This window comes from Cetorhinus maximus, chromosome 1, assembly GCF_964194155.1.
Source record: "Cetorhinus maximus chromosome 1, sCetMax3.hap1.1, whole genome shotgun sequence".
In the NCBI taxonomy this organism is placed as follows: Eukaryota; Metazoa; Chordata; class Chondrichthyes; order Lamniformes; family Cetorhinidae; genus Cetorhinus; species Cetorhinus maximus.
In genome coordinates, this window is record NC_135879.1 from 24,164,614 (window position 1) to 24,236,702 (window position 72,089).

Below are 72,089 nucleotides of genomic sequence, written 5' to 3' on the forward strand. Positions count from 1 at the left end.
GGTAACGAGATAACCCATGTCAACATTTCAACGTTATTTTTCCATTGCCGATATGGCTCCATCTCTAAAAAAGCTGGTCCAATCACCAGAGCTTAATGTTCATCCTCTGCTGCCATGTTAATTCCAATAATCGTACATTGAGGAAAGAATGAGTCTGAAGCCAGCCTGTACCTTAAGACAGATTTATTTCCAAGCCTGCAAAGTGAAGACACAGACTCTTCCAATTCCTCCCAACACCCAGAGTGAATACCTTGTTATACTCTTGTAATGAAGCCCTAATATTTCCCCAACTGGGGACAACTGCGCTTTATTACCAAATTAAAGCATGTACTCTACTGCAGCACAATTCCAACCTTATCACCCCTCCCCAGCTCTCTATTCCACTTCCCATCTACCACATCCCTTCTACTCACTCTCATCCTTCCCTCACTCCTTACCAATCTCCCAACCCAGGGCCTACCTGAGGACCACTGCCAGGGAGGCAGCCTGCCAAGCTTTGCCTTCGTGGAACCAGTAAGTCTCCTTTGTATGCCCAATTGCACCCGCTGCTCAATGATTATGACGATAACACTAGAAGCCAAATTTCAGCCTTGGGCCTCAGGCTTCTGGCGCCACAAAACAGGTCAATATAAATTTCCACCCCACCACTCCATCTACTGCCTTCTACTTTGCTTACATCTAAGGCTACATTTTACAAATTTGCATCCCCACCTTGGAGCTTTGCATTTTATAAATATCAAGAATTTGTTCAAAAATCAAAATTCCTCTGCAGGCTGCTGTACAGAAATTTGGGTATGCATGCAAATTTCCATGCCGGGGCTGTCCATTAACGAATTTACCTCCTGGAGATCAGTAATCCTTCACTTTACCTGGATATCTAAAGCAATAGAGTAGGACCATTAAATTATTCTTTGTGCTGCCAATACTAAATGTTAATTTTGGAAGGTACAAAGATTGTAAAATCAATGCAGCAAATTTGCAGCTCACCACACTTTGTGGTGAAGAAATTTTCATCTTAAGGGGAGGTCGCTCAGCTCTGCTTCATTTAAGCTTTGAGTCTTGTGAAAATGGACGTCATGCCAGATTTTACAGAATAGAAATTGGTTCGCACCAGAACAGGTAGCCACTGCTCTGATTAACTGTGACCCAACTTGAATGTGCTCAGCGAGTTGTGGGTGTGAGCTGTGAGGCCCTAAGACAGCTCAGTGGCCAAGTTGAAATGAATGTCAGGATAATGCAATGCTGTCAGTGACCCTCACGTATGTTCTGGGACAGGAGAAGATGATCAGGAGGGCTGCCCCATCATTGGTATTTAGATGGGAAGAGCACTCTTGTGCCCCTGTCTCTACATTAAAGCAAAAAAAAATTACCTGGCCCTTGGGAAAACCTAGTTGGAGTTTGTACAGGGCAATCTCCACCGAGTTTTTGACCAATTCTGGAAAGGGATTCCAAAACTAGAATATTCAAGTAGTCCAACTTCTGTTTGAGGCTGATGCCAGGGACATATCTAAGGCATGCAAATAAACGTGGGTGTTGGACATATTTCTGACACTGGGTAGAATCTCCCAGGCCTGCCTGGAGCAGGAAGTGAGGCAGGAGGGGCAATTTATTTACGCAGGAGCCAAAATTCAGATTCCTGATGGTGGGTTAAACTGATGGATTGGTCGGGAAGCCCTTTTCCATTCATTAGCATGTCAAGCATATTCATTAAAACCCCAGCCCGTCGGTATTATATTCACAGTCGCAATCTTGTTTGTAATGAATGAGATAAACATGCCTTCAGAAACCCGACTGTATATAAGATATGTTCACTGGGCCAGGTAGGCTTCCTCCTGGGTCCTCCATTGAGTATACACTGCTTCACGCTTCTTACACAGACTTCTTTGTTGCCAGGCCATGATTCAGAATGCCAAGCTGTTGCTGCACGGAATAGGTCGATGCCCAAGAAGGTAGCCTGTCTGGGGCAAGGAGCCTGCCCAAGGGAGGCAGGAAGACCGACTCATGGCAGGAATGCTGTCCGGGGCAGGCAGGCAGGATGCAATGTGAACTTCAATATTGCAGTTGAACGTTGGATGGATAGGGGTGTCGGATAGGGATGGGCCGGCAGGAGGCTCCCAAGGACTGACGCAGCCAACTAGGAAGTGAGGAGACAATTACAGTGACGGTGGAGGGGAGGAAGGATGGGAGCTGCATGTTAATATGAGGGAAATGAATGGTCTCATGAGCAGGTGAAATGGAGAAGGGGCGGAAGTGAGGATCAGATTGGGCATGGGGAAGTCAACAGGTGTGGGCTCAGGTGGAAGAACAAGAAGATCTAGAGTAAGAGTGAAGGGTCCAGGTTGACTGGGGGAGGGTGAAAGTCGACAGAGGGGAGGGTAAAAGAAAATATTTTAAGACGCTCTGTGGTGATGGGGGGAAGTTGGTATGTCGCAGGGGGAGGATTGAGGGTGAAGGAATCAAAAAAGAAAGTAAGACACACCATTGTAACTCATGCAGGCTCACTATGCAGTCCCTCACTGATACTGCGCAGTAGAAATGGGAGGGTCCTCAGGCCTGGTTCCATGAGTTCCTGTGGTCTGCTCACATTCTCAAATTAATGCGAAGCTAAACAGAAACCAATAAAAGGCAGTGCACTTGCACTCAGTTGGATAAGGAACTCTGCAATGATGTACTCGGGACATCACAAAGGCTCCCATGCTCTTGCCTCTCACAACACCGAGATCCCAGGGCGATGCAGTGAAGCTTACCCTTCACTCCAATCTGCACATGGCTTCTGGCAACTCTGCTGGGTGTTCCCCTGCCTGTCTCTGCATCTCCATCATGTCATTAATGGCCAATTCCAGAGGCTCATCATCTACATGGGGCTCAGTGGGGTCCTGATCTCCAGCAGTTCTCTGAATACCGGAGACCTCGGCCCTTATTTACTCCACAAGCTGCAGGCCTGTGTCAGGGATATGATCACCAGGTTGTGACCCCAAACCTACTCTATTGCTCACCGAGGTGAATGTCTTTATGCTGGTGGAGGGCACAGAGGAATGGCTTGATGGTGCATCCTCCGAGGGTCACGACACTTCCCTCAGAAGCGGAGCTGGAGCTGAAGGTGAGAGTGGGGGACAGTGGTCTTCTCTTCTTATGCCTAGAGTGTAAGTGGGGTCCAGAGGCCACATTAAAGAAAATGAAGAATTATTAGTGTTGCAAGCCATGATCCTTACACAAGATATGTATAAGGTATTGCTGCTTCATGCCCAGCTAGGAGGAGCAGACTGGAGGCATTCTCACTAGATGGTTGGACAAGTTCAATCTCCCCCTTGGCACAGGCCCGGTCACCTTCTTCTCCTGCCAGCTCCATGGCCTCTTCCTCGAACAGGGTTAGAATCCTGATGACAGGCATTCCCCCCCTGTCTGTGCACGTTCGTGCTTAATGTGCACCTTCTTCTCCTACAGACAGTGGGGGGTGGGGGGGGAGGGGGTGGCATAGAGAGACATGGGCACAGGTACAGGAGCAGTTTCACAGCATTCATGGCTACATAGTCTCCTGCTGCCCCCACAGTCGCCAATTTCTGTGCCTGCCTTACTGGTGAGAAAAATCTGCTCTGGGTCATTTGAACAGTTAGAGTTGATGAATACATGCTATTCTTGTATTGTAAAGAGTTAAATCACTTGAAAAAATGACAAGCTTTATATCACCTATGTAATTGAGATGCCTCTGTCCTGTTCAAAAGTTAGCCACCTTTTTAGCTTCTGTGCTCTTCCCACGCACCCTTTCCTCAAAACCTATTACTTCTCTAACCTTTCCTAGTTCTGATGAAAGATCATTGATCTGTTAACTCTGTTTCTCTTCACAGATCGTGCCTAACCTGCTGAGTTTTTTCCAGCATTTTTTGTTTTAATTTAAAACCTGGCACAGGTATGAGACCCACTGACATTGCCGCGCAAGATTTGGAGAATTAATTAACTCACACACATTCATCTCACACGATGCATCTGATGGAGGTGCTTGCCACCCAACCTCCTGTGTGACAGCCTCTGGAGTTGTAAACTTACAATGCTTCATGCCTCTATGCGTGTGACTTTGCATTGAGTAGACAGTGACACTTGGTGGCATGCAGCAGATCAGTCATCCCCTTACGGCACTGGAGCCAGGTTCTCCTGTGGGACCCACAGCCATTGACCTGCGATGCTACCTCTGTCCAGACCACCTTGGTCTGGCGGGAATACCCTCCGCTACCATCCCTGGAGAAGAGGATGTCTCTCCTTTCCCAGATGGCCTGAAGGAGAAGCTGCAGCAAGGCGTCACTAAAATGTGGGGCCAAAACTGATCTGGTGTCAATATTTTGTCCATGGGGGTAGTCAACCTCCAAAGGTGGTGCTCAGCAATGAAGAGAGCTGATCTTGGGTTGCAGACAATGAATAGCTTTCTCAGTGCCTTTTAAAAATAGCACCCAGACCTTACAACCCATGGGCAGTGGGGGTGGCATTGACTTCCTGCCCACCCTGCATCATGATTTGCCATGTTGCACGCACACGAATCAGTAATGAGCTGAGAGGTGCGTAATGGCAGAAGTTTATCCCACCTGTCGAGGAAAGGGTTGAATGCTGACTTCTGGTCCTGTCTCCACACTTAGAGTGAAGAATGGAAGAATCTGTCCACTGTTCCAGTACAGAATGTTGGTCTCCTAAATTAAATCACAGTGTCCTCATTTTCACCCTGAAAAGCAAGCACAGAAGAACAATTTTACGTGTTTTAAGGTTGCTCCTCTTCCATTGCCCTGATTGCCAAAATGTTATGTGTAGGAGGAAAATGGGCTTCCGGCCTGTGAGAGTTAGACTCTCAGCGGGTTGTTTCCTGCTGCATTGAAAGTATTCATTTTCCTTTTCTTAATCCTTTAATTGTGTTTTGATTCTTTAACGGTTCAAGAAGGCAGCTCACCACCACCTTCTCAGGGGCAACTAGGGATAGCCAATAAATGCTGGCCCAGCCAGCGAAGGCCACATCCTTTGAATGAATAAAAAAAACTGCATCTTACTGTTACATAACCTGGGTTGTTTGTCTTGCAATATACTCTTCTTCACTCTCTTCCCCACAACATTCTTGATGACAGCTGCAATTTTGCAGCGAGCAGATTGTTGACGAAGGGACTTCCTTGGGGATTCCACTGATACTCCCAGAATTGGAGAACTAAAGGAATGATTGAAGGGGGCAAGTTACAGCTGGAAAGATGAATACATCAGCCACTGACTGACAATGCATTTATCTAAATTGCTGACCTGGACCCTCGCATAAGTAATCTTGTCCAATGTAGGCACAATAAACTGGTCCAATATAGCCTCCATTATCTTCTATCCAACCATTCCACAAAGCCATCACCAAATTTGCTGATAGTCTAATATGTGCTTTCTGAAATGAACTCTCTTAGGTATACTGAGATACAATCCAACCCTTTCTTCCCACTTCTGTTGAATCAGGACTATGGCATTAATTTTTTTTTAATGCACTGGTGCTTCCATTTGATGACAATGTATGGTATGTGACTTCCAGAAAATAATCTGCTGCTCATTCTATATGCTACCCCAGTGAGAGGAATACGTACATGATCTGGACCACTTTGGTTTGTGCACACAGTGCATCAATGGGGACCCATGGATTTTCAGCAGCATGCATCCTTTAAATGAGCTCCAATTCACATTTAAAAATAAGCAGTCAGAACCAGGGACAGGTATTGCTTCTCCCTTATAACATACAAATTTATTCCAATTACTTGACAGTCTTTTGAAGGTAGCATTGAATAAGAATTAGTTTTCATGGAGGCTGGTAGTGGGGATAGAACAAAGATTGTCAGTCTAAAGTAAAAAACTTCAAACTAAGTCTACGGGCAACTGGTGAAGTGCTGCTGTCCTGGCTCCCTACTGGATAACTGCAAAATTGGAGTCACCACAGTATTAGGGGCGGGTGGTCGTCATGTTTGACATTTCCACACAAATCAATTAGCTTGATGAAAGTTGAAAAGCAGCTGACAGGGCAGGGAGGGAAAGCAGTGGCAAACAGAAAGGTGTGCAATGCAACAGTTAAGGGATAAATAACTGAAGCAAACATTGTACAGCTCAAAATCAAGATCAAGGGGTTGAATAAGGGCAAAGTATTTTCAAACATCGGTAAGGAGTTCAATGCACTTTTAAAACATCAAACCTCCAAAGCCAGGCCATTAACTTCTATTTGTACCCATTTTAATGACTGAACAGTGCTAATAGAGTCAATCCCTCCTAAGCTCCCGCCTATTCCTGACCTTCTATCTTGCTCCACCTGCTCCACCCCCTCTTAAACAGTATAAAATCCATTTCATTTCTAAATTTAGCTCTGAAGAAGTCACACAGACTCAAAACATTAATTCTGTTTCTCTCTCCACAGGTGCTGCCAGACCTGCTGAGTTTTTCCAGCATTTTTTGTTTTCATTTTTAGTACTAATCGAGTATTCACCCGTGAAAACCTGTAGGCTCAACTTGGGACCAATTTGAACAAATTATGATCAACTTGGAAGATATGAGATACTTGCCCATTTACAAGGAGACCACAATGGACTTATAAAATTTGTGGATTGTGGAATTAATTGACTTATGGTTAACAAGAGCCCATTTGTTCAACCAAGTTAGTGAGATGTTCTCCCAGAATTCTCAGTTCATTGTCATTAAATCGACTTCAAGAGGATAGCGCGCGCTCCCAGCATGAGTTTGATTGCACCGTGAGGGCAGATCAAGAATTCTGGCAGGGGTTTTCCACCACTCACCCACACTCCCACAACCCTGCCCCACTTTTCCTGTCGTGTCAATTACAGGACTGAGAAAAGTAAAATGAATACTTTCAATGTAGCAGGATGCAAACATCTAAGGGCCTCGCTCTCACAGGCTGGAACATCACCTCCTGTACTCATTTCATATTGGCAAGCAGTAGAAATATATTTGACCTTTAACTAGCCTCTTGATTTTATTTCCCTGGTACTTTCTCTGGCTGGGAGGCAAAAGCATGAGAAGTTAAACAATCTTCTCTTTAACGTTCACCTACCATGTTCCAGCAAAGCCCAACACAAACTGGAAGAACTGCACCTCACCTTCCGATTAGGCACTTTACAGCCTTCTGGACATAACATTGAGTTCAGCAACTTCAGATTATGAACTCTGTCCTCAATTTTAATATTTTTAATTCATTTTTCCAACCCCCCTCCCCCCATAAGGGCCAGCCAGTAACTTGTTCTCATGTTTTGGCTTCACAGAGTGCTGACCCTTGTTCTGCTTTTAACACGTTCTGCTGACTGACTTTTATGCCAGTATTAACATCTGCCTTAGGCTTTGACGCTATTATTGCCATTCTTTTTGGCTGGAATTTTCAGGCCCCATTGGGTCAGGTGACATGTTGGGCAGTGGAGTACAATATGGCGAGAAGGCCAAAAAATCATTTATCACGTCGGTGTGAAATAACAGCGGGATCATCCGATGGTGGGTGCCATGGCGGAGCGCCAATCCCACTGGAGGCCAGCGCGAATCCGCTTTGCATCCCGGTAATGGGAAGCACAGTAAGGCCCAACAGGAATCGTCCCCCCCGTGCCTGATTTACCGGCACACCAGCAGGAAAACACGTCGGCCCAGAATATGTCCAGGCAAGTCTGCCATGTAGAAGTTGGAACTTACTATTAGGGCCTTCCTCAGATCGCTAATATCTCAGGAGCAGGAGGAGATAGAGGCCTACAGCCGCTGGACCCTGGAGGAACACATGCTGGGTGGATTCTCATGGACATGGCTCCACTGCAAAGCAGTTCACGGAAGGTGGGAGGTCTCCATTGATGTCTTGGGTCTGCTTCAGAACATCCTGGTCTTGGCCATGGGGTTCTATGGATGATTGGTGAGAAGGTGGGTCGGGGGTCAGTGGGGGGGTTGGTGCGGGGGCAGGAGAGGGAGCTCCAGTTGTGAGTGGGAGAGGAAGGTGTACCGCGACGGTGGGGGTGGAATGGCAGGGGTGAGGGGCGGTGGTGGGAGAGGCAGGTCTAGGTTTGACGGGAGAGGAGGTATTGGGGGTGGGGATGAGGTTGTGGGGGGAGGGAATGAAGGTGTCGAGGGGTAAGGTTGGGGAGGGGGACAAAGGTGTCGGGGATGAGTTTGGGAAGGACAAGGAGGGAGTAGAGGGGGAGGAGGGGGTAACAGGGGAGAATGCGGCAAGTAGGGAGGTGGGTGTAAGGGGGGAGGAAGATGTAAGAAAAGGAGTTTGGAGCAGGGAAGGAGTTTGGAGTGGGGAAGGAATCCAGGGAGAGAAAGGTGTCCAGTGGAGGAAGGAGTTCGGAGGGGGGAAGGAATTCGGAGCAGGGAAGCAGTCCAGGGGGAGAAAGGTATCCAGAGAAAGGTGGGCGTAAGGGTGGAGGAGTGTGTAAGGTGGGGTGGATGTGCAGGTGAACATGCAAGGGAGGGGTCTCTGGAGTCAATGACTGCCTCCTGTGGAAGGAACTAAGAGTGGGCGTGGTAGGAGAGAATGGTGAGTATGAGAGGGAGCATTGAGAGCTGGAAGGGTGGGAGGGTGAGGGTGCATCTGTAGTGGTAGAAGGGACGGCGAGGGTGGTTGGTGGGGACTTGGAGGCAGACATGGACCCGAGGGAAGGGAAAGGGGAGGTTGGGGAGGTCAATCTGGATGAGGGTGGCATTCTCAGGAATGTAGGGAACATGCACGTTTACCTGGGCATCCTGTAAAGAAAAGGGTTCAGGTTGGTAGCCAATGGTGGAGAGGTGGAAGGTGATGCCAGGGTCAACAGTGATTGGGAAAAGTCAGGTGACTCGGGGTGGGTGGTGGGGAGGACTTCCATGGCTGTCAAAATCAAAAGTGAGCAGAGCCTCATGTTGGACGGGCACAGGTTCTGCATGAGAGCACAGTCAGTGGGTGGGCGATGGTGCAAGTCAACTCAGATGGACAACTGAAAGATAACCCCAGCAGGCAGCATTGAAAATGCTCAGGACAGTGAGATGAGTGTGATGGGTGAAGGCTCCGTGTGCGTGGGAGAGTGTTTGCACAAGGTTACGTAAGGCCCTGCCACACACACACACTTCTTCCTCCAGAATCACTCGTGATCTGGCTGCATGCAGCTGCACTGCTAGTCGGGGAGTGATGCAGTAGGAGCACTTGTGAAGCCTGTAAACAAAGCTGAAAGACAATATTACACATTCTTCAGTGAAAGTGAATATATTTTCAGACGACCAAGTGACAAAATGTGTTCAACTGTGGAACAACTTGTGATCAGAATTTAACTTTTCTAGGCCTAGCACTTCTTCTAGGTGCTGCCCTGACATCTGCAGCAGGGATGGAGACAGCCTGTGCAACGGTTGGCCCTGTTGCCTCTGATGACTTTGGCATGCATCCTCTGGAGAGCCAAGGCCTTGAGGGCCCCAGCTTGTTTTGGTGGAAGGTAATGTCAGGGCGGGGGGGTCAACAGTGATGGGGGAAAGGGCATGGGTGACTAGTGGAGGGCAAAGGGAGCTGATCAGAAACCTCCACATTCTGCTGGACCAGGGTCTCCATGGCTTGTGTCATCCTTCTCAAAGACACCTCCACGCGCAAATACATTGGCACCACTACATCAGAGGGCAGGCGGACGCACTCCTCTGACTCACATGCCACTCTGTTGAGGGCTTCCAGCAGCTCTGCATGATGCTCCCCCACGTTCTGCTAACTCTCCATGATGAGTTAGAAGGCCGAATCCAAAGTCTTGTCATCTGACTTGGACATCACAGATGCTTCTTCCCAACATTCCTCCGTGTGACTTCTCCTGATGTGGACACATGTCCGTGTGGTGACCACCAGATTGTGAACTCGAGCCTGCCTGGATTTCGGTCCCACTGAGGTGTGTGTCTCTGCGCTAATGGAGGATGTGAGTAAGTGCTGTGACGGGTCTCCAGGCTGCTTATTTCCAGCTCTTCAATGGAGGAGATGTCCTCTTGGCTGGAGGTGAGGACTTGGATGGAGCTAAGGGACAGGCTGGCTGTAGGAACTGGTCACTTGGCAGGGCTCCCTGTGAACCAAAGTAGATATTTAGTACATGGCAGCAGAGCCAAAAGCAGGACAGAAAGAACTCAGCTGCATTGAGAGGGGGAATGATATGGTCTAGGACTCTCAAGTGGGTGTTCACAAACCAACTTCACTGTCATCGCAGGCACGGTCCACATCCTCACCAGTCAGCATGATAGCAAGCTCCTTAAAGTGAGTGAGGGGCTTAATGTAGCCCTCCACCCCAGGTCTGGGACCTCCCCCTACTGTTGTGAGCCAGCTTCTCCTGTATGAAAACAGGTGGAGAGGGTGTGAGCAGGACGTATGTCACTGTGTGGAATGTTTGTGTGGTGAGCGGAGTCATGGACGGGGTGAGGATGCGAGTTCCAGAGGATATGAGCCTGATGGAGATGTGAGGGTGTGTGTGAGAGTTAGTGCTGTTGTCCCTTGAGATGTGAGATCTGTGTGGATATGTGATGGGTTTGTGAGTATGTGAGTTGAGAGTAATGATATGGCCGAATTACCTGGTGGAATGGATGAGAGCATTCATCCTCTTCCTGCACTGAATGGCTGACCTGCTCTGTGCTCCAGTGGCACTGACCACCACTGCCATCACCTCGCAGGCCAGATCGGTGACTCTGATGGACCTCCTGCGGCCAGAGCAGGGTAGAGAACATTACAGCGGCCTTCCAGCACTTGCAGCGGAGAGACGTCACTAAATTCGGGGGCTGCTGTCTTCTTTGCTTTCGGAGCCATCTGTCACCTGGAGCAGTCCTGGTCTGAAGACATAGGCATGTGCTCTGGTGCTCTTTAAATATGTTATTTATTATTATTATTTATTATATAAATAGAGTGGGAAGAGATCCAGAATGGATCAAATTAGAAGAAGTTATGAGGAGCAACTGTGCTTTTTTTTTAGTTTAGATAGTAGTATAGTATAGGTTTAGCATAAATCTCATTCTGATAGACATTGTGGATGAGGAAATAGAGGAAGAGCAGAAGACAACTGGGGAGGTCCAAGGCAATAGGCGAAAGATTAGGCGTGAGGAAGCGCTAAGGTCATGGTGGGGCGAGCAAATCTAGGCATGTCCACCGGCAATCCAGCGTGTTTCTCGTGAATGCAATATTAATGAGGGAGGACGCTCCAGGAATGTAACGATATGACGCGAGAACCCTCCATTCCAGTTGGTGGGTAAAATGTCCTTTCTCCTGCCTGCTGCCGCACTTTGTACAAATCTGAGAAGATTCTGCTTCTTGTCTTGTGTCCATGACATCTTTGTTAAATCTCTCCTGAGCTCCTACTTATCCCTGACCTATTTTGATCCACCTGCTCCACCCCCTGTCTTCAACAGTGAAAAAAACCATCACATTTCTACCTCTCTTCAGCTCTGAAGAGTCATACAGACCCAAAAATGTTAACTCTGTTTCTCTCTCCACAGATGCTGCCAGATCTGCTGAGTTTTTCCAACACTTTCTGTTCTTATTTCAGATTTCCAGCATCTGCAGCATTTTGCTTTTATTAGCTTTCACCTACAATACAGTTAACGTTGGCTTTTATCACAACAAAACTATATAAGCAACACTATTGTTGAGATGCCCACATCAAATGACAATTAAGGATAAACATCAAAAGAATGTTCTTGAATTCCTTTTGAATATTCTCCTTCACTCTTGGCTACTTTGTTTTGGCCAGGTGGTTTTCATGCGACAAATGCGTCTAGCTTCTTATTCACTAGGTATCTGGGTAATAAATATACCGGTGGAAAGAAAACTGAAGGGTTGCACAGCTGTGGAGGAATGCACCACATCCAAAAAGACTCTGAATACCAAGCCCAAATGATTCCCTTGCACAGGAATTACTGGGAATAGTTTATAGTTATCTAACCTACTCTCAGCTCTCAACCATGTTGGAACAATACTATTGCGACATACAGTACTCTTTTAAAAAGGTTGCTAATATCCAGATATCTATTAGAAAAATGCAAACATAGTTGGATCTGATATCTGAGTAGACTTTACTTAGAAACAAAACTCATTCAAGGGCAGTCATGTAGCTAGTACTTTCCCAAGTAGGGGAATGAAATTTCTCTATACCCATTGCTAACGATGTACTAATTTATAGCAATTTGGTGTGCTAGCTTTAATGGAGCCGTGGTGTAATTTTCTGCCCATGAACCGAGAATCCCTCAGTTAGCACATATTGCGTTACTTTTTAAATTGCTAACAGACAGCTAAGCACCAATTATAGGTTAAAGTGAAATGTGCTCATGCTTATATTCCAGTCTGCACTGACTTAATGCCACCTGCTCTAAAGATAGTGTTAAAATAAAGTGGGAAGAGATCCAGAATGGATCAAATTAGAAGATGTGAGGAGCAAGTGTGCTTATTTTTAGTTTACATAGTAGTACAGTATAGGTTCAGTCTCATTCTGACGGATATCATGGACAAGGAAATAAAGGAAGAACAGAAGACAACTGGGGAGGTCCAAGGCAATAGGCGAAAGATGATTAGACCTGAATATTACACAAAGCAGCCAATTTAACAGAGATAGCAGAACTACTTCAATTTTGCGAAAGAGCATCTCACTGAAGTGTTTAATTATGTCCATCTTCTGTAATCAAACCTGTTAGCATGAAGCAAAAATACCCACCTTGCTGACAATGCAGCAAAAATAATGGTGCCAGTTTTTTTCTTCTTTGCCACAAGCACTTTCTAGGCGATGGAATTTGCTTTACACTAATCCAAAACGAGGGTCACAGGCACCCGGATTTGATGTGTTATATGAAACTCAGCACGAGGAAGAAACAGGCATAAAAATAGCTGATAGTGTTTTTTGAAAGACATTCAGGTAAATATTTGTCACCGCTGTATGGGCAGTAAAAGAGCAGGGTGGATTGCCTGACCATTATAAAACCAGTTTGATTTACATTCCATTGAAATTTGGTTGAGGAGTGTAATGATTCAAGTGGTCCAGTCTGCCAGATTACTGACCACGCGGTGAAGACAAAAAATTACCCTTGGGTATTTAAATTGCCCAGAAAGCCATCGACTGCAGTTGTGTGCTCATTCAAGCACGTGAAATACCCGTTGAGTTTGACAGAAGATAGGGATCGTTGATGAGCAACTGGCCTTGGATTGGCACCAAGGAATCCTACTTAACCAGTCGCTGTTTACAATTAATATCCACGTTGCCCTATCTTGAGGAAATAATGGATTTCTCAGTTACTCTGTGCTGGGAAGAGTTGTATGGTTGGCTCCATGCGGGAAGATATGAGTTCAAGTGCTTGAAGTGCAAACAATTATTCCACTTCAAGCCTCCATACTGCTCAACAAAGAGCCAACAATGAAGATTCCAATATTTCATCTGTGCTGGGAGTGCCTTACACTATGCCGAGAGTGAACTGGCAGAGTACTTATGCTAAACAGTGATGGAAGTGTCAAATGACTGGACTTTTCACTGAAATCATGCCAGCTTCTGGGCACAGGTTCAGCAACGTGTGGCAGGAAATTCTTCAGCAGGCACTTGGTGTGGTTCCCCGGATGCCTGCAACAATTCTCAGATTTTCTATCAGAAATGATGGGAGGGGATGTAGAATATATCTATTCTAATATGGTAGGCCTATTCAAGGTAGGCAGAAACAATGGAAATACTTACAATGTAATTTTTCATGTCATTTGCATCCTAGTGGCATTGGCTGTTGGGAATGCCTGTGAATTTATTAGGATATTGGTGCTATTGTTCCGAGGAAAAGACCTTTGAAAATTGAAAGGGTGACTTTAACCAATGTGGTCAGTCACATGATAGTCAACTGCATTGACTAAAGCAGTACTTTTGAAAAAAAAATATGTTTAACGTTTGAGGGCTACCTCCGAAAGGCGATGGCCATCCTAAACTATGGTAGATGTATGAGGCTTCCTGCAACCATTTTCCCAGCAGCCAAGAAAGGCTTTCAGCTGGAAATGGGGGCATGTAGAAATTCTTTAAATTACCCAGAGACAGGAGTAAGTCACCAGGGCAAGTGAATCTCCCGCCCTCCCGAAGTTGCAGTGGAATTCCTCCAAAACATATTGAGATGTTGGCAACATCTTTGGCCACCAGATGCAAAGGGGAATGGGTTGATCAGATGACCTCCTTGTGGGGCTGCTTTTGGGCCTGGCCAAGGTGGCCACTGACAGGCTCAAGCAGTGGGTACCTGAGAGGGTCATTTGGCCTGATTTCCTGCCTCTCTTCCACAGTTACATCCGCCCCAGGGTGTCCCTGGAGAGGGATCATGTGGTGCCTGTCAGCACAGTTCATGTCTTCCCTGACCAATGGGCACCAGGGGAATTGGTGTGCATCATCACCCCTGGGAATGTCACTTTAATTTGATTAGCTAAATTTATTTTGAAGTTTTTGGCGATAAATTAGTAGCGTCCCTTTCAAAATGGGTACTTACTTCCCCTTTACTGGTAACCTTCTGTTTAGATCAAAGGAGGAATATGTCCAAATCAAAGTGAAACTGTGGATCTTGAGTTTGGATATGAAATCTATAAATAAATATTTATAAAGTATGTAAAAAATATTGCTGTGCCATGGCATCAAACGGTATCTGCTGTAGTAAAAATACAATGTGCTAGAAATGCTCAGCAAGTCCGGCAGCATCTGAGGAGAGAGGAATTGAGTTAATGGGTATCTGCTGTTGGTTAGGAATAGGTTTCTTCACTTTTTTTACATGGAAAGTTGTCGAAAGTGCAAGTTGATGACAGTGCAGAAAGGGAAACTGGACATTAGGAACATGCGTGATAAAAGCTAACAACTGTGTATCTCCTTAAAGAATTAGGCTGAAGGATTGTGAGATTAACAGTGCAAGGACTGAGACAAATTGCAAGGTAGACTGGATGAATTCAGTGTCAAATCAGGTACAGAAAGAGAAATAAAAGAAGGGAAAGAAAGATTTGATTAAGAGAGAGGAAAGTGAAAAATAAAAAGAAATTTTTTTCAAAAACATCATGCATTTTTCAAATCTCAATTCAAATCTGAAGGAATAAGACTCCAGACTTGAAAAAGTTAATTTTCAGTGCCATAAAGTTTATCTGAGCATATTTAACACTTACCACATTGTTAAGAGGATATTATAAGGATGGGCTTAAATTTTTATTACAAAGTGGTGGTGGAAATATTTTGAACATGTTACAATTCTCAGAAACATGTTGCTTCCAAAACTATTTTTTCGAAAGAGTTGTTACTGCTGTGTTTCGACAAATGACCTTTGATACAGAAAATGACTCATAACTTGGGGGCAATAGCTCAACTACTCAAGAGACAGTTGAACTTGAAGGAGACAAAAGGCAAGTGCATCAGGCATGCTATGGTTCAACACCTACATGAAAGAGGAATATGTGGAGAAAAATAACTATGCATAATATTTTTGACTAAGTTCAGTTTGATATGGACCAGGTACTGAAGACATACCCCAGAAACCAACCAAGGGGTGCAGAGGATTGACCCAAGGACAGTTGTTGTGCAGCCAAAGTGTAAAAGGAGGCTTAGAAACCCTCATTGGCACAGTGGTGTCGGAGACCATTGAGAAGTCCCGCTGGAAGCAGATCGGTCCTAGTCAGATCAAATCCAATCGACCTGCAGTCAATCTAGACTGACTACCTCGGGGTAACTGTATGCTTTCTAACTTACTTGTATTTGTTTAAGGTTTAAGCATTTTGCTAATAAAAGTGGTTGGATTTACAGTGAAATTGTGTCGGTTGTGATTCTCAATCTCTCAGGCTTAACAGCATTTAGACTCAAGTAGACAAAACTTAACTTTCTGTGATGAATTTAGTTCACATCTGACATACAAATGAAGCAATTTCACACCATTCGTCTTTCAAAGGCAAGGAAGATAGTTAGATGTTGTTTTCATAAAGTTAACAGTGGAGGGGCACAACCCAGACAGTAATTTTTGGACCTTTGCATATAACTTTGCGCCTGCACTGTGCCTGAAATTGTTGTAGCAAATGCAATTAAGTGGTGGGGAATGCATTAGCCTCGCCATTATATTGACAGCAAATGATTTACTATTATTATGGAACAAGAACCAGCAACAAGCCAAGCCGTGTCACTGAAGAAGGAGGATGCCACTGAGTAGTTTTGCTGAGCATTATGCACTGATTCAGCTGGCTGCCTACCTCTATATGTCACAGAAACTAACAGTTCCACATGCATGCCAAAATATTTCATCTACAAGCCCCGCTCATTTTCAGGCCCAGTTTTGTTATTTCTCCAGGGGATTGGCAGCTTCTTGAGAGCCATCTGCCTATTTCTCTACATCTGTCTGCATACCACTGCTGGAAAAAGAAAGCACTTTCATTTATTTGGTGCCTCAACCTAAGGATATCTCAAAGCACTCTACAGCCAATTAAACTCTTTTAAAGTGTAGTTGCAATTGCAATGTTGGATATCACCTCAATGGGTCAGTACTTACCCAAATCAAGATTGTGCTCTGTCAGGCTACAAGCAACTGGCTCACCTGTACATGCTCCTGAAGTATCCTCCATTTTCTAGCTGGTCTCAGGAAGAGTGAATAATTCCAAGCCTTCAATCAACGAAAACCTTCCCTTCTCCATCTCCTCTGCCATTTGCACACCTAAGCTCATCCTGTATTTTGTTCCTGTGAAGGCTTCTCTAATGTACGCCTTCAACTGCTGCCTGCTTCCAATGGTGTGTACACTGTGAATGGTGAGAATCATTCTTGAGAGGACAGACTTGGTGCTCCTTTACTTCTGGCATATCTGTTAGTACAAAATGGCATAGAATACATATACTTTGCCACTTATATGCTACATTTTTTGGTACAGCTCATAATTCCACACAATCTCCCAATGGGTTTCGGGACCTTAGTGCAGCCCTTCTTTGTTGGCCTATGAGGGCATCTCTGCCTCCAATGCTGAGCAACCCGCACTGTCCCTGACCTGCCTCAGCAGGGCCCAACTCTCTTGGTGGGGATGCCAAGACTCCAGAGTTGCCAGCCCTCTGATTGAGTCTGCAGCATTAGGAACCCACCCAGACAGCGAAGGCAGAGGAGGATAATTAGGAGGCAACCTTCCGGAAGATTGGGACACCGGTCTCACTGCCGACAAGAGTTGGCTCGGGACTCCCATTTTGTCCTGATGTTGGGGTCCCAAAGGTGGGAAAATCCAGTCCATATTGCTTAATATCAGCTGACACGCAATATAATTGATAAGGAGTATGATCTAAATCAATCAACTGTATAATTATAAATATAATTTGTCTTTCAGTTTGGATATTACACATGGCATGCACAATCACAGATTGCTGAGATCCTCTGCTCATCTGCTGTTGATTCTTGTTTTATGCTGCTTGTAGAACAGGGAAAATCTGAATTGAATGAGTCTATATTGTGTGCTGCACACTTTAAATAGCAACACAGTTTAATTTGCTGTTTCCTTTATTATTTCACCAAGATTCCAGCTTAGTCAGCCGAGCCCATGCAAAAGATAGGGGAATTTTGAATATATGTGAGTTATGCCCAAAAATACTTACATCTTATTTTATATGGTCTTTTACACTGGTTTAAGATTCAGTTTGTTCATATTAGGCCCCAACTACAAAGTGGCAATGGCCACAGGTCGAGATTGCAAGATTCTGCTGATTGTATTCATTTGGGAAGGTGCCCGCTTTCTTAGACACGTAGCCACGAGTAGACTTGATTCTAAAGTTTTTTTTATATGGAAAAATATTAAGTTAATGAAAAAGTTGTACACCAATGAAGCTATTACATGGTTTAGTGTAGTTTGTTAAATTAATTTTCAGTGATTTTAAATTGGGTTACTCATAGGCCAGAATTTCTAGCTCACACGGCGAGCGTGCCGATGTCAACGTGCACTCTCACGATATTTCGCTAGTTGGGCATGCGATGGAGACTGAGGCGCGCCCGCCATTAATCAACTGGCCAGTAAAGGCCCTTGCGACACCAATTGTTTCGGAGTTTACGTAGCCCGTGCGATTTTTCAGGCCGTGAGCAGTTTATAGTTTAGGATATAACTTACTGCTGGTTGCTTGTGTGAACCTGACATCTTCAGCTCACCTCAGAGCTGCATTGACAGAAATAAGAGGCTTCAGTTCAGGAATCAGTGTTGTTTTCCAGGCCCCTGCAGGATTCATACCACTTGGGGCCTTCCAGGTCTCAGACAGCCTGCCCTTACCATGGTAATGGGAATTTTAGTGTCTCCATTGGAGGCACCTCTTCTGAGGAGGAAGAGAGGGCCAGAAGAGGGAGGAGGTCAGGTGTCCCTATTCAGCCTCCAGGGGAGAGGAGAGGTGCTGGCACAAGGGGCACAGGGCCAACAGGAAGTCCAAGGCGGAAGGGGCCACAGAAGACACCACTATCCTACTGCCAGGGTATACAGGCGGCAATGCAGCTACCTCAATATGTCTTAGGTGCAATGCCGAAGGAGCCTCCGCCTCTCAAGGGAGACTCCGCCTCTCAAGGGAGACTCCGCCTCTCAAGGGAGACAGTGACTTCCATCTGTCAGAGAATCGGCCCTAAGATCAGTTCCGACTGTGTGGATGAACACCCCATGTCAGTGGCGCTGAAGGTCATGGTGGTCCTTAACTTCTATGCCTCCGGCTCTTTCCAGGGCTCAGTGGGGGATCTGTGTGGAGTCTCCCAATCAGCTGTCCACACTTGTGTCAAGCTGGTGACAGACGCTCTGTTCAGGTGTGCTTTGACTTTCATTCACTACTGTACGGACGAGGCCAGCCAGACAGAGTGAACCAGAGGCTTTGCAACGATTGCTGGGTTCCCCCATATCCAGGGTGCAATCGACTGCAGACATGTAGCCATCAAGGCACCAGCAGGTCAGCAAGGTGCATTCGTCAACAGGAAGGGATTCCACTCGATGAACGTGCAGATGGTGTGTGACCACACGATGCAGATTCTGCAAGTCTGTGAAAGGTCCCCAGGCAGCTCCCATGACGCTTACATCCTGAGACATTCCCAGCTGCCGAGGCTCTTCAGTGCTCCAGTCCGGCTGGATGGATGGCTGCTGGGTGACAAGGGATATCCCCTCAGAAGCTGGCTCATGTAGCCTCTCCACCGCCCAAGAACAGAGGCTGAGCAGTGGTACAATAGGCACCATGCCTCCACAAGTGCGGTGGTAGAGAGAACCATAGGTCTTCTCAAGATGTGCTTCCGATGCCTGGACCGTTTAGGGGGTGCACTGCAATACCCCTCAGATGTTGTGTCAGTGATAGTGGTTGCATGCTGCGCTCTCCACAATCTGGCACTGGAAAGGGGGAACGCTGTGGAGGAAGAAAATGTTGATGCAGCTGCTCAGGCAATAGGCAATGAGTCCAGTAGTGAGTCTGAGGATGAGCACAGTCAGTATAACGCTGAGGGCATAGACGCTGACCTGGGCAACCTCCAGGGAGGCAGGGACACCCGGGATGCTTTGATCCAACTATCCTTCAGCTAGCCTACCAAATAAGAACCACCACCACATGCCAGGGCTGCAGGCTCTATAATCGATCCCTGACAGGACCAGTTGGTCAACAACATACACGATGTGCCATTTCAATAAAGCTTAATGAGAAACATGTCCATCATAACATCATGGCTTACCCTGCACCTGCAAAACCAATGAAGCATCCAGAGGCCAGTTGCACAAGAACACATTTAATTAACTGGTGCCTGGAAAACATTCTACAAATTAACATTGACCAGTGTTTTGCATCACACCAATAAACACTGAACAGAAAAATGGGGGAAACAAATATCACCCGTGATCAGGCCATGTTGTGATTAAGGCGCTTTACATTTTCGCTTGCTACATCTAGGAGCTCCCCCCTCACTGGCACCGGCATTGGAGACAGCCTGCTAACTCTGCTGTCCTGTTGGCCTTGTGACTTTGGCGGGCGTCCTCTGGTCCGTAGAGCCTTTGCTGGCTCTGCCTGGGAGGGAGTGTCCAGTGCCATGGCTGGCATCTCCCCAGTTGCCGCAGCCTCATCGGATGCCACGGTCACTGGCAGAGGGGCGGAGCGCCCCTCATCTGGAGCGCCCTTAGAAGAACCTGCAGAGACGCCAGGCGGCTCGTGCACCAACGGGAGATTGCTCTGGACCTCCCTGCTCACCATTGATGGATGGGCACCTAGCTGGGATACTAGGTGCCCAATCCATCTCCCACGCTGATACTGACCACCTGAGGTCTTTGCTGGTGTGAGGGCTTGCAGGTCCGAGCGCATCCCCAGGAGCCCCTGATTCAGCTCCTGGAGGAGCCTCTCCATGAGAGTCGACACTCACTCCATGGAGGAGGCATTGCGCTCGGCCATGAGGGTCAACGCATTGCTCATGCTGCACAATGGCTCCTCCACAACGGAGACGATGACACAAGTTCCCTTATGTATCTCCGCCAGATCCTCCGGCACACCCTGCTTGTATTTCCAGCATTTGCTGCCCCATGGACGACTCCAGAGGCACATCATCAGCCATCGACTGAGCATTGTCCTGCTCGACTGAGCAGCTGCCCTCTGACTGCTGGCACCCTGGGCATTCTCTGCCTCTGCCTGCACTTCAAGCGAGTGTGACGTGCCCTCACCAATGTGTACCGAGATAGTAGCCGGCGATCTAATGCCCACCGAGATGCTGGTATCGGCTCTGGTGCCTACTTGGCAGAGAGGGTGTGACACAGGTGCATTGTGATCGGTGTTGTCCTCAGGGATCAGGGGTGGGCCTTCAGGTGAGCCTAAAAGGAAGAACAAGGACATGTCATTAGTTGAAGTCATCACACTCTTACTGTGCATGCCTGGCAGAGATCAGGGTGCACCAGGGTGCCCTCGTTTGTCCATTATCAATGTGGATTCCAAGTTCGAGTCTCACATCAACATAGAAACTACAGTGGAATGGTTGCAATTTCCTACATTCTCACCTCACTGCACTGCACTCTTGCATCCCTGTGGCACCCCAACCTCTCCGCAGCCACTTGATCTAGGTGCATGGCACCTCTCCAGCTTCAGGGCCTCCTTTTCATAATGAGTGAGGATTAGTAGGTGTGGCGGTCCCCCACCAGTACAGGACCTCTCTGCATTGTTATGGGGTGTTTTCTCCTGAAAGGATAGAGGAGCATTAATTAGTCCACCCTGTACCTGCAGCGCCATTGCAGTCTGACCAACCGCACCAACTCGCAGGGCTCAGCTGATTCTGGAGCTGCAATGCACTCAGTCCAAGCAGCCAGGGATCACCCTCTTGCCCAGATGTTGCCTCATTGACATTTGCCACTCACCCTCTAACACCTCTCAGATCCACGGGGGTTCTCCAAAGTAACCCATGCCAACACGATACTCAACCTTCCCGATCGCAGGAGATTGTTGAAGCGCTTCCGGCACTGCACCCAAGTGCGCCTCACCACATCGTGGCTGCTGACCGTGGATGCCACCTCCTCCCAGACTTTTTTGGTGAGATGGTGGCGAGGGAGGGGGGAGCTCCTCCTCCCGTCCCTGGGACAAGGATTTCTCTCCATGCTGCCACTCCTCCAGGAGGGCGGCGAGGCACTCCTCTGAGAAATGCAGGGCTGACTGCCCCTCCCACCTGCCCTCCCACCTGCCATGTCCACCAGCAACACTGTCCATCATGACTTCCGCGTCCTTTGGTGGCAGCCTCCCAGGGGCTGCTGAGATCGCACTTGAATCGGCCGGCGGGTCGCCATTGGACCCAGCGGACATTGAGCACCCACCCCCCGCCCGCCCCTTCGCGCTCATTCTGCAGCCGTGTCTTACACTGGACAGGCCTTAATTGGCTGGCCCGTGTAAAACCGCAGTGCACTGCCGATGGCGGGCGGCGTTCAGCTTCTTGACCAACCCCGCCTGCCCCCGCCGAGCACCCCTGCAAAGGGCAAAGTTCTGCCCATAAGTAACCTCACTAAAAATGCTTATCTTGCTCATTAACCCATTTTCAACTGTATTAATAAACTGCACCAGGTTACACGCTCAAGGAGTATTTCTTAATGGAATAAAATAAATGAACGATTACATTCTATCACTCTGCCCAATTGTGCTGGTTCATGGAATATTTTACACTTGCGATTATGCAAATGAATTTTCTTAGATTTACATAGTACCTTTCACATCTTCAGGATATCCCAAAGGACTTCACAGCCAATAAATGATTTTTAAAGTTTGCTCACTGTTGTTTTGTAGGTAAATACTGCAGCTAATTGCACACAGCCAAGTTCCACAAACAGTCATGCAGATGATTGGTCAGTTAATCCATTTTTAATGGTGTTTCTTGAAAGATAAATTCTCGCCAGAATGAGAGAATTTCCCTTCTCTAAAAATAGTGTTGCAAGATCTTTTACATCCACTAGCGGCAAGCAAATGTGGCCTCAGGTGAATGTCTCGCCTAAAAGACTAAATTTATGAGGGGGTCGGACACAGACATCAGTGTAAAAACATGGGTGCTGAGCCCGCACTTAACAGCAGTGGGACCTGTTTGGCAATTTTGCCACAGGCAGCCTCCAAATTGGCCACTGTGCACTTGCCTTCCAGGATGGTGGGGCAGACTCCAGGCGCTGCTGGCACAGTCTGAGTGTCAGCAGCTCCGAAGCCTCGGGAACACCACAGAGAGTGGCTGTTGCTGCTGAGGAGTCCAGGGCCTACAGGAGGTTTTTTCTGTTCATTCATGGGATGCGGGTGTTGCTGGCTAGGCCAGAATTTATTGCCCAGAATTAGGGCACTTAAAGAGTCAACAACGTTGCTGTGAGTCTGGAGTCACATGTAGGTCAGAACAGGTAAGGACGGCAGATTTCCTTTCCTAAAGGGCACTAGTGAACCAGATGGGTTTTTACAACAATCGGCAATGGTCACCATCGGACCATTAATTCCAGATTTTTATTGAATCCAAATTTCACCATCCTCCATGGTGGGTTTCAAACCGTGGTCCGCAGAGCATTACCCTGAGTCTAGTCCAGTGACAATACCACTATGCCACTGCCTCCCCAATCAATAAAATATATTTAAAGAGACCATAGAACCCAGTTTCAGAGAGGAAACCCCTCTGGAGAACATATTGGGTCTGAGGGTGCTGCCTTCCCTGCCTATGGCCCCTCTTTGTTCGATAGAACCTTCTCACCCCGGGGCTGTCGCTGGGAGGCCACCTCAAATTAGCTGGCAGCCTCCTCACAAAGTTGGGGGGAGTCACCCTACTGTCGGCAAAATGCTGTCAGCACCGTAAAATGGCTCCTTATTGAACCTTTAATTATGGAAATTAGCTGCCTGTCTCCCTGGAGCAGAGATCCTTGCCACCTCCAGTCCCACAGTCAGTAAATTAGCCTGAAGGCGGGGCCGCATGGTGCAGGGGGAGTTGGAGGAAGGGCGGGGGTGGTTTCAAATCTGACATGACTCCTTACGATTTTACTATTTTACTGGCTCCCCCCTGCCTTTCAGCCTGCCTTGGAGCTAATAAAATCCCAGCCCAAGTGTCAGGTTAGATTATGTGCTCAACTGCAAGATTTAACCTAGAACCCACAGATGCTGACTGAGAAGCAGGAATGTTATCAATGAGCCAAAAATGACACCTTCACTTACCCCTGGAATATTTAGAGCTAAGTACACATGCGGCTAAGAATAGTCAATTTATTTTAAATCTTTCAGCAACATCTTCCTATATTTAATCTTACTCAACTAAATAATTGTCAATGCTGTACTGGCTCTCAACTATCTTTATTGCATGTCTTTGTATTGCAAGTGTAACGGATGACTGCATTAATTTACATAATAACAAAAGGTCTGAAACAACTTCCTTACATTGGCATAAATGACTACTTGTCACATATAGGAGACTCCGTGTATATCAGACAGCGAATTTCAGATTCATCCTCATTTTTTATCTTCGTAACTTTGTTTAAACTGGATATCTTTCGGACTTCTCACATCTTTTCCAGATAAATGATCCTGAGCTCATGGCCAGGTCAATGTTACCATGCCATGACCTTTTGGTTGTATGTGGTTTGCCTTCATGCACCATACAATGTAATCTTCCAGGTTGTTCCCCCATTAACTATGAATAGCAGCTGTTTTTCCAGCAAATTGTGGCTTCCTCTGTCACCTCAGATTCTGCACTACATCGCTGGATTGGACCAGTTCCAATTTAGTAGTTAATAGGCTTTTTACACATTCCTGATTTCTATTTCTGCATCACTGGTGACAGTGCTTTTAGCTTCCTAGTCCCTCAGCTCTGGAATACCCTTCCTAAACCTCTCTACCTCTCTCCTCCAGTTGAATGCTCCTTAAAAGGTGACCAAGCTTCTGGTCACCTGTCCTGCTATTTCTTAATGTGGCTCGGTGTCAAATTTTGTTCAATAGTGCAAAGCACTTTGGAGGCTTTACTATTTTAATGACAATATATAAATGAAATTGGCGTTTTTATGGTTCAGCAGTACTCATGTAGGTGCCTTTGTATTTGTTATTCAGTTATACTTCATTTTCAATACAACCTAAAGCCCCAAGCTTCTAAAAAGTACATTGAGTAAAGATGAACCTTTCTCCCATTACACTGGAAAAAATAGCAAAAACTTTAATTCAGAAGAAATATGGTAGGAATTACTTCCTCCTCCCACACAAAAAAAAATACCTGCGTTCAGGTTCCAGGCTAGACTGTCCCATGTGCAGGGAAAGTTTTGCAAGTTTTGCATAGATTAGGGGAAAAAAAACTGAAAAAAAATATCTTGGGAAATGGACAAGAACAAGCCAGTCCTTTCATGTATTCTCTGACACAATGATTTGCACTAACTGGCTGTCAGCATCTGTGGAGATGTCTTTAGGTAGAAGCATTTGGTCTGTCTGACTGAGTTGGATATAGTGATAGATTGTTTGCCTCATCAGTGTGACAGTAACGAGAGGGCACAAGTATAAGATAATTATAAAGAACTGAAGGAGAGGTTAGGAAAAATGTCTTTTCTGAGTACGTGGTTAGAATGTGGAATTCTCTTCTATTGTTAAACCAGACTCCATACAATCTTTTAAAAGGGGCTTAAACAGCTGTTTGAAATGAATGAATATAAAGGACATAATAGGCACGAGCAAAACAATGCATAATATATATAGTATATAAATGACATGTATATAATATATACAGATTGGGCATATATATGTATATATATTTCTATATATATTATATATAGATATGACATTGCATGCAAACTATACTTCTGTAATATTTTCAGTTGATTATTATTTTGTTTAGTTTATCAATGATAATATCTAGAGTAGCTATTAAAATAAAAGCATGTTTATAACATTTTCAACTCAAGATCTTAATTGAGTTATGTTGCACTCAGATCATTGTCCCAGCAAAATCTGTTTGAGGTTTCCAGCTCAGCTAAATATCTCCTTATAATGACATGGCTACTTTTAATCCTCAGATCGCTTGTTCCAAGATCCACTGAACAAGAAGATATATCTCAGCAAAATTGTAATTCCCTGCAGGTAGATTCACCATACTCTGCGTTAAGGTCATCTGACTGAGATAAATTGATGTAAAGTACTTCCATGATGGATCATTAACTCTTTATTGGTGCAAGAAATGTTAGCATAATTCTAATTCACATTGTACAAGTATCAAGAACATAGCAGAGAGCGACAGGCACTAATGAACTCACCGAGGTTCACAGCAGACATATATCTGGGTGAAGAAAGTTGCAGTATGTGCTATTGGTATAGGGATAGAATAAGAATCCAGTTATGATCTGGTCTTCCTTTTTACATATTATATTCAACAATATGTGACTATAGAATTTTAAAGGATAGATTAAAGCCAGGCGGCCTATTGTGCAGCTGACTTTGTTGGAGCAATTTAAAACTACTTCAGGTGTTCTGCTTTCTCTCTCCTTCAGATACCATGCACTAAGAGGGCATGGGCAGCCATGGACTTGCATTGGATTGTGCTTGGAAAATTACTGCACTGATTTATCACTGTCTTCTGCAATGTGCCTGACCAGGGCCAGGAAACTCTCCTGCTCTTACCACCTACCATATTGGAAGGATTTTTTTTTTTGTCTTAGCTATTCCCAGTAGCAAAGAATTTGATATTTTCACAGCTCACTGTGTAAATGAAACAGAAAGAGATTCACAATCTCCCTACTCACTCAACAATAAGGTATATTGTGGCGCTCTTCCACATCACGGGAGAAATTGTGCTTTAGTTGCAAGTACTCAGCTTTGTTTCTTTACATCTATCTATCAATCTACCTAATAACAACATTCTTGAGGAGTTCTACACCAATGATTAGGCCTGCCTTACTTATCCATTCTTGCTGACCTTGACCTCAAGGCCAATAGGCACCATTGTCCTATACCTCAGCCCTTCGAAATATTAATGTTCCAGTCAAAGTGTTGCCTGGTCTTTGCAAAGAAGCCACTAGATTAATAGATTTTTCTCCCAGGGCACCACAGATAATACAATGGTAACGTTATTTAAATATTCTAATGGCCTAGCCTCATATTGTCATGTGAGGTTACCCTATTTGCTGGCAGGAGCAGGCAGCAACCAAGGGCCAGTGAGCCTGGAGGTGCCGTAACCACTTTCGAGGTCCATGCACTGTCCCAGGTTACTCCTAATCTTTAGAAGCTGATCACAGATTCAGAAATAATTTTAGTTTGGTTTACTATGTGTGCTATTCTTAGAAATCAGGTCCTGCAAATATCAAATAGTCTTTGACTTGCTCACTATGTTATTAATAATAATCAGTGTCTAAAACATAAAAGGAAAACATTGAGTGATATAACATTTTATATTGTATCATTATTTCTGCTGTTTTTGGATTCTGTCTTGCCTTGACTGTGTATGCCTTTATCACTCCTTAAACATGATAATAAAGCTGTTGTTTATCACAGTCTTAACGCAGATGAAGCTATTGCATTATAGAAAAAATAAAATGATGACACAATGTATTGCTAGAAAACAGTTATTGCATCAGTCACTCAACAGGAGAAAGAGAACACACAGTGATATAACCTTACCAACCTGAATGAAAATAAAATGTGCTCAATTAATTTCTTGCTGGGCACATTGATTTGATTTAAACCCCTTCACGGTTAGTGTGGGTATGACAGTTACAATAAGCCCATTAAAATTTACTTTCCTTTTATTTCCCTTTAGTATTTGGTGCTCTAATCAAGCATTGTATTTTATTGCGCAATATACTTGAAAGGCTCATGCATCTAAATGAAATGCATAAATGTAGTTCTTATTACTTACAAAAAATCTGTTGCATCTCTATGAAGGCAAAACCAATTATCAATTAAGCAGATGGACTAAAGCATCCAGGTAGATTTTACTATCGATGCATTTAAGGAGATACATTTTGAAATAAGTGTACCCAGTGCAGGGTTGTACATCAGCTTGGGCGGAAAATTTAAGTCTTGATTCTTTATTATTCATTGAAATTATCCAGCCACTATGACAACAACAAAGCTAGTCACAATAAAAGCAGGAATGGCTGGAAACGCTCAGCGGGTCTGGAGGCATCTTTGGAGAGACAAACAGAGTTAAGGGCCAGGGTTTTCTGGCCCTACCACAGTGGGTTCCCCCATGACGGATGCATCGAGCCATCCCAGTGTCCATTGACTTCGGCATGAACCAGACGATCCCGTCGGTGGGAGGTGTCGGAAAATTCCGTCCAATGTTTCAGGTCGAGGACCTTTCTTCAGAACTGACACGAGGAGCGAAAATGGGAAGCAATGAAGGTGAACAAGGGAAAAGAAACAAACAAAATTCTCGCCGGAAAGAAGAGCAGAACTTCTTCGAGGCAGGCATTCCTGGAAGAGGAGTGGCACTGAATGAAACACTAAAACAAAAACAGTTCTGAAGAAAGATCCTTGACCTGAAACATTAACTCTGTTCCTCTCTCACGGATGCTGCCAGACCTGCTGAGTGATTCCCAGCATTTTCTGTTTTAATTTCAGATTTCCAGCATCTGCAGTATTGTACTTTTGCTTTAAAACTAATCATAAACTAGAAATAAAGGTGGAAAATGCCAGTAAATCTATCAAAATCTGTAAAGGGTAAAGACAAGTTAACAGGGCCCCAAGGCAGGTTTTCAACTAGAAGTACATTTAGTCCTCAGTGGCTGAAAGTAACTGCAATGCTTGTACAAGCTGCAATGGGTGACTTCCTGTTTGAGCACCAAATGGACACAGGATCAGTGGTGTCGAGGAAGTCGGGCTACCTGAACCACTTGTAGGTTTGGGGCTCATTCGCATTTTGTCAGTGAACTGCAGGCACAAAATGCACACTGCATTGCAGCTACTCAGTCTGGTGAGAAGGGAAATCATCTGGCTATAGTAGACAGCAGGCTAGTGGTTGAAACGCCCCTCCTCCCAGCCCCAGCACCAGCACGCGCCCAAGAATGAACCCATGTTGAATGAAGTCGTGCTTTGTCGGATATAAAAAGGAAGAAAGCGTTTGTCACGCAATTTTCTGTGGTCATTTTATTATCAAAATTAGTCACAGCTTCAGTTACAGTTGTGGACATCTGTGGAGATAGATTACCTAATGGTGGAATGAGAAAACTGTGAGGGAGAGTGAATTTTAACAAGATGCGGGCACTGAAAAGGGGACCGTTAGAAAAGGAGCATTTTCTCGCGGCTTCAGAAAGGCACGAAAGCCATTCCATCCCATTGGCACAATTTTCAGGGCTGAAAGGGAAGAGTAGTCAAGATGACAGACAAAATCGATGTGGAAGGAAGCTCAACGTGGAGGGACAACATGAGAGGGAATGGGGGGGTTTGGCGGGAGCGGGCACAGGCGGGCACACAGCAGATCGCCACCCAATTAAGGCCCGCCCAGCGTGACGCGCACACCCAGAAGCGCTGAGCACTCCCTGTGCGGGCAGGGGGAGGAGGCTGAGTCGAGGCCTTTGCTCCTTCGCGCATAGAGCTGCCTCAGGGAGATTAGTTTCATGATCAATAATTTAAATGATAAAGAAAATAAAAATTTTAGGACATGTCCCCTCATGTGACTGTGTCACCTGAGCTGGGACACGTCAATGAACTTTAATAAAAAGTTTGATTCAATGTATAAACACTTTATGAAACCTCATCTCACGCGTGGATGAGGCTTCATGATAAATGTGAAGGCCGCCTGGGCTCTTCACCTGCCCGCCAATCTTACAGTTGGACGGGCAGCTCAGTTAAGTACTTTAATTAGTTTTAAAATGCTTTAATAGGCCTTTGACAGTTTGGCGGGCACACAGCTGACTCCACTGCGTGCCCGCCGAACTGTGGATCTGAATGACGTGCGGTGATGTCGGGACGCACGCCTGACGTCACCGCGCGTCATTTTACACGTCAGCGAGCAGGGCCCACCCCCACTCACCAACCCGAAGATTCCGGCCATGGAGTCAGCAGGCGATAAAAAGCAGGCTGAGACCCAACCATATATCTGATGGTCGCTGATGTGGAAATGGTGCTGCATGAGGTAGTTGCAAGGAAGAGAACTCTTTGCTATTTCAGGACACCACCTATAGGTCAACATTACCTAAAAAGATGCAGTGGCAGATTTGAGGCCAGAATGATCTATTACTTAGACTGTCTCTATAAGTCCATGCTACAGGTAGTCTTGTATCAAGGACACACTTGCCAGCTGAGCTGCCGGCTGCAAAGACAATATCCTACAGATCTTTCTAGTTCTGTATGCCAGGGCCTGCTGATATGTTTGGTGTACCTTGCTTGACTCAGTTGGTAGCACTCTGAGTTCAAATGCCACACCAGGATTTGAGCACGTAATCTAGGCTGATATTTCAATGCATTACTGAGGAGGTGCTGCCCTGGCAGAAGTGGGTAAAGATCATTGCCAGTGTAGCCTGACCTGATCCTCCCATTCTTCCCCCCAAAAAGGAAACAAATAGGGGAATTCCCATTGGGAAACCCATTCCAACACTAATGGAATTTGTAAAAAAATGTTCATTGCAAAGCAACTGCTGCAAGGGCTCCTGGAAAATTGCATGGCAGTAAAAGTGACACTGTAAATGATGCAGAAATAGCCTGAAACCTGTTAAATGAATATTCTTAAAAGCACCTTTAAACTTTCACATACAGTTGATCCCTAGAAACCCTGGATGTCCATTATATATAGGCATGATCATCACACAGCAGGCTACACACTTGACACCAGGCAACAGTGAGCAAGATGAACTGAGGCCATCACCCTGTAACTTGAATACTACAGCAAAGCTTCTGATTCTTTCAGGAAGGAGCCTCCCAACCCCATCCCTAAACTCACATGGAAGTACATCCAGAGTAAAGAATATCCATCCAATTTTCTGCCTGGTTCAGGTGAACCTGAACAGAAAAATAAAACAATTATTTGAGTGTGACTGGGATCAGTTGAGGGCAGAAGTGAAAGGTTTGAGTGGTGATGGTGCATGGAATTAAACTGCTTAGGTATGAATAGATTTGAAGATGTGAGGATATATAGAGGATAGAGTCTTGCTTGATTATTTTGAAATGTTTCACAGATCTATAGTGCCATTTACCTTATCAAAGTACACACTTGAAATGTTCTTTATTAAATCAATATCAAGCACAAACTTTATTCCTCAGTATATTCTTGTCGTGTTGAATAAAGTTGTGCTTCATCAGCTATAAAAATGAAGAAAGTGTTTGTCAAAAATTATATTAAGAAGGAACTACAATTCCGTAAGATTTATTAATGCGCCTGTCTTCATATCAATTGCACTTAGATTTACTGACAGTTATACATAACTTGACTAAATTTTCAAACATTCATCATAGGTATGTTATTACCTAATTTATTTAGTTGTTTCAATACTGAAAGGTCAAGTTATTGGCCCAGATCTTCCTGTTTCCGAATAGTCAGAAACCAGACGCGCCCACAAGATGTGCTACGGGACCCCTTGGAAATCCCAGTGCAGTGACTCAGTGGGAATTGCCCAAGAAGTTTGAACGTCGGATGGGCAATTCCCCTGCTCTCCGGGACCCTCTGAAAAAGTCTCCAACTGACTCCAACTCTGAGTTAAAGTCGGAAACTTTGGATGGCTCCGATTTGCTTACCTGGATAGTTACCCAAAAGATGTTAGACATATTGAAACCTAGTCTGACATTTGGGTAACTATAGAACTGACCCCTCAATCGCTCAGCCTGACAGCCCCCTGGACTACCCCTCAACCTCCCTGACCCCCATCTCCCCTCCCAACCCCTGACTTAACTCCAACAGGACCTGACTAGGCCCCACCACCCGACTTCTCACAACCTTCCGACTCACCCCTGAACCCCCAACATAACCTCACCTTCCCCGTGAAATGACCTAACTACCCCCCACCACCCGACTACCCCCCGACACTCCGACTCCCCCGCCTTCCTGATCCCCAGACTCCCCTGACCTAACCTGACCAGCCCGCACCACCCAAATCCTCTGACTCTCTCTCCCGGTCCCCAGAATCCCCCTAACCCTCCGGCTCCCACCTCGACTCCCTGATTTGACATCACCCAACAACTCCCACTGAACCAGCATGACTACCCCCTCCACCCAACTTGCCCCAAACCCTCTGACTCCTCTTTCGAAACCCCAGACTCCCCTCAACCTGACTTGACTAACCTCCAACACGCAACTCCCCTCGACACTCTGCCTCCCTCCCCCAATGCCCTGACTTTCCGGCCCAGACCATCCAACTGCCCCCCTGACCCTCCAACCTTATCACTCTACCCACTTACCCACCCTAGCCCCTCACCCAACCTAACCCTAACCCAACCTAACCCCTTAATAGACTTAATTTCTCTCTTTAGTTTTTCAAAGATGTTTTGGGGGCATTTAAACTCTGCTTACCAGAATACGGCAACCAGTGCCATAAAAAGGGTGCGTGGCTTCTGTGTGGATTCTCTCCACTGCTGCCTTCAAGGTTTCCTGCACCGACTGAGCTCTGCAGAATCCTCCATCAGAAGATTGTCCTGAAAAATCAGAGGAAGGTAAGTGGGTATTTTTTTTTGTACAGGGCCAGAAATAGGGGTTCTGAACCTGAACAGAAGATTTAGGCCATTGAGATAAATGATGTAAGAGCAGGTGAACATAAGAAGAAGCATAAAAAATATTAGAAACGTGAAAGGAACATAATGTTCAAACAAGCCTTCTCATAGGTTAGCCCCATCTCCCTGCCTTTTTTGCTGTTTCCTACAACTTCTGTCTGGAGAGGTTGCTAATTTGTGTAGGTGTCACGGGCAGAATGTATGTGCTGTCTTAATGCCCGTAATCGGTATGCTTCGTATGGAAAGAAGTGCGTCTTTTCTTACTCTTGGGCTGTGCATTCCAATTAAATAATGGGGCAGCAAGCCTTTGAGAGTTTAAAATGAAGAATGTTATTTATTTTCACACACTTGCCCTGGATTAGTGCAAAACCACACATTCAGTCTCATGCATGCATGCACCCACATGCACAAAGACTGAATACAGATAAAGGTGCTGCACTTTTACAAATTGCAATTAATTCAGTCACTGATTTATAGGCCAGTATCTTCAGGTCAGCGTGCAGGGGTGGGTCTCGCTCGCCAATGTGTAAAATGACGTGTGGTGACGCGGGCGTGCGTCCTGACGTCACCGCACGTCATTCAGTTCGGCAGGTGCACTAGAGCCATCTGCACACCCACCAAACTGTCAAAGGCCTATTAAGGCTATTTAAATATCTATTAAAATAGTTAACAGAGCTGCCTGTCCAACCTTAAGGTTGGCGGGCAGGTGAAGAGCCCAGGTGGCCTTCGCATTTATCATGAAACTTCATCCACGGGCGGGATGAGTTTTCAAGAAGTGTTTATACATTGAATCAAGCTTTTCATTAAGGTTCATTGACATGTCCCAGCTCATGTGACACTGTCACATGAGGGGACATGTCTTAATTTTTATTTTCTGCATTAAAATTTTTGATGATCAGACTGATCATCCTGAGGCAGCTCTGTGTCTCAGGGAGACTCTTTCGCGTGCATGCAAAAGAGCGCAGGCCCCGACTCAGGAAACCACCACCCCCCCACCACTCTGCCCCCACAGAGAGCGCTCAGCACTTCCGGGTGCGCGTCACGCTGGGCGGGCCAATTAAGGCCCGCCCATGTAAAATGGCGGCGCGCAGCCGATCACGGGCGGCAATTGGCTGCGCGCCCGCCTGCTCCCACCCAGCATCCCCGAGGGGGAGAAAATTCTCCCCATAATTTCTGATCCCCCATGTGTTAGCCTGCCGTTTCTTGAATGGATTCATTGATTTAAAGTTGAAGTGAGGGTCTTGTAAAACGAAGGGATATCAGCAAGTTGTGAGGTTTCTTGTAGTCGAATATCTAGGATGTTAGTTCTCAGGTGAATTTTGAAAGTGGAACGGGTTAAGAACTTTGGTTGCTTGATGACTTGCAGCTACTTTCAGGGTTTGGTTCTCTAATGATTGATGGTTCTGACAGATCTGCTGGATTCTTGGGTAATAAGTGTGCAACCCCTGAAACCAGCTTTGATCACATGACTGCTGGGTTAACACCTCTGAGGCCCATGCAGTAGTTTGGATGGGAGTGGTCACCATGATACGATGTAACATTGAGAATGCCCCTTGAGTTTCGATCTTCCCCTTTGTCCAACATGAAACATGGAGACATTTGGCTTAAATTTTACTGAGTCCAGAAGGCTCAGGGATCTTTTAAAAATGATGGGCAAGTTCTGATTCCACGATTCCTGATCTCATTCCTGGGTTGTCTGATTCTTGGGAGTGTATTGAAAGAGTGTGGTATGGTTTCTATCAAAAGCCTGCACCTGGCGCTCCCAAGGCTTGGCTGAGAGTCCAGACATCCATTACTCTTGTTGAAACAGCTGTGTCCCAGGGAAAAACATTGCTTGATTGACAGCTCAGGCTCTCTGATCTCTAAGGTCAATTTCACAATGTTTATTTACAGAAGCTTGAGCGCTTTCAAGGGCTTGTGCTTTCTGTTATTAATACTTTAAAGGGTCTGGATGATTGACACTTTTATTGCCTTGAAGTGAAATGACTAATGAATGAATTATTTTTTATTAAAGCTTTTTTATACATCCTAACGTAACTATAGGGTTAATTGGTTCTATACAGTAAAATGTAGGTCAATGGCCATGGAAGTGGCATAGCTGAGTCTGAGTCAGATGATGAGCCTTGGATTTGGTCATACCTCAGTTGCTGAAGCTGCAAAGGCAAGCTTAGGAACATCAGGAAGGGATGGCCGCTGCACTCCTCAGCTTACAAGGCACGATGGAGAAGTTCATCCGCCTTCAGACCGAGGTGATAGCACCAGCATGCCAATGCACTGAGGTCAACACTGGCAGGATGGCGGCTGCCACGGAGACCTTGGTCCAGGACTTCGGTCCTGCACTGCTGCATGGGCTGAACTCCATCGCTGACACCATAGTTAGCCTCCAACACTATCAAGGTGAGAGAGGTGAGAGACAGCTCGATTTCACTCCAGCTTCCCCTTCTCCTCAAGGAGTTAGCCAGAGGCATTCGTACATCCATAGGAAAGAGGATCAGCAGGTGCACACCTCAGGGCCATCCACCCAAATGACTCCGGGCATCTGCGGCCCATCCGGCCCTTTTTCTATGACACCAGCAGCTTCAGCTCCACAAGCTGAGGAGGGTGTCACTGCCATATAGCAGGACACCCAAAGCAGGCCAAGGTCCTTCAGGTCTCAGCCCTCTAGACAACGCCCGTCAAGGTAATCATAGACAGGGCACAGCAGCCAGCAGCTTGACCCCACCTCCACTGTGGATGTTGGGGGAGAAGCAAGAGGTAGGGACAGGATTAGGAAAGTTAAGAAGATGAAACTCTTTCGAGTTATCAACAGTCACAGATTGCAACTCTTTCGAGTACAATCACAGTTCTTGGTTTCCGGGAGTGGGACATGAACCCACAATCCTCTGATTCAAAGGCGAGGGTGCTATGAACTGAGCCACAGCTGACACCTCACGTTAAGAAGATGAAGTTGCACAGCCTGGACATGGGTGTTAATCGCATGTGCATAATGTAGATAAAATCCCAAGAATGTCTCTTTGCCTATTGTTCCCTGTTATGATGAGCAATGTTCATGTCACTCAGATGTGAAATCTTGGTTCCTGCACAAGGTAAAGGCAGGTATCTCAGTCCAAGGCCTGTTCCCTGTGCAGTGTGTAACCCTCAGACCAAAGTAATGGTCTGGCTTCATACTCACTGGACACAGTTGTGATGCCTGCACCTTGACAGTCCTTGTCATTGCTGCCAGAATGTTATGAGCAGGTGTCACAGAGTTCCGTCATTCTCTCTGTGTGCTCTCAATACCTATGAGGTGGGGCTCGCCCCTACCCACCCCCGACACTTCCAGTCACAGAAACATCCCTCTACCATCACCCCCCGTTTCCTACCGCTCAGCGAATTTTGGATCCAATGTGCCACTTTGCCTTGGGCCCCATGGGCTTTTACTTTCTTGACCAGTCTGCCATGAGGGACCTTATCAAAAGCCTTGCTAAAGTCCATGTAGACCACATCAAATGCATTACCCTCATCAACACTCCTGGTTACCTCCTCAAAAAATTCGATCAAATTTGTCAAACACGACCTTCCCGTAACAAATCCATGCTGACTATCCCTGATTAATCTGTGCCTCTCCAAGTGCAGATATATTCTGTTCCTCAGAATTCTTTCTAGTAACTTTCCAACCACCGAGGTTAGACTGACTGGCCTGTAATTTCCTGATCTATCCTTCTTCTCTTTTTTAATAATGGGACAATGTTAACAGTCCTTCAGTCCTCTGGCATCTCACCTGTGGCCAGAGAGGATTTGAAAATTATTACCAGGGCCCCTAATATATCTTCCCTTCCTCCCTCAACAGCCTGAGATACATTTCATCCAGGCCTGTGGAATTATCCACTTTTAACGGTGCTAAACCCGTTAGTACCTCCTCTCTCTATCTTAATTTCCTCTAATATTTCACAGTCCTCCATCCTGATATCTATACTTCTTCCATTGTGAAGACTGACGCAAAGTATTCATTGAGGACTGCACCCACGTCTTCTGGGTCCACAGGCAGATTACCTCCATGGTTCCTAATTGGCCCTACCCTTTCCCTAGTTAGTCTCGTGCTCTTTATATATATTTAAAAACCCTTTAGGTTTTCCTTTATTCTACCCACCAATGCTTTCTCATGCACTTTCTTAGCTTTCCTAATTTCCTTTTTAAGTTACCCCCTGCATCTTTCATACTCCTCCAGGGACGCTGCTGTATTGAGCCACCAGGTGGGTATCTGCCATAATCTTCTCTTTTTTCTTAATCCTAACCTTTATGTCCCTTGACATCCAGGATTCTCCAGGCTTGGTTCTCCCCCCAACCCCTTTGTCTTTAAGGGAACATATTTACACTGTATTCTCGCTAGCTCCTCCTTGAATGCCTCCCACTGCTCTGTCACAGTTTTATCTGCAAGTAGCTGCTCCCAGTCCACTTGGGCCAAATTGCATCTCATCTTAGTAAAATTCACCTTTCCCCAGTTTAGAAATTTTATTCCTTATCCTTTTCCATAACTATCCTAAATCTAACTGAGTTATGATCACTATCTCCAAAATGCTCCCCTATTGATACACCTTCCACCCGCCCAGGCTCATTTCCGAATATTAGGTCCAGAACTGCCACCTCCCTTGTTGGGCTTTCTACGTACTGGCTAAAAAAGTTCTCCTGGATGCAATTTAAGAATTTTGCTCCCTTTCTACCTTGCACACTAAAACTGGCCCAGTTAATATTTGGGTAGTTAAAATTCCCTATTATTACTACCTTATTATTCCTTGAATACATATCTGATCCTTTGTCACTCCCTGACTGTTTGGGGGCCTATAGTACATACCCACTGTGTGTTTGCCCCTTTTATGTTTTTTACTTCTACCCATATGGCTTCATTTGATGATCCTTCCAGGATATCATCCCTCCTCACTGCTATAATTGATTCCTTGATCAATATTGTGACACCCCCTCCTCTTCTATCCCCCTCTCTGTCTCGTCTGAATACCCTATAATCAGGAAGTTGAGCTGCCAATCCTGCCCTTCTTTTAGCCAAGTCTTGGTCATAGCAATGATATCATACTCTCATGTGACTACCTGTGCCCTCAGCTCATCTGTCTTATTCCTCAAACTCCTTGAATTAAAATATATTCCATTTAGCTAAACTCTCTTCTTTCTTATCTAGCCTATGTTTCTTCTGCCTTCCAGACTCACTTAATAGTGTTTTAACTTCTAATTCCATCTCAGCTTCTCTCCCCGCTGAACTACTTTTCAGGATCTCATCCCCTGCCAATTTAGTTAATTCCACCCTAACAGCATTAGCAAACCTCCCTGTGAGGATGTTGGTTTTGTCCCTGTTCAGATGTAACCTGTCCAACTTGTACAGGTCCCACCTCCCCCAGAAACGGTCCCAATGCCCCAGGAATCTAAAGTCCTCCCTCCTTCACCATCTCTCCAGCCACGCATTCATCTGCTTTATCCTTCTCTTCCTATACTCACTACTGCCTGGCACATTACTACCTTTGAAGTCCTGCTTATCAATTTCCCATCTAACTCCCTAAAGTCTGCTTGCAGGACCTCGTTTCTTTTTCTTCCCATGTCATTGGTCCCAACATGGACCATGACCTCTGGCTCTTCACCCTTCCCCTTCAGAATGTCCTGCAACCGTTCCATGACACCCTTGACCGTGGCATCCGGGAGGCAATATACCACCCTGGAGTCATGTCTACAGCTGCAGAAGCGCCTGTCTACTCCCCTCACTAATGAATCCCCTACCACTATTATCCTTTCACACTTCTTCCTCTCCCCCTGAGCAGCTGGACCCCCCACAGTGCCATGGCCTTGGTGCTGGTTGGCCTCCACAGAGGAACCGTCGCTCTCACCGCTTTCCAAGGCCAAGAAACGGTTTGTGAGTGAGGTGCACTCGGGAGATTCCCTCACTACCTGCCTGGTCCCCTTCTTCTGTCAGACAGTCACCCATTCCCTCTCTGCTTGCACTTCCTTAAGCTGCGAGGTGACCACATCCTGAAACGTGCTATCCACGTGAATGTACTGTGGTGCCCCAGCTGCTGCTCAAGCTCCAAAACCCAAGCTCGAGTTGCTCCAGTCGGAGCCACCTCCTGCACACATGGTCACCCAGACCGCCAGGAGCATCTAGGATTTCCCACATAGCGCAGGATGTGCAAATCACGGATCTATGAGTTTATGAGCCTGGCCAGTGCAATGGCCTCATCGCCGGCATCCACACCTTCGAGGACCTCCTCACCCTCATCCCCATTGACATCTTCCTCATCAGAGGAGATGTGCAGCTACTCCATCCCCTCCTCAGCCAGCTCTTCTCCTCACTGCCGTGCCAGACTTGTGATATCCCACAGAGGTAACCTGTGGAGCCCTGAAAGGAGGCACTGGCTTATTGAGCTCCACGGTCAGTTTCGTGTCCATGTGCAGTGAATGTCCTCCAGGTCCCCGTGGCACCAAATCCTGCAGTAGCTGGCAGATGTGACCAGCCAGTTCCCGAAACATGCGCAGTCTTCAGCGACACTAGTTCTCGGTCATCTGCAGGAATGAAAGGTGGCTTCTATAGACCCTGGGTCTAGCTAGGCACTGGCCAGCGATTGCTCGCTGTGGCTCTTCAGCGGCATGTGCAGGAGCCCCAACCATAACTTCTTCCTGAGGGTGCAGCTCCTCCCTCTGCCCAGCCAGGCACCTCCATCGCTCTCTTCTCCTTCACCTCCACTTTCTGTACGCCATGAGACTTACAGCTAGATCACCAGGCTCCATGCTCCTGATGTACTCCTCTTGCAAGATGAAATAGAGTGGCACATGGGTTAGCTTGAATGTTCTAAGAACCTCGCTTGATTAACTCTGAAGGCCCTTAACACATCACAAAGAATGCTGGCAACTATTTGAATGGCCAGAGTTTAGTGCACTGCACGGCTACCAGAAACCCCACCAACGTCCACCCCACTCCACCTGACCGATTGGGCTGCATGCTGTGCTCTTAGCTCAGGCACAGGCATTTTCCTTACCAGCTCTGCAAGGCTGTGCTGTTAGCTTGAACCATGGGGGAGACTGGTCCAAACCTGAATGATGACATTGCAAGGGGCTGTGAGCACCACCACCAGTGACTGCTCCATGACCAGCTTTAGCAAGGAGATTGTACAACGTGCCCAGTCGTCCAATTGTTCTGCAGTTCACTAAAACGCTCATTAGTTTGCAGTCAATGCCCGAGCGGTGAAAAGCTCCAGAGCACTTGGTGGCACTTTCAGGCCTCTGCGTTGCTTGAGTGGGCAGGTAAACTAGAGGCCCAACTCCAGGTATGTCAATGTGGCTGTGCCTGAACTGTCTCAGCTGCGGTCATTTTATACAAGTTCTCCCTAATGCGTGGCCGCTTCCCTCACCCTCCTGCCACCCCAGTGTGTGGGCACTACCATCAACCACAGTGCAGAACCTTGCCCGCACCTCCCCCCCTCCGCCCTCCCCTCAACTCACCTCAGCCGAAGGGCAGACCTTTCCCTTCCCCTTCAACTCACCAAAACTGCAGGGCAGCTCTTGCCCCCATCCCCTCAACCCACCTCAACTGCAGTGTCAGCCAGCCAGGAAACAGCGACACGCTTGTGCTCACGCTTCAGGGAGATAAACATTTTTCAAAATAAAATATAAAGCTTTCTAAAATGTTGTGAAACGTGTCCCCTCATGTGACTCTGTCACATGAGCAGGGACATGTTATTAATTACATTTTAAAATTTTTATTTTATTTTTATTTGCTGTTGGAAACCTCATCCCACCCGTGGATGAGGTTTCCTAAAAAATGCAAAGGCTGCTTGGCCTTTTTGCCTGCCCGTCAACCATAAGGGTGAAAATTTTCTTTTAATTCCCTTTTTAATGGCCTTAATAGGCCTTTTAATTGTCGGTGGGCATGTTGCCAACTCTGGCACATGCCCCATCAACCAAAATATTGCATGAGTGCGTGGTGACATCGGGACTGTCGCCCGACATCATCACGCATTATTTTAGGCTCGGCTGGGCCGGGCGCGCACCCACCCAATGAGCTAAAAATTATCCCTATGCAGATGTATTACAATGTAGTTCCCAACGTCCAGCGGAAATGTAGTCTGCCATTGACGGGTGAAGCGAACAGTTGCAAATGTGTTTCACAATGGGGCAAAACCAATTTTTGGCCTTCCCACCATATTGTCCGCTCACACCCGCCTGATGCCCGTGGGCACAGAAAATCCTGCCCACACTACGAGTGATTAGTTTTAGCATGTGCATTTAACACAGTCATTGACATCCTAATTTGCCTGGGCCCATTTTCAGTGTTCAGCCCTAATTGAAAAATATGAGGCCAGCTCAAAATTGAGCCTCAGGCCTCATTAACATTTTATATGTTGGCTACCAGCACCTATCTTATTGACATGGGCACCTAATGCAGTAGGCTGATGCTTGCATAGCCACCAGCAGCCAAAACATAAATTGTGGTTTGGGGTGGGAGGGGGGAGTTGGAGCAGGCAATGGAAGCATCGGCACTGCGATGACTGTGGAGTTAGGGGCACATTCCTACACTGCCTGGCCCTGTAAGAAGATTTCTTAATTTAACAATCCTCAAATCCTTGACTTGAGCTGACAGCCATTGCTTTAATTTGCAGTAGCCACTTAAGAATCATGACTGGAACATGCCATGGCTCTTTGCCACTGAATTTCTGAAAGATGATCTAAAACGGATGTTTAGCTCCTCATTTGCATCTTTGAGAGACCACTAGAGGTCCCAAATTTCAGGTGGATTTGGTTCAGTTGAGAGGTTGAGTGTTAAAAATCTAAATTACTACCCGAGCCCTTCTACAACCCATCCACTTCTGGTTTAAACCGGAGAGAGGTGGTGGGGCCAGGGAGTGCATAACCAAGCCAGGAGGTGGGTTGGCACTTTCAATATTATAATCAAGCTATGAGCCACATTTTAATGCATCATTTTGAATTTAATTCCAAACAGCTGGGTCCCTGAGTTTTGGGAAACATGGCAGCTAAACCCAGTTTAGGACTGTCGGATCCAAGAGGATCAAGAGTTCCTGCCTGGGCAACTTCCTATGATTGCACACCCACCCCTAACCCTTCTAATGCTCCCTCGACCCTCCCCATGAGGCCATCAACCTCCTCAAAGCTGCAGATACTTCCCCACCCAGACAGCTGAACGGTCCCCCCCTGCTGTTCTCTAGTCCCTCTCCTCCCAGATTTCCTACGAGTTCTCCAATTTACCTCCCTCCCCACACAGGCCTCAGATGCATACCACAGGCTTCCAACTTTCTCCCATCCCACTGGTTAAGGCATGCAATCCCCACTTCCAGGCCTCCGGTTAAAATTCCACAGAGAGCAGAATTTCCATGTTCCCCATGCTCTACTGACACTCCACTGCGTCCCCACAGCACCTGGCAGGTTAGGCATGTTAAACTCCAGTCCCTAATGGCTATCAGCAATGCCTAATAAATGGCCAAATGCAATTTCAGGTCACACATTTCTTAGGCCTCCTTGGACCGCAGGATGCTAAATCCCAAATTGGATTCATTTTGTAGGCATCTTTCTTTACAAACAGAGAATGTGATGCTCACTGCCTCATGGAGTGGTTGAGGTAGATAGTCTTGATGTCTATAAGGGGAACAGCTTGTATTTATAAAGTGCCTTTTATGAAATAAAACTTCCCAAGGTGCTTCACAGTTGCATTATAAGGTAAACTGAGCCACATAAGGAAATATTTGCACAGATGATCAAACATTTGGTCGAAGAGATAGGTTTCATGGAATACCTTAAAGGAGGAGAGTGAGATAGAGAGTCAGAGAGGTGTTGGGAAGGAATCCTAGGGCTTAGGGCCCAGGCATGTGAAGGCACGGCCACCAATGGTGGAGTGATTGAAGCCAGTATGCTCAAGAGGCCTGAATTAGAGGAGCGCAGATATCTCAGGGGGTTGTGGGGCTGGAGGAGATTACAGACGTAGGGAGGGGCAAGGCCTTGAAGGAATTAGAAAACAAGAACGAGAGTTTTAAAATTGAGACATTGTTTAAGTGGGAACCAGTGTAGGACAGTGAATCCAGGGGTGATGGATGAACCGGATTTGGTGTGGGTTAGGACATTGGAAGCAGAGTTTTGGATGTCCTCAAGTTTTCAGAGGGCAGAACGTGGGAGGCTGGTTCTCCACCCTGGGGAATAGTCAAGTATAGTGGTAACAAAGACATGGATGAGGGTTTCAGCAGCAGATGGCCTGAGACAGGGGCAGAGTTGAATGATGTAACAGAGGTGGCGAAGGACATCACCTTCTACCATTGCTAGGCTGTTCCATGTTTTCAAAATGAGAATTATGGGAAATAATGAAAGCATAGTCAAATATCTGAATTAAATATTAACATTTGTCAGATCAGAAATACAATGCAAAGTTCTATTCTACTGTGGACTATGCAACATCTACAATAAATGTTCTAAGGAGACTCAAAGAAAAGCCACAGAGCTTACAAGAGCAAACACTTAAGCACAAATGCACAGATGCATGCAGTCACATGCACATATGCATTCACACATGCACACGCATGCACACAGTTATATCTTTCAAACAGAGTATGAGCTCTTCTTATTAGACCTGGCAATACAATGCCTTTCTTACTCTACCTGAAATACAATGTCTTTCTTAGTCTACTCTTAGCAATAAAGATGCTCCAACAATAAAGCACTCAAATATGTTCTAAGCAAATGGTCTTACGATCACCCGGGAGTGGAGAGCCTCTTTTGACTGTAGATATTCTTCTGATGATGTGTCGGGCTCCCTTAATTATAATTTCAAAGATAAGTTGGGCTCCCTTAAATATTCTTTTGATGATGAACAACGTTTTCATAAAGCTGCAAGCCTCATAGTAGTCAAAGCTATCAGCTTCTGATCCATAATTTCCTGCATTAACCCATCAGCACTATTCCCAGCTTCCCAAAGCATGCCGGCTGAATGTCCAGCTTGAAAATTGTGTCATGAAGGGCTTCTGTTCCTTACAATGGAAGCAGACGGCCAGAGTGATGGAGTGAACATGTGGTTGGAAGCTCATCTTTAGGTCAAGTATGACACCAAAGTTGGGAACAATTTGCTTCAGCATCAGACAGTCACATAGAATATAATTTGTGATCTTGATAATAGCCGTTATAATACTGTGGCAGGTGTGGATAGCTGATTTGGAGGGATCCAAATGTGGAGTTCTGGGAATGATGGGTGCAAATTTGAGAGGCCTCAACGCATTCAAAGACTTTGGAAAGGAAAGGGAGTTTGGGGATTTGGCAATGGTTTGCAAAGATAGTGGGGTCAAGGATTGTAATTTTTTTTGAAGAGTGATGATAGCAGATTGGAAGAGGGGGACAGTACCTGAACAGAGAGAACTGTTAACAATTCCAGCCAACATGGGAGCCAGGAAGGTAAGTAGTTGGCCTGTTTCTGTGGTATTTCAGAGGATATGTGCTCTGATTTTCTATCTGCAAATGCACAATTATGTACAAATGATGCAAAGGTTTCAGGGAAGTAGCACCTATATCAGCATGAAAGTTGTCTGTTGAGGAGTGCATTGGAATTGATCATGAATTTATTGGCTTCACAATTCAGTGGACCTGTGTAAAATAAGAAAAAAAAAAGTTCTGCAAAATGACAAATGACTGGGCCTCCACGGGAGGCTGAAATTGTTTTGTCAAATACTTGAGCAAGTTCAACATTTAAAGTACCTTGCAGCATCCTTTATGACAGAGAAACTATCATGAGCGACTTGTTGCAAGGCTAAGGGCTAAGAGACCAAAAGAGGTTTGAAAATAGAATTCTTTCTTCAGTCCATTCCTGACTCCAGAATTTTTCCAAAGCCTTTAAAGTGCTAGAGCTCCCAGTATATAAACTGTACTTCAGAGAAAACATGTCCTTTCTGATTGGTGACAAAATTGCATGTCACTGTTCTAATATCTTTGGACAAAAGCAAAATATTGCAGATGCTGGAAATTTGAAATAAAAAGGTGAAAGGTCATTAACTCTGTTTCTCTCCACAGAAGCTGCCTGATCGGCAGAGTATTTCCAGCATTTTCTGTTATTATTCCTAACATCTCAGGAGGTTGGTTTGAGCTAGCAATGCCACAATTGCAAATTTGCTGAGAGCACATGGAGAAGGAAAGAAACAGCAAACATCAAAAGTACTAATTGTGGTTTGTCGTAGAACATTCTCAATGCTTTTTTTCAAATGTACTTCATAGAAATAATGGATATGGTTAATTGGTGATCGGGAATATCCCCAGCTGACGTGACTAACATAACAATATATCAAGGAGTATCATTAGATCCTATTTGTGTAAACTACTAGAAAATATTCAATAAGGTTCCAAAGAAGAGAATGTTAAAAAAAAGGAAAGTGCATGGAATTGGAGGCAACATTTTGACATGGGTACAGAATCAGTTAGAATGTAGCAGACAGAGAATAGGGTTAATATCTATGTGCTCCAATTGGCAGCATATCACGAGTGGTGGCCCCTAGGGACCTTGGGGCCATAGATTTTCACTATATTAATCATACTTAGCTAAAGGAATAGAGAGGCGTATACCTGAATTTGTTGATGGCACAATGAGTAATACAGACTGGAGCAGAAAATTGCAAAGGGACATTGATAGATTAATTGACTGGGCAAAATTGTGATGGATGGAGATTAGTGTGGGGAAATGTGACATCTACTTTGGACCGAAGAAAGATAGATCCGAGTATTTTTTTTAAATAGTGAGGAGCTAGGAACTGCAGAGAAGGAGACAGAATCAAGGGTTCATGTCCAGAAATCATTAATAACTAGTGGGTATGTATAAAGAATAATTTAGAAGTCAAATGGAATGATAGACTATTGGCTGAATTTTATGTGCCTCAGCAGGTTGTTTCCTGTGGAGGTGGGACATGTAAAATGGTGTGGGCCCCCCATCCCACCACCTTCCCGCCCACCCCTGAGCGTACCCCCATAATATGGGGGGCACAGACGGGCGGTTGATTTATGGGTGAATTAGGCTTGCTACCAAGCCTATTGACCCTAATAATATGCTGCCCATGCCATAATATGTTTGGTGTGGGCAGCAGGGCAGGAGCAGGAAGCCTAATTTTTAACCTCAAATGGTTAAAGAGGAGGAAGGGAAGGGAAGTTTGCTCTTCAGGGGCTGCCATTGCCGATCATGGGCAGCCCCACTTAGACTGAACCCCCCTACGATCGCGCCTGCTCCCTCTCTTAAACCCACCCTCTCCCCCTCACTGCCCCTCTCCCTAATGCTCCCAAACCCACCCTGTCCAAGACCCCGAACTTAGCTGCTCCGGGGATCCTAGGCCTTGGGCTCCTCTCTTCAGCTGTAGTTCTGGCAGCTGCCACTGATGCCTTCCTAGCGCTGCCGGGACTGAGGGAGAGAGCAAGGTCCCACTTAGCCCTAGCTAATGAGCCCCACAGTGCTTTATTGCTGTTCGGTGTGGAGCTGGTTGGCTTCACTTCAACATGGTGTCTAGGGGGGGTGGGATGTCATGCTGTTCACACCGCACCCCCCCAGCATTATTCTGCCCTATATCTCAACAGGGCTGAAATAAAAAGAAATGGAAGTTAAGCTACTGTTGATAAAACTGGGAATATTGTATTCAGTTCTGGGCACTGCACCTGAAGAAGGAGATATTGGCCTTGGAGTGAGTGCAGTTCGGACTCACAAGAATAATACCAAGGCTAAAAGGGTTACATTGTGAGGACAGATTGCATAGACTAATCTTGCATTCCATTGAGTATAGAAGATTAATGAGTGATCTAATTGAGTTGTTTAAGATGATTAAAGGATTTGAAAGGGTAGGTAGAAACTATTTCCTCCAGTTGGGGGGAATCAAGAATGTTCTGCTCCTGAAAGCCAATCTTTATTCAGTCCTGCAATGGTTTGCTCTGTAATTAAATGTAAGCATACACCCTACACAATCACACACAGTTAAATGTCTCTTCATATATACTCAAATGAAACCCAAATTAATACCCTCCACCTCCATGTAAGTAAACACAATGATATACAGTTAAGACAGAGCAAAGGGCTATAACTGTCAAATGAGAGCTAGACCATTCTGGTGTCAAGAAGAACTTCTTCACACAATTGGTGTTGTAAATCTGGAACACTCACCTCTAAAAAGCTGTTGGAGGCAATATTCCGCATTATGTTCAGGCACTAAAGGTGGCCAATGTGGAGTCTTGAGCTGAAACACTGTTTAGCACAAGATGACATCTTGATAAAGGAGTTGAAGTCTGTAGTAGGAATGGCTGCCTGGAGGCTCATGAAGCAGCTGATTGTTATTTAAAATGTCTGCTAGCGCTCATCAAAGAGACTGAGCATCATTTTGACGGCTAGCCCTTGTCTGAACGCCCTCTTCGAACAATGAGTTGGGAGTAAGCAAGCGTTACTGTGGATTTCAAGTGCTACTTAAAGGGATACTCACCATATCATCATGTCAAGACTTCATCAATGTGTGAGCAAGATTTATTCTGGAAATTCTTTGTCAACTTCATCAAAAAAGAGTAAATGCTATCTACTCAATCTTATAGGAGTCATCAGCAGAAAGGGAGTTCTAGGTCATGGGCATTTTGCTAGGAGGACCCATTGGAATGGCTGAGGAATACAAGGAGGACATGAGGCCAGACAGAGCAGCGCCAGCTGCTACAGGAGAGAGGAAAAGAAAACTTGGTGAGCTCCATCCCCCACTACCTACAAGTATAGGACAGCCCTCCTCTTCCACAACTCCTCCACCAAAACCTCTAGCCCCATCTGAGAACTAATCCACCATCTACCTCCGTCCCGATCTATTCTGCAACACGGTACTCTGTGCCAGCTAGCGCTGACCACACCTTTAGTGGAAGTGTGTATAAGGACCCCACATTAAGTCTGTAACTAATCTCTCCAATTAGTATTTGAGTGTTAAACCTATAAGTTTCTGTATGTGCCTGGTTTAGCAATGCTAGGCAAATTCAAATTATGGTAATCAGCAATTATGGCTGAAATTGTATGCTAAATTCAGACTTTCAAACAGGCTTGTGTATTTAGCACTGTTCCCATTTAGTTTTTCATTTACACATTGGACAAAATAGCCCAGATTGAGGCGAGATCAATTGAAAATTTAGACCTTGATATTAAGGGTTATGAAACCAAGGTGAGTAAATGGAGTTTTAGGTGTCTGCAAATCTTGGAGCCATTGTGTATAGTCTGGGATGAATGCCCAAAAGAGTGTCAACAGGCTGTGTGCTGCATAATATTGCTATGTGGAAAAGGATTATTAATTATTGAAGCTTAAGAGGATGACAATGATGAAAAGGGAGAAGGTCTGACATCCATATAGTCAGACAAGGTTGTCCAGAAGGGAGAAGAGCAAGAGACCCATCAGCATGCTGCTTCAGGAAAGAGGTAGCAGCTTATTGCTTATATAGCAACCTTGGACTAAAAGAAAGTTGTCCAGGAAAATAAAAACCTTTCTCTCCAGGCGGTTAGATATGCTCCCAGTTGCCTCATTATGACCTGCATTCCAAAAGACAGCTGTATCTTTCTTCAGTAATAGGACTCTCACGTTCTCACATTTCATCTATTCAGCTCGCTAAGTTGAATGCGTTCAGAGTGCATTATTAGTTACAGAGGTTGCTTGTGGATAGTGCAGGTCTTCTTTCAGCAAGTTAATGATATAGAGAAGCCATAATAGGGAACAGGGAGAATTATGTCTCTCTCATTCTTTATAGGACATGTATGGGGTTTTTTTAAATTCATTCATTCTGGATATGAAACATAAGAACAAGAGTAGGTCATCCAGCTTCTCAAGCTTGTTCCACCATTCAATCCACCAAACATAGGTGATCGGTATCTTAAATTTATCCTTGATCTTAAATCTTAAATCTTAAATAATCCCTAAAATCATTGCCCAACAAAAATCTATCAATCTCAGTTCTGAAATTTTCAATTGGCCTATCCGCAACAATATTTTTAGGGAGAGAGTAACAGATTCTCACTACCCTATGTGTAAAAGGCATCATTCACGAGACCAGCATTTAATGCTTATTTCTGGTTACCCTGAGGTTAAATGTAACCGATTAAATTTCTAGGCGATTTCAGAGCAGCAGTTAGTAGTCAACCATATTGATGTGGAACTGGAGTCACAAATAGGCCAGACCCGGTAAGGACAATAGGTAAAATTCAAATAGCCAACAAATTTGAGGTTTCGGTCACTTTTCTTTTTCTATGCTGTATGTTATATGATACATTTGGTCAGTGATATTAAAATAATGTTGTGGTATAACAGGAGAGGAACAACATTAATATTCTAAAAGCTAACTGCTAAACAATTGTATAAAATAATGCTATGTTGCCTGTTTTTATCAGTATTTTATCACATCTCACATATCTATAAAGCTAATCGCAGGACCTGATAAATTGGAGGTGAAATGGGAATTTGTTGCATCTGTTTTCCTTGTGCAAAATGTGTGCAAAGAGGTCCAATTTAGGAGGTGAAACTCACACCTGTACAGCATCGAAAAACATGTCCTCCTGTCTCCACATTAAAACTGTAGGCTTCTGCTGATCACCGCTCATTCTCCTCCCAATCGACACACTCTCCATCCTGGACACACTTCCTAGCTGAAGAATCTTGCTTCCTCTCCAGTGCAATTGATGATGTCCCTCTGGTGTCACAACTGGAGCGCGCAATTTACCGGTAGAATCTACCAGAATGATTTGCTGTGGTCCTGCTGCAGGCCTCATTTGGCACAGGCAATGTGCACTACTCTGGAATCACGCAATGATTGGGGTGAGATCCAATTTTCTAGCCCATGCATCTTATACCTCTTGATTTCCCTTTAACACTTTTTGCGCACATCTATCAAACCATACCTGCTATCAATCCGAGGAGGGGGATGGATGAAGCTTCAGACGGTTGACGTAAGAACATAATTTTAAAAATGAAAAATATACACAGCAAAATGCCTCTGTTACAGGTAATGTTTGAGAGTCATCATGGGATCAGTGCAAAATTTGGCAATAGCAAGACTAAATTAAAAATAATACTGGACCAGGGCTTATTTATACAGGTTAATTTTCTCTGTTCAGACTTAAAGACATCTTCCTGCTGGCAGTATTGAACCCACCGAAAGACACAATTATCATGACCTTCCCTGTTCTCTCGCCCTCCTCACTGTTCAACGCCTTTAATATGGTGTCATACTCTGATGAGCCTAAAGATCTTACCTACAATATTTGTTTGTTAGATTGGTCCCTGGGATGAAAGGGTTGTCCCATGATTTCTTCACTCAGGGGCAACTCTTTGAAATTCTCTATCCCAGAGGATTGCAAATCCTCCATCGTTGAATATATTTAAGGTTGAGATAGAGAGAATTTTAGGTCTCAGAGAATTAAGAGAAATGGGAAGCAAGTGAGAAGATGAAGAAATTTCTCCGCAACTCAATCCTAAATGATTGACTCCTTATCCTGAGTCTGCACCCCAATGTTCTAGATTACCAGCCAGTGGAAACCACCCCTCAGTGTCTATGCTGTCAACCCCCTTCAAAGTCATGTATGTTTCAATGAGATCACCTCTCATTCTTCTAAACTCCAGAGAATAAAGGCCCAATTTACTCAGCCTCTCCTCATAGGGCAACCCTCACATCATAGGGACAAGTTTGGTGAACATTTGCTGTATTGCCCCCAATGAAAGTATATCCTTCTTTAAATATGGAGGCTAAAACTGCACATATTCCAGGTGTGGTCTCAGCAAATCCCTGTACAACTGTAACAAGACTTCCTTCTTCATGTACTCCAATCCCCTTGCAATAAAGGTCAACATGCCAGTTGTCTTTCCAATTTCTTGCTGCACCTCCATGCTAACTTTCTGGTTTCCTTATATGAGCACACCCAAGTCTCTCTGAATATCAACATTTGCAAGTTTTACGCTTTTAAAAAAATATTCTTCTTTTCTATTATGACTACCAAAGTGAATAACCTCAGATTTCCCCACACCACTGCACCTATCACCTTGTTACTCACTCACTTAACCTGTCTAAATCTCTTTGCAGCTTCTCTCTATCCTCCTCACAAACTTACATTTCCATCTAGTTTTGTATCGCCGGCAAACTTAGACACATTACTCTCTGTCCCTTTGTCTAAGTCATTAATATCAATTATAAATAGCTGAGGTCACAACACTGATCACTGCAGAATTCAACTAGTCACAGTCTGCCAATTTGAGAATGTCCCATTTTCTTTGCTTCCTACTCTTTGCTTCCTGTCTGTTAACCAATCCTCTATCCATGCTAATACATTACCCCCAAATCCATGAGCCCTTATCTTGCCTATTAGCCTTTTGTGTGGTACCTTATTGAATGCCCTATTGAAATCCAGGTACACTATATCTACTTGTTTCCCTTTATTTATCCTATCAGCTACATCCTCAAAACACTGTAATAAATGTGTCAAATATGATCTCACTTTTGTAAAACAATATTGAATTTGTCTGGTCATACTATGTTTTCTAAGTGCATTGTTAAGACTTCCTTAATAATAGCTTCCAACACTTTCCTGATGACTGATGTCAGGCTAAATGGCCTGTTTTTCCCTGTTTTCTTTCTCCCCCCCTTACTTGAATAGTAGTGTCACATTTGCTAACTTCCAATCTGCTGGAAACATTCCGGAATCTAGGGAATTTTGGAAAATCACAGCAGACCATCCACTGCAGGTATGTCTTTTAGAACCCCATGTAGGTCATCAGGCGCTGGGGATTTATCCAATTGTAGTCCCTTAAGTTTCTCCAGTACATTTTCTCTGTTATTAATTACTTTAATTTCTTCTCTTTCTTAGCATCTGGGTTAACTTCCATTTCTGGTCTGTAACTTGTGATTTCTACTGTGAAGACAGACACAAAATATTTATTCAATTTCTCTGCTATTTCATCATCCCCCATAATAATTTCTGCTTTTACGAACCAATGTTTACTTTAACTATTCTCTTCCTTTTCATATACCTGTCAAAGCTCTTATAATCTGTTTTTATCTTCCAAGCTAGTTTGATCTCATGTTCTATTTCTATCCTTTTAATCAAATTTGGGTGACCTTTCGCTGGTTTCCAAAACACTCCCAATTCTCAGACTTTCAAAAAAATCTAATACTCTCCTTAATTTCCTGAGTAAGCCATTGAAGGATCTTTCTTGCTGAGTTTTTGTTTTCCAATGTAATGTTGTTTTGTTCAGTATTTGGAATTGTTTCTTTAAATGTTCCTCATTGTTTATTTATGGTCCTTTTATTCTATTTACCCAATCAACCCTAGCCAGCTATCCCCTCATACCTATGGCCAGAATTTCTGAGCCCCTCATGCTGGCGGGATCTTCGTTCCTGCCGATGTGAATGGAGATTTCAATGACTTGCCCGCCTATCACGGGGGAACCTGTCACAGGGGAACCTGTCACGGGGTTGCTGGAAAAGTCTGGCCATGTAATTGGCTTTAAGTTTAAGATTCTTGATTGTGATTGGAGCATGACGCTTTCAAACTTAATATGGAATTCAATTGCATTATGATCGCTCGTTCCAAGGTGACGTTTTACAACGAGATGACTAATTAATCCTGCCTCATTACGCAACACTAGATCTACAATAGCCTTATCCCCAGCTCGTTCCACAACACAATGCTCCTGTCATGGAAACATTATATAAACTCAATTTCCAGACTAGCCTTGCCAATTTGATTGGTCTAGTCTATATGAAGATTAAAGTTCCCCACGATTATTACATTGCTTGTGATACACTCTCCAATGATTGTTTAATGATCTTTCCAACAGCATGAATACTGTTCAGGGCCCATAAACTACTCCCGCCAGCAGTTTCTGATTCTTGCCATACCTAATTTAGACCCATACTGATTCTACTTTATGATCTTCTGAGCTAAGATCCTTCCTCACTAATGTTCTTCGCCATTCTGTCTGTCTTTTCAAAATATTGTGTACTCTGGAATATTTATTTCCTAACCTTGGTCACCATGTATCCTCTGTAATGGCGATTAGATCTAAATCATTTATCTCTATTTGTGCCATTGGTTCATCTATCTTATTGTGGATACTTCGCATTTTCAGATAAAGAACCTTTAATTTAATTTTTTATTACTATTCCCTGAATTGTCCTTTGGCTGATGTACAACTAATGTTAAACTCTCTGTCCCTTCCTGTCTCACTCTGCTGGTTTTTACCTACATTGTGACACTGTTCTGTGTTCTCGACATTTCTCTTTGGATTTCTAAATCTCCATTCACCTGAACCTTCCCCTAGAGTTCTGTTAGTTCAAAGCCCTATCCGCAGCTTTATTTATTCAATTTTCCAGGGATGCAGTGTGGCATAAGCAGAGCCCATCCCGATGGAACATCTCTCTCTTTCCTATCTCCTGGTACCAGTGCCCCATGAATTGAAACTCCTTCTTCCCACACCGGTCTTTGAACCATGTGTTTAATTCTCTAATCTCGTTGACCCCATTCCAATTGGCACGTGGCTCAAGCAACAATATAGAAATTATTACCTTTAATGTTCTGTGCTTTAATTTAGCCCCTAATTCTTCAAACTCTCTGAGCAGAACATCATCCCTAGTTCTACTTATGTCGTTTGATCCGATGTGATCCGTGACAGCTGGATCCTCTCCATTCCACTCCAAGTTTGTCCCCAGCTGCGAGGAGATCCCTTAACCCCGAGTTGGGAGCTCAGACTCCCATTTTCAATTAAACTGCTTCCCCTGACCACAATGGACCCAACATTCTTCACTACTATATCCATCTGAGATGCCCCATCATGGTCAATGTCCAAAATCCAACAATAAAGGCCAAGTCCGAAAACCTTCTCATTAACATTTTTATCTAACAACACATCCAATTGTACAAACAGATATGAACAATTCACCCTCATTCAACTCTGTAGTGCCTGTCTTGCGAGTGTCCTTGCCTGTCCTAGTGCTCCCATGCAGTGCAACCCTTGTGACCATAAGATGTAGGGACTCTAAAATCTTACCAATGACCGAGGTCAGGCTAATCGGCCTGTAATTTCCCGTCTTTTGCCTCACTCCCTTCTTAAACAGGGGGGTTACATTAGCGATTTTCCAGTCCTCTGGGACCCTCCCTGACTCGAGTGATTCCTGAAAGATCACCACTAACGCCTCCACTATCTCTTCAGCTATTTCCTTCAGAACTCTGGGGTGTAATCCATCTGGTCCAGGTGACTTATCCACCTTCAGACCTTTCAGTTTTCCTAGCACCTTCTCCTTGGTAATGGTCACCATACTCACCTCTGCCCCCCGAATCTCTTGAACTTTGAGGCTTCGGCTATCTTCGGCTGCATCATCAATGACCTTCCTTTCATCATAAAGTCAGAAGTGGGGATAATCGCCGATTATTGCACAATTTTTAGCACCATTTGAAACTCCTCAGATACTGAAGCAATCCATGTCCAAATGCAGCAAGATCTGAACAATATCCAGGCTTGGGCTGACAAGTGGCAAGTAACCTTCACGCCATACAAGTGTCAGGCAATAACCATCTCCAACAAGAGAGAATCTAACCATTGCTCCTTGACATTCATTGGCATTACCATCTCTGAATCCCCCACTATCAACATCCTGGAGGTTACCATTGACCAGAAACTGAACTGGACCAGCAATATAAATATTGTGGCTACAAGAGCAGGTCAGAGGCTTGGAATCATACAAAGAGTAACTCACCTCTTGACTCCCCAAAGCCTGTCCACCATCTACAAGGCACAGATCAGGAGTGCGATGGAATACTCTCCACTTGCCTGGATGAGTGCAGCTCCCACAACACTCAAGAAGCTTGACACCGTCCAGAACAAAGCATCCCGCTTGATTGGCACCCCATCCACAAACATTCAGTCCCTTTACCACCAACACACAGTGGCAGCAGGGTGCACCATCTACAAGATGCACTGCAGGAACTCACCAAGGTTCCTTAGAAGCACATTCCAAATCCACAACTGCTACCACCTAGAAGGACAAGGGCAGCAGATAGATGGGTACACCACCACCTGGAAGTTCCCCTCCAAGCCACTCACCATCCTGACTTGGAAATATATCACTGTTCCTTCACTGTTGCTGGGTCAAAATCCTGGAACTCCTGCCCTAACAGCACTGTGGATGTACCTACACCACATGGTTTAAGAAGGCAGCTCACCACCACCTTCTCAAGGGCAATTAGGGATGGGCAATAAATGCTGGCCTAGCCAGTAACACCCACATCTCATGAGTGAATTAATAAAACTGCTGCTAGAGCATGCATGTCCCTTTGAGTGCTGAGATCAGCATGTATGGTAACAGCAGCCTGAGCCTGTATGGATCACATGACCTCTGTCTGAGCTTCCACTGCAGCACTGAAACATTGGGTGTCTTCGGCCTGTGCGGCAATGGAAGCTGAGACAATGGCCACCAGGCGCTGCATCACGACCGGGTCTGCAAGTGCTGTCAGGAAATGGCCAGCACCGCCATGATAGAAGGGATGGGTTCCAAGCTCTTTACAAGATCTTGCGCAATTTTGGAGCTGGACTCTTCCATGCTCCTTGACAGTGACAGGAGGCTGTCTGTCAGGCTAGCCAATATGCAAAGTCTATCGGTTCATCAGTTTTCTCCCGTATGCCATCAAATACCTCATTTGAGTCCCCTGTTGCAGAACTCCTGTGTGAGTTCCAGGGAGGTACCACACAAACTACTTTTCCCACCTGGCCTGGTTGTAGCCCACTTGTGCTTGGTAGCTTACCACTTGCTGATCATAACCCTATTCTAGCCTCTAAAGTAAGTGCAGTGTCGGTAGTTGAGCTGCTGGCTGCGAGTGTCAGATCAAGTGACAGTGCTTCCTCCTCATTGGTGTGATGCTGCTTTCTCTCTTACTCCTGGCTATGCTGTGGCTGGCCAAGTGGGAGTTCTTGGGTGCCTGTGTAAAGCATGAGGTGCATGGTCACACCATCTACAGCTTATATTTCATGCTATCTGTCTGCCTCAGTCAGCCCCATGATCCAGAGCTCCACCTCTACCGTTGGGCTCAGCGGATAACAGTGTGCCTATCCCCGGTCACTTCAGCTTTGCCCTCTTATGCCCAAAATGGGCACCCTTATCCTTCAAGGGAGAGGGCAGAATGTCAACGATTGTGTTGCCCTGTGATTGGATGATGAGTCTGCCATAACTGAACAGTGGAAACAGCAGGAGCTGGGAGTGAGACTGGCATTGCTGGGAGGTATATGTGTAGGTGAGATGACATTTGTAAATGTTAGGCCTGATTCCTGAATATTAGAGACTGTAGCTGGGTGAATGACAGGGTATGGTACATTGAGCAGCAAGAGAGACTGGTGGTTTGGTGGGTGTGAAGATACATTAACTGACATTGACCATGTGTGTGAGGTCATTGAACTTCTTCTGGCACTGCTGCCAGGCCTTCAGGGTCAGCCTCTAGGCATTGGCCTGCCTTTCCACCTGCCGCCACTCCTTTCTGATGGTCTGCCATGAAGACCTTCTGGGCCTCTGCAGAAACCTGGCCTCTCTTTCCCTTCGACTTCATCACTAATGACTCCAGTCTAACATTGGTGAACCTAAGAACCCTCTCTCTAGCCTGGTGTTCCATTTTCCTTTGGTAAGTTTGCAGTAATATGCTTCAGCACCAGTGTCCCAAGATCCAGTGCAACTTTCCTTTAGAAGAGGCAGATTGCCTATAAGAGCTATAGGCTAACTAGAACAAGTGCTAAACTGGCACAGTTTTAGGCCCACTATTGCTGCAAGAAATAAGGCAGGCAGGTTCCTTAATTTAACAAGTGAAGAGTTAGTTTTTGCTAAAACTCACTTAAGTAAAAGATGCCGACCGCAATAGTGGGTTTTCACGCATACCGTCCCACTAATGCATTCATGGGAGAAGCGCCAGATCGCTGGTAGGCGGGCTCAGATTTGCCCGCCACGCCCTGACTTCAACGCTTCCACGCAGCAGAAGGCCGCCACAATGTCCTCCACCGCTGCTCTGGCCACAGGGGATCCACCAGAATCACCAACCTGGCTTGGGAGGCGGTGACAGCGGTAGTCAGTGCCACCGGAGAACAGAGGAGGTCAACCATCCAGTGCAGGAAGAGGATGAATGATCTCTTCCATTCCACCAGGGTAAGTCAACCACCTCATCACTCTCAACTCACACACTCACAAACCCATCACATATCCACAGGGATCTCACACCCCAAGGGACAACACCACTAACTATCACCCACACCCTCACATCTCCATCAGGCTCTCATTCTCTGGAGCTCGTGTCCTCATCCTGTCCATGGCTCTGCTCAGCACACAAACATTCCAGGCAGCACCATGCATCCTGCTCACACTCTCTCCATCTGTCTTCATGCAGGGGAAGCTGGCTCACAACAGCAGGGACAGGTTCCAGACAAGGGGTGGAGTGGCCCACATTAGGCCTCTCACTCACTATGAGGAGCGTGCCATCATGCTGAGTGGCGATAACATGGACCATGCCTGCGATGGTGGTGAGGTTGATGGCAAACACTCATGTGAGGATCCATCACCTCATCATCCCTCTCTCAACGCAACCGTGGGTGCTCTCTGTCCTGCTTTTGACTCTGCTGCCATGCGCTTATTATCTCAACTTTGGTTCACAGGGAGATCTGCCAAGCGACCAACACTCTCAGCTAGACAGCCCCTAGCTCCATCCAGGTCCTCATCTCCAGCCAAGAGGACACATCCCCCATTGAAGAGCTAGAAATAAACAGCCTGGAAGACCCATCGCAGCACTTACCCAAACCCTCCACCAGTGCAGAGACATACATCTCGATGGGACCTAGATCTAGAGCAGGTTGAGGTTCTCAATCTGGTGGTCAGCGCATGGACATGTCTCTGCAGCAGGAGGAGCTCCCTGGAACTCGGAGGACTTCTGGGAAAGGGGCATCTGTGAGGTCCGAGTCAGATGACGAGCCTCCGGATTTGGCCTTCCAACTCATCGTGGAGGGTCAGCAGAAGGCGGTGGAGCATCACACAGAGCTGTTGGAAGCCCTCAACGCAGTGCCATGTGAGTTGGAGGAGTACGTCTGCCGGCTCCCTGATGAAGTGGAGATCTCTGTAGGAAGGATGGCAGATGCCATAAATACCCTGGTCCAGCAGAACATGGAGATGTGTGCAGACCTGCACTCCATTGCAATAGCCATGGGTGATTTCCTGCAGTGCCAATGTGAGAGTGAAATGGGGTGACTTTGACATCCCTCAAGGTGTTCTTTCCCCTCAAGGAGTCAGGCCGGGGCCCTCGGGCACCTGAAGGGAGGAGGAGCGGCAGCTGGACACCCCTGGGTCATCCACTCAGGAATGTCAGAGACTGTCTACTCCCTCCGAGTCCCCTTTGCCTGTGACCCCCTCAACCTCATCCTCTGTCACCGCAGAGGGAGCAGCTCCCCACAGGAAGACAGCCAAAGAAAGCCGGGGCCCCCAAGGCCTCAGCTCTCCAGAGGATACATGCCGATCAGTGGCAACAAGGCCAACTATTGCACAGGCTGTCTCCATCCCTACTGCCGATGTCAGGGCAGCACCTTGAAGAAGTGGTAGGCCTAGAAAAATTAAGAAATTCTGATCACAAGCGATTGCACGGGGGAACACATTTCGTCACTTTATAATCTGAAAATTAATTGCTTTCACTGAATAATGTGTAATGTTCTCTTTCAGCTTCATTGACAGTCTTTGCGAGTGCTCCCACTGCATCCCCCCCACCACAGCATCAGCAGTTCAGCAGCATGCTGAAGGGAGGGAGAAGTGTGTGTGCGACAGGGCCTCTCAAAACCTCGTGCAATCACTCTTCCACACACGCAAAGCCTTCATTTATCACACTCATCTCACTGTCCTGAGCATTTTCAATGCTGCCTGCTGGGGTTATCTTTCAGTTGTCCATCTCAGCTGACTTGCATCATCGCCCACCCACTGACTGCTCTCCCATGCAGCACCTGTGCCCGTCCAACACAGGGCTCCTCTCATTTTTGATTTTGACAACCATGGTAGCTGTTAAGCTTCTAATCAGCTCCCCAGTCCTTTCCCCTCCCCCAGTCACCCATGTCCTTTCCCCCATCACTGTTTACAAACCCCCCTCCCCACCCCCCGACATCACCTTCCACCTACCCACCATCACCTACCAATTCGAACCCGTTTCTTTCCAGGATGTTCAGGTAAATGTGCATGTTCCCTACCTTCCAGAGTATCCCACCCCCATCCACATTGACCTCCCCAACCTCCTCCTTCCCAACCCCAGGGTCCGTATCTGCCTCCAAGTCCCCACCAACCACCCTCACTGTACCTTCTACTGCTACCGATGCACCCTCACCTTCCCACCCTTCCGGCTCCCTTTTCCCCCTCTCACACTCACCATTCCCTCCTACCACACCTACCCTCAGTTCGCTCCCCAGGAGGTAGTTATTGACTGCACAGACCCCTCCCTTGCACATGCACCAGGAATCCCAAATCCCCCCATGCCCCCACCTTTACGCCCTCCACCACCCTTACTCCTTCCTCCTCCTCAGATACCTTCCCCTCCCTGGACTCCTTTCCCCTCTGAACACTTTCTTGTTCCCGAACACCTTCCTCCTTCCAGATTCCTTCGCCCCTTCCAATCTCCTTCACCCCTTAGATCTCCTTCGCTCCTTCAAAATCCTTCCCCCCTCCAAGCTGCCTCAGGGAGGTGAAGAATTTAAATACAAAAAAATAAAGATTTTAAAATCTGGGGAAAAAAATGCCCATGCATCAGAAACAGTCACCCCAACACATACAAGATGAAAGTTCTTTCCAAACATTTTTTGTATTTAATGGCAGAATTCTCATTCCGCCCTCGGATGAGATTTCCTGAGAAATCAAAGGCCACGTGGCTAATTCGCACACACGCCAAACGTAAGGTTGGACGGGCAGCTAAAATCCCACTTAATTGCGCCGTTAGTGGGTTTAATAGCCCTCTTAATTGTTGGTGGGCGTGTTTCTGAGTTTAGCGCATGCCTGTTGACCAAAATATCGCGTGAGTGCACGATGATGTCAGGACGCTTGCCCGACGTCATCGCGTGCTATTTTACGCTCAAGCGTGCACAGTCGAGCGAAAAATTCTGCCCAAAGAGTTCAGCTTTGATGAGAGAAGTTTTAGAAGACAGATGGGATAATGCTGTTGCCCCTGTGACAGTCTCCCTCTGACTATCCAAAATCCCCTATTTCCCTCCCTCTCCCCACCGACTGCAAGAGCTGGTCACATGACCTCTCTCTGAGTGCTCCACAGACTCAGTGTCTCCATAGAAGCACAAGCGCAATATGACGCGCAATGATGTCGGGCGTGCGTCCCGACGTCATCACGCATTCGCAAGATATTTGGTTCGGCGGGCGCGCGCCGGAGTCGGCTGCATGCCCACTGATAATTGAAAGGCCTATTAAGGCCATTAGCGAGCTAATTAGCTTGAAATTTACGCTGCCTATCCAACCTAACGGTTGGTGGGCGGGCGAAAAGGCCAAGCGGCCTTTACATTTTTTAGGAAACCTCATCCACGAGCGGGAAGAAGTTTCCTAAACCCATTACAAATTAAACAAAACATTTATTTTGAAATTAAAAACATGTCCCATCTTATGTGACACAGTCACATGAGGGGACATGTTTCATTAAATTTTTATTGTATTTATTAATGTTTTTAAAAAGCACTTCAATCTCCCTGAGACATCTCCGTGCCTCATGGAGGTTGAAGCGCTCGTGCGAGGCCGGGCTCTCTCTCCTCCCCCCCCACCCACCTGCACAGGTAGCGCTCAGAGCTGCGACTTGCAATCCACACAGGGTGGGCCTTAATTGGCCCGCCCATGTGAAATCGCGGTGCGGAGCCAACCACGGGCAGCAGTCAGCTTCCTGACCGCCCCTACCCACTCCTGCCGAGGCTCCCCGACGAGGGAAAAATTCTGGCCATAGTGGCTGCTGTAAACCAGTGTCCTTTGCTTAAGAAAAGTGTTCTTTTCAAAAAGGTTCGATACACATGTAAGTCCAACCGATGACATTATATATTACTATTTTACATAACACATCTTCACAACAGTTGGAAACAGTGGTTAATCAATATAAAGTGGAGGGAACTACTGAATGGAGTGTCCAGTGGCTCAGTGTTGGGGCCACAACTGTTTCTAATTTACATTGTAACTTAGCTTCTGAAACTCTGTGCAAATTTGCAGATTATACCAAACTAAGAGGACAGCCCAGACCCCACAGGTTTAAAAAATGTATGAATGGGTTGAAGCATGGCAGTTGAAATTTAATTGAGACAAGAGTAAAGAATTGAGCATTCAAAGAGAAATAGGCAACATAAATGATGTTGAAATAGCTAAAGATAAAGTCGAAGAAGCTCTCAATACCATGGGGGTCCGAATAATATTATCTCTACCATGTGAAAATGATGAGCAGTGAGGATGTGGGAAACACTTAGCTGGAACTGAGCAGGGGAAAATGGAAGCTGAAATCTTTCATTAATGCCAAAAAGTATTAACTTCATACCAAGAAGAAAACACCAATCAAAAATGAATGACATGGACACCATCGTTAAAATATAACGTGTACAGAGTTTGCCTGGAGTCAGCCAGGGAATCCACTGATAATAAAATTCTGGGTATTCCATGATGCAAACTGTAAGAATGACAGGCGATTAATAAGAGTGTCCCAGCTATTTACTGTGAGCGCAGAAACACTTGGTGAAATTGTAGTGCGCTACAATAAAGGGGCAGGTTGCAGATTTCCCACAGCAAAATATTAAGCAAGAGATGGTTAACTCTGCATTTCAATGCTTTGCTATTACTGTTCTGAATGAACGATTTGATTGTTGCTAAATATGCAACATCCTTTGGGGCGATTTCAACCGAATCTTATGGAGAGTAAAATCGGACAAGGTGTGAAACCGACATTGGACCAAAATCCAGCAGCTTCCCAATTGGCAGGTTAAGCTAACATTGCCCGCCGTTGCATATGATTTGAAGGACAGATGTCTAACTTCAATACTGCCAATTCTTGTGATGTCAATGGGGTCATAATCTTCATGAGAACTGATGGCCCAGCCTAATCTCTTCAATTCCATAGAGTATGTACAGTATCACCTGTTTGCATAACTTTAAACTGTCCAGAAGCAAGAGATGAGTTTACCAGCCATTCTCCAAAAAGCACAATGTATCTTAATTCAGTGTGTATAAATCCCAATGTTAATTTCCTTCTTCTCATCCCCCCTCTCTGCCACATTAGTATAAAACTAAGGGAACACATATGAATTGCACCACATTTTGATCTGAACTAAACTCCCAATATGGTGGGCTGAAAGCACTCACATAATTCTGCTAGAACTGTGGTCCCACCTTTTTGGCAAAGGGAAAAATTGGTGGCATTTACCGACACCAGAAGCAGGCATTAGGTTTTTTGCATATGCAAATATGAGGCGTAAATACATGGTTGAGCCATCCACTCCAAGATAGTTTTTTTTTGCCTGAGGCAGACACTCTCTTTTTAATCTCATTTTTGAAAAAAGCTCACCTTGCTTCCAACCCAGTCGAATGTTTGCTGCCCCTGATCTCGACCTCCAATTGCCGTCTCTCCCAATTCAAGGCTTTCTCACCTGACCCCTGACCTCCTTGCCTGACTCTTTATCCTACGCCTCCAGCCACTTCTCCCTAATCCAGCCTCAAATCCAACACTCTACCACCTCCTGAGCTTTTTCTCACAAACTCCTCTCCTGCCAATTCAAACCCTAGCCCCAATCAGACACCTATGGCCCTAATCTGTCCCCTGGGCCTGATCCTGGAACCGATCCAACCTCTGGCTTGGATTCTAGATGCAGTTCCTGGACCCAATTACATGAAGGCCGCTGTGACTCTAGCAACAGCTTAATATTGCATACTTCACCAGTACTGCAGCTCACTTCCTCCATTATAATGAGGACCAAGACCCAATATCATTCAGGAACAAAGCAGGTGAAGACCAAGTGCCTAAATCTCTAGGTTAAGATTTTTGGAAAGAAGTATTGACATTCTTATAGTCCACAGGTAAACATCCCAACAATTAAATTTTGAAGAATATACCTTTGATGGTCACAGTAGGATGAAAATAAAATGGCTTCTTCAACACATAACGAAAGGGTTTCCATTTATATAGCACCTTTCATGCTATTCTAAAGTGCTTTGCAGCCATCTTGAATAAGCTCAGTAACACAAAATGGGGAGCAAGCTCGAAAACATTGCGAACCAGTGCACTTGCTCTTTGCTATTCCACTGCCGAATACTCCTGCCCTGCATGGGAAAGATCTACTCATGCTAAGAAGATGGATGCCATTCTGAATGCAAGCTGATGACTTATCACGGGTTGTTTAAAACCAACAAACACCAACAGCCTATATATCCTGGCGGGTATCGCTCCCCCTGATATAAGAAGAACGGTAGCCAGCAAGAAAGAGCGACTCCGTCAAACATCAGATGAGAGGCATCCTCTACATGGTCATACACCTACACCCAGCCGCCTAAAGTCGAGGAAGAGCTTCAAGAACAGTGTTGTTCCATTACAATCAACCCCATCTGAAGCCCGCATCGCCTTGTGGTAAGACCGGCTCGCCAGTCTCGAACAACCCCCAGTGATGGAAATTCTACCGGATGAAAGCCTTCCCCCAGGAGCTAATTGCCACTGGGCAACCTGGAAGTGCCTTAACAGACTTAGGACTGGTGTAGGTCATTCAAAAGGTGTCACTATAAGCAAATGGGGATATACAACCTGCCCGACAACTTGTGAATGTGGAACTGAGCCACAGACTATGCAATATCACCTGCAATGTCTATCGCTAGAGGAACCCTGCACTGTTGCAGATCTTGCCGAATTCAACAACAAGGCACAAAAATGTGTCCAGTTCTGGCTGGGCCATGTATAGACTGTCCGTGGACACAATAAGAAGAAGCCACTGAAGGACTTTTGAAATGTAGTTGCAGTTTATTGTCTCCTGATAGCAGCACAATATTTGCAGCTGTGATGACAAAGTTACTGTGGTTAAGCCACACATCATTTTGCCCTACTTTATACCCTTGCAAGCCTCCATAAGCACTTGCCATAAAACTCCACTACATTAAAACCAATGTCAACAGGATCAGATTCACCACTATAATTACTGAAATAGCCTACCTGTCTTTGACAAACGTTTATTGACTTCGACAGACTTCAGCAGAGGTCAATGGAAGTAGACATAAATTCTTTAAATACATCCTAGAGTTTGACAAACAATGACAGACATATTTCCCATAGTTGCAACAAATGTCAATGGTGACAGAACATAGCCTGTCAATGTTTTTGGAGAGAAGTATTAACATTCTGCATCCCAGTCCTAACTTTTGGAGAAATATCTTTGACAAAGGACAGACAAAAATGAAAGGTTCCTTCAACTTCAACATGTATAGGAAGAACTTCAATTTTTGTAACACCTTTCATGATATCCAAAATGTTTTCCAGCCAATGAATTGTGTTTGAAGTACAGTTACTGTTGTAATGCAGTGAAGAGGCAGTGAACAATATACACACAGCAGGGGAGGGTTAAATTAGGTCACCTGACATCCATTTTTAGCTCCATATTTATGAATCTTTCTAAGGCTGCCAGGTGGCAGGAAACCTGTGCAGACTGACTGGGTGTGAAATTTGTACCATCGACTTCTGGGAAGGGCACTCATGTGGGTGTTCCCTGTGAAGACAGGAAATCTCTCAATTGGCACTGTCATGACATTACTTAGCCCTGCCAACCGACTTGACTCCCAACTTACGAAGTTGGGCCAATGCAGGTCCATTCTGAAAGGCCCAGCACTACCATTGCTTAAAGTGTCAGGCACCCAGCTTGTAGGGAAGGTAATTTATTAAGTCTGTGAAGTACTCTGGAGTAGTTTTGGATGCATTGTGCTGAATTCCTGGATTTTGCAGTATTGCTGCCACCTCACAAGAAGGCAGATGATTTGGTGACCTGTCCACACTCAGGCTGCAACATATGGGAGCTGCAGTGGAAGTGCCTTGAGCAGCACAACAGAGAGATAGAGCAAAGGCTGCAGATAGGGCAAGGTATATGTGCTATCCTCTGACAAGTTGGAGCTGGGTTCCTCCATGACCCTTGCCAGTGACAGGAGCCTGTGGAGCAGGCCAGCATCAAGTTATGCATCTTCATCAGCATTCTGCTGTAAGTTCCCCAAATGAGGTCCTTATCTGGGTTCCCTGTGACAGGACTCAAACTTTTTGGCCTTAATATATATCTACGCCTCTTGGCTTAGACCACAGCACCGCTGTGGGCCACTGTTGCTTTCCCCATCCTGCTCCAGGTTGTTTTAGCCAAAGCAAACTGGTTTGCTGGAAACAGGAGATTTGGCCGTTGACACATGATTGACACCTTAGATCACTGTAATTATACCGATAATGCCTGGGTACCAGTTTTAGGTAAGTTTCAGGCCCAAAAAATAGGCCTAAATAAATTTCCACCCCAATCATCAAGACATTGATATGTTTTGTGCCCATTAAAGCATTGGAAGGCCTGAGCCCAATCAAATTTTTGCTCCAATATTTTGTTACTGTTTTGAAGCATTAACCCAGGTTATATGCGCAAGTCTCTGAAGGACAACTTGAACTATAACCTGCTCTTCACAGACAGGAGTTCTACCCATCAATTAAAGCTGACATCATCATAAAGGACTACTGAAAAGGATAAAAACATCCTGAGGTTTTGAAATTTTAGGTATATTAATTTATGTACCAGTAGATCCTATCTGGGCTTGAATATAAAGCAGCAAGGCTATAACTGAAGCAATCACATGCAAATAATTAAAACAACACCGATTATATATAAAATGTAATGAGCTGTGTGTTATGGGATGGGTTTAGTGCAGCTTGGAGAATTATTAATAAATGGACTGGCACAACCAGAAATTAACAGGCTGCAAAGATGACAGAATGCTGAAGGAAAATTCTTGAAATTTTTGAAGGTCAAAATTTTTCATGAGTATGAATAATTAGATTAAAAATGAAAATGGGAAGCCAGAAGTGCAGTTTCAAATAAACACACAGCGGTTTTCAGTGTCCATAAACACAAAAATGACAGCATATCTCTAGAGGCAGGTCTTGATCTGATCTGCTTAGCTGCACTAAGACCAACTCGTGCACCCCATTGCAGGGGTCCCTGTCTTGCCAATTGGTTTTGGTGCCATATGGGGTATAAGTCCAGCACAGCGTGAAATTGGGCTTTGAGAGGGGCTGCCAACTGCTTTGTGAAAGTAGATCCTTCCATTTTTCTCTTAAAGCATGAAAGATTTACTGTCCATAAAGTGCCTGTATAGGGCTCTCTCTTGCGATCAGAAAACAACTTTCCATCTGCTACAGGAAACATGACTTTCAAGCTGTTCTTTGCCTGACCAGTTACTGTCCTCAGACTGATTGTGCAGTGTCATCACAGTGCACAAGATTACAAGATGGATTTTAATCCTACTCTGCTGGTAGAAACTGATTGGGTTAAGCAGTTAAAATCCACTGGTGACTTAGCCACCATTGTCCCATCTGGATCCCATTGTTTATGATTTTATGACTTCCCCACACCCTTCTTTAAATATGCAGATAGAGCTCTGCATTTTTAACTCTGGCCTAAGATGGGAAGTTGCTGCTGCTTTCCCGTTAGGTGAAGGTTTGTTCAGCATGGATCAAAAGCAGAGGAGGCCATTCAATGTAAGTTTTTTTACTTTACTTTATTGTGGTCATAAGGAGAGGGGGTGCTCTGCTCACAAGCAATACCTAGGCCTTCCTTGCAGTGAACTCCAACTTCCCTACTGTGAGGCTGCCCAGGTAATCCTATCCCCATGCTCAAAAGTAGCGGAGGACTGCTCAAATTTTCAGTAGGCTTCTTAATTGGAAGAGGTTATGACTTCAATCAGCTGTGGCCAAACAGGCAGGAAATTAACTTGCCACCATGGGTCCCTGCCAGAAACACATTACGAGTTAAAATTTGTCCCCGTTTCTGTGCTGATGTACACAAATACATGAGTACAGTCCACAACAGTGAAGAAGCAGTCTGAACCCCTTTCCAAGCTAGTTGAAAACTTTTCAGTATTTGTCAGTGTAGTTCATTATTGAAAAGTGCGACGCACACAAATCATCACTCCCTGCGCAATTGGTCTGTTGAAATGTGTCTTGTAAGACTTTTATTTCTAACAAGACAATGCAGCTTCTTGAAATAGAGAAAAAATGTAAAAGAGTATGAGGCAAATCTAGAAAGACCAGAAAATGTCATAAATATACAGTGGAAAAGATCATTTTGACCTTGGGCTTGGGTGGAAGATTGTTGTTCGTGAATCAACCCTGTGTTACACACCCCACCATTTGCTTTTTGCATGGTTGGAACATGGAATTGTATGAGGTTTATAATAGGTGGAAAAACTGTAATCTCCAGTTAACTGCCTGCATCCAAGGTCAAAGTTACCCTCTAGGCCTAGTGACATGTGTAATGTGAAAAGACAAGTCGTCATTTTGGCATTGTAGCCTTCATCAGAAGAGAAGCTGCCTTATCTCTTTACAAATGCTGACTGACTTGCTGTGTATTTGCAGCATTTTCTTTTTCAGAAAAGGAAAATGTCTTGATGTTTCTTGTTGAAAATAATAGTGCTGAATCAACTATGGCCACACAGAGCAAGTGTGCTTTGGGAGAAGTGCTTTTTCCAGTTCAGGTGCTGGCTTTGTGCAAAGAAATTGTGTTCTTCTGTATTGGTAATTAAATGTTTGATTAATCAATGCACCATTATAACTAATGCCTTTCTGTAGACTGTGTTCTTATTAGTTTCTTTAATTACAGCAAGTTGTTAAAGAGAACCAGAAACAGAGGGAAACTGAAGAGAAGATATTGAAAGCTGAGTTAATCAGGCAGAGAAATGAGAAGGGAAAACACAGAAGAAGAAACTAATTATGGACAAATAAATGCAGGTTATGATTACATTTCAATCAAAACTAATAACATTGCATCAGCAGTTATGATGGGGCACGACTTAGTTTCTGAATGACAGTTTTAAGAAGAGAATCAGTCCACAGTAATTATGTCTAATATCGATTGAGGTGTTTGCCTGAAATTTAACAATGCTCACACAGCCACACAGCTGCTGGAGAACAAGTACTTAACAATTTATTGATTATTTTCTTTTTAAAATGACTGTTAACTATGTGTGTGTACTGAATTAAGAATGATTTCTTGATAATTATGCAGCATGGTGTGTTACAGATCACTCAAGGAGTCTGAGTTGCTGCAGCAACATGCACTTTTACACCCATTGTTTGGAGCTATGGATAGTGGTGGTAGAGGCTCCAACTTTCTTTCCATCACATGGCTGATCAGGAAGCCCTCCCGCCCTTACCACCTTCCACTGATGCGTGCTTGAAGGATTTGCAGATTGATATTCAGCCTGTTTGGCCACGTTATGAATGCACCTTCCTTGGCCATCAAGTCCTGGGATCTGACTCGAACCCGGAGCTTCTGGTGCAGAGGCAGGGATGGCCCCCACTGCGCTACAGGATCTCCCAATTATGCAATAATTAAGTCATAACTTATAAACTCTTAACTTAAAAACTAGGAGACACCGTGAGTATCCTGTGCATGATCCACACTGAGTATCACTTACTGCACTGGCACATTGGGTGTCGCAGACTGCACTGGCGCACTGCTGTTCTACACAAAATGAAACCAAACCAACAAAATACAATCTGTTTGACAATAACCGTGAGTATCCTGTGCATCACACATGATAATTTGAAAGATGAGTTATTTTATAAGGATAGCTGTTGAACACCAATGTATGACATGTAACCTGAGCTGTATCGTTAAGACCACAATGTTTTATTGCAGATCCTGAGGCCAATTACCTAATTGTTCTAATGTGCAGCTATTTTCTGCTGATGGAGATGTTTTCCTGAAATCAACAGGATATTTCCGATTTTTATTTTGAAGATTTTGTTGTCAGTGTGATTTAGACACCTGTTATGTATGACAAAGCCTGATGCTTGAAGATACACTGACACATCTCAAAGCTATAACAAACACAGAATCAGGTCATTATAAAAAAGGCCAGAGATCAAAGAAAGGTCTAACCTGGATCTAAACTCAGAACTCAAGAGTTGCTTTCTTATTAGTTGATTTCCTCAAAGTTACCTTTGTACTTATTTGGGGAGAAATGGTGTATTGCAATATTAGTATATGGAGGCAGTAAAATAAACAGATTGACACCTTTGTAGACATAGGAGTCAGTGTAATTTCATAAAAATTTATTCACGCATTCTATGCTAATATCATACAGCACAATTTCACCTCATCATGGGCTGCAATTGATATCAGTGCACCCGTTTTTTTTGCACAGAGAATGGGTGCAACAATAACAAATTTACTCGCACCCAACCTTGCGCAGGTATTTGAGGCACTTCTGAATATGCCTGGCCCTTTCTATTAGCCACCCCAGGCAGCTACTGAAGACAAGGCATTAGGCACCTTACATAAGTGAATATTGGGCCTATTGCCTGATCCAGGACCTGTCTGGGGGTGATTTGCAATGGGTAGGGCAGCTGTTGGGCTTGTTCCATTCAGAATTCTTTGCCGGCTGCTGGGGCCTAGCCAATGGCTGCCACCGAAAGATAAGTTTAACGTTGCTTTTTGAGCAAAAAGGGGTGTTCCCCAACTCTGGAGCCCCGCGGTTTCCCTGCATCCCCACCTGCCAAAGTTTTCACTGCATCTCTTCTCCCAGGGCTAACCTTTGGGCGGCCGCTGGTGAGGTGAGCTGCCCAACATTAGTTACCTTTAAATGCACCAGATGCCTGTTAGAGGCATAGGAGACGTCCGCAGCATGCACAGAAAATACAGCGAGACCCAAAGCCCAATTTGGGACAGACATGTTGTTAATTATGCAGCCAAAACAGGCCATGGTCGATTTCTAATCCAGGTTTTTAACAAATGTGCATTAGGTAGGCTGTGTTTCAATGCAAAAACAAAAATAAAAATACCTGGAAAAACTCAGCAGGTGTGACAGCATCTGCAGAGAGGAATACAGTTAACGTTTCGAGTCCGTATGACTGTTCAGCAGAAAGTTTCAATGCACCCTGATATCAAAATCAACACTATAGTTTTACAGACATAAAGGACAAACCATGGCCAGGAAAGCAGCCATTCCTTCCCACCTGACTTTGACAGAAGCCTGGCAGAAATCCACTTATGTGCCAGCATGGCACTGAGTTTCTAGAGTGGATTGGGAGAAGTTCCAAGTTAATTCACACGGTCAGTACTATCGCTTGACTAATGGCACTAAAACAGATTCTCTCATCATTTATCTCATTGGTGTTAATCACAGGCAGAATAGTTGGTGATTGGAATGTCTCTCTAGCACAAATATGATCGACATGCTTACGGAAGAATTTATCTTCCACTGTACTTGGAAAGATAATGGACCAGTCTCTGAGAAAATGTTTCCAGGAACCTAACAAGATTCACTTCCGAAATGTTGCACGAATATTGTGTGGCCTATGCTGAATGTGTAGCTGTGTATGTCATGGTTAAATTTTTGATTACTCTGATTCCGCTCTACCTTCCCCTCTAAATTTGGAAACACCGGGCTTAACCATGTACATAGGCGGCATTTCATCAATAATTCAGATGGTGTTGAACCCGTAGTCAAATGTGGTGTTGTACGATAACTGAAAAGGAAACGGGAAAGTCAAGATTCTAGAGTACCTTCTGATAACCTTTTCATGCCAGACTTGAAAGTTTGTACAGCTCTCTTGGCTAAATCATTCGATGAGGGATGGTAAGGGGCTGTCATTATATGGCAGATTCCATGCAGATCCATGAATTTCTGAAACTCTGTGCTGGTGAAGGCTTCACCATTTTCAGAAATGACAATTTCCGGTAGGCCATGTATGCTAAAACAGTGACACAACTTCTTGATAGTTGCACTCAATGTTGGTGATTTGACTTCATACACATCCATCCGTTTAGAACGTACATCTACAATCAATAAAAACATGGTACCTAAGAATGGTCCTACATAATCAATATGTAGCCTAACCTAGGGTCGACCAGGCCACTCCCACTGATGCAGGGGAGCTGAAACAAGCAACTTCTGTTGTTACTGACAGTGGAGAGATTGCTTGACCATGCTTCCAATGTCACTGTCAATGTCTGGCCACCAGACATAGCTTTGCACAAACATTTTCATCTTTGATATGCCTGGATGTGCACTGTGAGTCTCTGTCATGAGTGGTTCCCTACCTTGTGATGGGACGACAACTCTTGATCCCCACACCAAAATTCCATCTTGTCAGTTTAACTCTGTTTCTGCCATGGAATGGTCTCAAATCTACAAATACAGGCAAATTCGATCATCCTTGCTAAACAAAGTCTCTGACTTTCGACAATATTGAATCTCTGTTCGTCCAATTTCTAAGTTTCTTCGCACACACAGGCAAAGAATCCAAGAAATTCGGAAATAACAGCTTCTTGTGGAACAAGAGCATGTACAATGCTATCTGGTAGTGGGAGATGACTGAGTGCATCTGCATTTGCAATGTGTAAGCCAGGGCGATACATAAAAGTATACTTATATGCAGATAATGTCAGAGCCCAACGTTGTATTCTTGCTGATGTTATTGGTAGAATGGCCTCTTCCTTACTGAATAAACTCATTAATGGTTTATGGTCTGACACAATGGTGAAATGCCGTCCATGTAGGTACTGGTGGATTTTTTTCACTCCAAATACCACTGATAAACCTTCCTTTTCTAGCTGGGAGCAACCCTTCTTGGCTGTGGAGAGGGTTCTCGAGACATGGCCAACGGGCCTTTCTGATCCATTTTCCATTCTATGTGATAACAAGGCTCCTGCACCATAAGGAGAGGCAACACATGTTAATACCAACTCTTTCCATGGGTCATATTCTACGAATAAGCATGATGAATGCAATAGTTTCTTTACTTTCACAAAGGCCTCTTCCTGTTGTGAATTCCATGACCAACGGTGGTTCTTATGTAACAACAAGTGTTACGGTGCCAGCACAGTTGATAAGTTAGGCAAGAAGCGGCCATAGTAGTTGATCATACCCAGGAAGGACACGAGTTTGGTTAGTTTGGATGGTGAGGGTACATCTTTTATTGCCTAAGCTTTCTCTTCTGCTGGATGCAAAGCCATGGCATCCACCCTGTGGCCCAGATAAGTAACTTTGGGCGCTTTAAATGTGCATTTTTCCTTCTTTAACCATACGCCTGCCTCCATGAACCTTCTTAGCACCTCCTCCAGGTTGGCCAAGTGTTCGGTCTCAGTTGACCTTGTGATTAGAACATCATCTAGGTATTCTATTACTCTGGGAAGTCCTTGCAAGAGACTCTGCATTGTTCTCTAGAAGATAGCGCATGTCGACGATACTCCAAAGGGTAGGCGAGTGTACTGATAAAGACCCTTGTGTGCGTTAATAGCCACATATATTCTCTCGAGGTGCTATCCAGTTCTAATTGTTGGTAGGCATGGCTCCTATCCAATTTTGTATAGGACTTGCTGCCAGCCAGCTTTGCATATAAGTTGTCTATCTGTGGAATGGGTTACTTGTCTAGTTTTGCTGCCTTATTTAAAATTTATAGCCCCCACAGATGCATATGGTTTAGTCAGGCTTAACCACTGGAACTGTGGGTGCTGCCCTTTCTGAGAATTGGTCAGGTTGGATGATGCCTAGCTTTTCTAACTGGCACGGTTCTGCATCCACCTTCTCCTTTAACACATAAGGCACAGGTCTGGCCTTAAAGAAATGTGGTGTCACCTGACGATCCACATACACCTTGGCCTACATGTCTTTTAACTTCCCTTGTTCATCCCGAAAAACCATGTTGTATTTCCTTCGCAGTTCAGGAGCTCCTCCTGATTTCAGGTGAAATATCTCAGACCAGTCAAGCTTGATCTTCTGTAACTAGTCTCAGCCTAAAAGACTGGGTCCTTCTCC